The 72089-nt window shown below is 39.1% G+C and overlaps 3 protein-coding genes and 1 pseudogene across 5 annotated transcripts in view; 3 read left to right on the plus strand and 1 right to left on the minus strand.

Annotated features, from left to right (window-relative positions):
* Window positions 1-822: 822 nt before the first annotated feature.
* LOC126694162 (uncharacterized) lies at window positions 823-1299 on the minus strand. The gene has a single exon (XM_050390246.1). The coding sequence runs from the start codon at window positions 1297-1299 to the stop codon at window positions 823-825; it is 477 nt and encodes a 158-aa protein (XP_050246203.1).
* A 12521-nt stretch (window positions 1300-13820) lies between these two features.
* On the plus strand, window positions 13821-38187 carry LOC126712134 (cytochrome P450 CYP82D47-like; annotated as a pseudogene).
* On the plus strand, window positions 23081-24963 carry LOC126712135 (uncharacterized). Its single transcript, XM_050411347.1, has 2 exons — window positions 23081-23186; window positions 23772-24963. The coding sequence occupies exon 2, from the start codon at window positions 23772-23774 to the stop codon at window positions 24846-24848; it is 1077 nt and encodes a 358-aa protein (XP_050267304.1). The 5' UTR covers window positions 23081-23186; the 3' UTR covers window positions 24849-24963.
* An 18611-nt stretch (window positions 38188-56798) lies between the features above and the next one.
* Window positions 56799-72089, plus strand: part of LOC126712136 (uncharacterized) — a 17663-nt gene continuing 2372 nt past the window's right edge. Inside the window, exons 1-3 of one of the 3 annotated variants that reach the window (XR_007651049.1) lie at window positions 56799-56888; window positions 57370-59924; window positions 67384-67449. Coding sequence is in view for 1 of the 3 variants with exons in the window: in XM_050411348.1 (XP_050267305.1) it covers window positions 57377-58471 (1095 nt within the window). In the remaining 2 variants the exon portion in view is untranslated. Of the gene's footprint in view, window positions 56889-57369; window positions 59946-67383; window positions 67450-72089 lie in introns of those variants that run through there. The other 2 variants (XR_007651050.1, XM_050411348.1) reach the window with 2 other exon arrangements.

Consider the following 72089-nt stretch of genomic DNA (forward strand, 5'->3'; position numbering starts at 1 on the left):
TTCGTTAGAAAGACATCCATGTATAGGACTCCAGCAACCTTAGCCTAAAATGGATTTTCTTTCACCTTCCCTATATTCTGCCATAGCTGGACTTATTGCTATAATTCTTTTCTCCCACCATCTTCTAAAGAGGTCAAGAGTTGGCTTAGCCAAAACAGTACCTATTACACCTGGTGCATGACCTGTAATTGGTCACCTCCCTCTGTTAGGGGGAATCCAACCTCCTCACCTAACTTTGGGAGCCATGGCTGACAAGTACGGATCACATTTTACTATCAAGCTTGGATTGCACCCAGCTTGGTGGTGAGCAGTTAGGACATGGCCAAAGAGTTCTTCACCACCAACGACTTGGCCGTGTCATCGCAACCCAGTTTAGTAGCCGCAAAACACATGGGCTATAACTATGCCATGTTTAATTTTGCACCCCATGGTCCCTATTGGCATGAATTGCGTAAAATAATCACGTTAGAGCTACTATCAACTTGTCAGCTTGACCAGTAAATTTAGAGAGTTTTGGGTACAGAAACTCTAGATCTACAATAGGAGGCACAAGAAGCATTCTTCTCTCTCTCTCTAAAAAACCACCTTAAAACGTGTTTTAGGGTTTCCTTTAAATACTAGGAGAATTAGATTTGAAACCCTAATCACTTAATAGGCTGATGGGCTTTAATTAAATTCTACAGAAATGCATCTCGATTGGTCGAACCACAGTCTCAATTGGTCGAACATGACATGTTTCAAATTTCTTGAACCTACAACTTTCTTGTTTTTGTATTCTTTTTTTTTTTTTTTTTTTTTGAGAGTCAAAACTGTGTATTATTATTACATTACTAGAAAATCAGAAATAACAACATGACTAATGTCTGCTGGAACATGCTCCATCCAGACCAATAAAGGAAAAGAAACAATTGCTCTCTTGGCTAAAGCATGAGCTGCACAATTGCCCTGCCGCCTAGTATGAGATAAAGAAAAAGTTCGTAGCGAACCCACAATAGACATCGTGTCTTTGATAATCTCACCCATGGATGAATGAGCCCCATCTGTTGTCCTCAAAGCCCTCCAAACCACCTCAAAATCACCTTCAAATTCAGAAGCCGTGAATCCCACTTCCACTACAAATCTTGTTGCTCTTCTTGCAGCTAGTGCTTCCAGTACCTCCACAGAACCCGAGTAAGGAATTTTCTCAGCTAAAGCCGCAATAGCAAGCCCCTTAACGTCTCTAATTATGACCCCTATCCCTGCTTCCTCTGATTCGGCAAAGACCGCGCCATCATAATTTGTTTTATACGTTCCATCCATTGGGGGTCACCATTTTATACTTCCTTTTTGTTGCTGTACTTTTGTAATCTGGAGTTTTGATTGAAAGTCCGATAGGTATCCCTTAGCTGCTTCAAATAATTTTCAGTCGGCAAGCCTTTCTCATTCAATCTCAGCTTGTTTCTTTGGTTCCAAATGAACCAAGCCACCACCCCAAACAACTCTAAACTATTTGCCCTCTGTCTCACCATGTTAATTAGTTCTTGCATGTCCTGGAGGAATGGATACTCTGTTCGAACCCAGCTGAAACAGGGGGCCCAAATGTTGGTTAGTTTCTCGCAACTCCAAATGGCATGAAGTGTTGTTTCCTGGTCCAAGAGACAGGCACTACACTTTGCTTCTTCAAGAACTTTTCTTTTCTTCAGATTAACCTTTGTGGGTAGAGCATTGGAATAAACTTTCCAGAGAAAGAATTTGATTTTATTTGGAATGTGGAGCTTCCAAATACTCTTCCAGAAAGCCGACTGATGTGATGAGTCCGAACTTGATGCAGCACTAGAATTGGCTTCCTGACACAACATCTGGTACCCTGCCCTCACCGTATACTCCCCATTATGACTATCTGGCCAGATTAAGCGATCTCTCTGATCTGTCCAGCACAATGGTATCGCTTTGATTCGGCTTGCTTCAAAGCTCAAAAATGCTGGTGTAACATGTTAATGTTCCAAGTGCTCGTGTTTGGGTTTATGAGTGCAGCAACTTGAGCACCTTTTAATCCCGGAGCATGTGGAGAAACAACCTTGGCAAACCCCTTCCCTGGCAACCAATTATCTTTGTATATATCAATACTCTTCCCATCTCCTATTCTCCACCTCATGCCCATCGAAATCACCTTCCTCGCCTTAAGAATACTCTGCCAAGCATAAGACCCATTGGCTGCTGAAGCTTCAAAAATGGACCCCTTAGGAAAGTATTTCGCTTTGAAGACCCGATAAAACAGCGAGGATTGGTCCTTCAAAAGTCTCCACACTTGTTTTGCCAACATAGCATTGTTGAATTTTTCCAAGTCCTTAAATCCAAGCCCCCCATCTGATTTGGGCCGGCAAAGAACCTCCCACTTTTTCCAATGAATTTTTCACTGCTCACCTTTTTGCCCCCAAAAGAATTTGCGGATTAAAGCCTCAATTTCATGACAAAGACCCACTGGTAATTTGAAGCAACTCATTGCAAAAGCAGGAATCGCTTGCACCACGGCTTTGAGTAGGATCTCTTTACTCGCTTGGGACAATAGCTTTTCTTTCCACCTTTGAAGTTTGCTCCACACTCTCTCTTTAATGTAATTTAGACTTGCTTTCCTCTTCCTTCCCACCACTGCCGGCAAGCCAAGGTACTTTTCCTACTCTTTCACTTCTGGTAGTTGTAAAAAATCTGAGATTGAGGCTTTTGTGTCTTCACTCACTGCCTTACAAAAAAAGATGGTTATCTTCTCCTGATTTAGCTTTTGACCAGATGCTTGTTCATACAAAGACAGGATGTCTTGGATTGCTTGCAAATCTACCATAGATGCTCTACAAAATAAGAGGGTGTCATCTGCAAAAAATAAGTGTGAGATTTTTGGTCCCTTTTTGCATAATGAAAAATCCCGTATAGTGTCATTGGAGGTTGCTTGCTGCAACATCCTATTCAAACCTTCTGAACACAACAAAAAAAGGTATGGAGACAAAGGGTCCCCTTGTCCTAGGCCCCTAGATGGCCTAATATCTCCCTTAGGCTCTCCATTAACCAAAATCGAATAGGATACCGTGGTAATACACTCAAGAACAAGAGACACCCACCTATCACAAAATCCCAATTTCTCCATAATCTTCCCCAAAAAGTTCCACTCCACCCATTCATATGCTTTACTCATATCTAACTTCATAGCCATAAAACCCACCTTCTTGGATTTTTGATTTTTCATATGGTGTAAGGACTTGAAAGCAACCAAAATATTATCAGAGATTGCTTTACAAGACTGAAAGGCACTTTGAGATTCTGAAATAATACTTGGTAAAATATTCTTAAGTCTATTCGCTAAAACTTTAGAAATAAGCTTGTAAAGAATATTACAAAGTGCAATTGGGCAATATTCAGTAACTCTTACCGGGCTTTTAACCTTTGGGATGAGGGTAATAAAAGTATGATTTATTGAAGGTGGGATTGAACCTGTGTTGAGGCAAGTGAGAACAGCTTCAGCCACTTCATCTCTAATGACCGGCCAAAATTGTTGGAAAAACAGTGGAGGCATCCCATCAGGTCCTAGAGATTTCAGAGGGTCCATTTGTTTTAAGGCAATGTCAACTTCGGCTCTCTCAAAAGGAGCTACCAACACATGGTTCATCTCCTCTGTTACCACCCGTGGAGTAGCTTCAAGGGCTTCCTCAATCCGATTTGGACCAGATGAAGCAAATAAATTTTGGTAAAAATCCACCAAAATATTTGCTATACCATTCTCATCCACACACCTCTCACCCATATTATTTTCCAATTCTTCAATTCTGTTGCGGCGATACCTGTGAGTGGCTCTACTATGGAAATAATGGGTATTTCTGTCACCTTTATGCAGCCACAATGCTCTAGATCTATGTTTCCACATCTTTTCTTCTTTTGATAACAAATCATTGATTTCTCTTTTCAACCTTGTCACTTGGTTTATAGACCTCCCTCTTATCGCCTCATCTTCCGCCTTTCTTAACAAATCTTTTTTTTTCCTGCAATGATCTGATAATATTCCAATTACAATTCGACTCCACCATTTTTGTTGTTTTTGAAATGGCTTATCTTTCGTTCCACTCTTTTCATTGCTTGACCGGGTGCATTGAGAAGCCAAGCCGATTCTACTATATCCCTACATCCCTCTTCCTCCAACCACATATGCTCAAAACTCCACGGCTTTTGTCGATGTTTAGGAATACCATTGAGGTAGATAAGAATTGGTTTATGATCAGACGAACCACACTCCAAGTGAATTAGCTTGATTGCAGGAAATTTATCTAACCATTCCATTGTAGCAACCACCCTATCCAGCCTCTCCCAAATTGTAAACCCATCCGGATGGCCATTACAGCATGTAAATTTCCCCCCCATAAAGCCAAGGTCCCTGAATCCACATTCATCCAACACATCTCTAAAATCTTCCATCTGTCTAGCTAGTCTTTGCCTCCCTCCAAGCTTCTCATGACTCTGTGTAATCTCGTTAAAGTCACTTGCACAAAGCCATGGAATTGAATTTCTGCCCCTTAGTCTTCTTAGGGAAGCCCACGATAGGTGGTGATTATTGGTCTCCGATTCCCATAAAACCCTGTGAATCTCCACTCATCCTCTTTACCCTTGTTCAAAACCCCATCAATGTGGTTAGGGGAAAAGGTACCTAGAGAAAAATCCACTTCCTTTCTCCAAAAAATTACTATTCCCCCACCTCTCGTATCTCTACACACTTCAATCATACCACCAAAATTCAGTCTGACTCGAATATCTTCTAGCCTAGCCTTATCCAGCCATGTTTCGGCTAAGAACACAACTGAGGGATCTTGTGCCCGGATAATATCCCCAAGCTCTTTCTCTGTTGATTGGTTCCCAATCCCTCGACAGTTCCAATATAAGAGATTCATTGCTCTTGGCGGGGCTGGCAAGCAGCCTCCACCATTGAAAATTTTTTCTGACTATCATGAGCAACCAATCTCCTTTTGTTTGGTAAGTCACAATCATCAATCTCCATGAAAGAACATTTAGAAGCACCTGTTGCTTCTGTCTTAGCCCGATCATCACCTTTTTGAGCGAAACGAGCCACTCGTGTCCAAGTTCTTTATTTTACCAGCCCTTCCTTACCCTCACGGCTAGAAACCCCACCCTGCAAATCGGGTTCTCTTTCTCTATTGGGTTCAGCATACTTTGAAATTAAAGTCTCCACGTGACCAGCACCTGCCTCCAGACCCTTCTCCACATGACTAGCACTTGCTTCTAGACCCCTTTCCAAACTAACGGGTAGCTTCTTTGATGCATCACTGTTAGGATTTTCCACGTGGACTTCTTTATTTTTTGCCGCCTCTCCCCTTTCACTGTTTTCAGAGATATCAACACCATTTAATACGCTATCAATCTCTAGAATCTGATCCTCCAACGGAATACCATTATTTTCATAAAAGTCTCCATGATTTTCGCAATTATTCTCCCCATTATTCCCGCTATTACTCTCAGTTAACCCTTCTACCGTTTTAGACATTGAAAACTCAAGTGCATTAATTAGTTCCATGATTACCGCTTCAGAATTTATTGCTTCTTCCTCTGCCGTTGAGCTGGTCTGGTTGGTCTGATTCCTGCACCCTTTCCTCGCCGGTTTTTGTATCTCAATTGCCAGAATATTGGACTTTTGACCACACTTCTTCCTAGCCTCATAGAATCCAGGAACTACCACCACAGGTTTCCGCCTCACTTGTGTTGGTGCAGCTCGAATCCATGGTCCATACTCCCTCTCCCTACTATCCAATGTTCCATCACTTTCAATCCACTTCTCACAGTCCCTATCAGAGTGGTCCAGACATCCGCACTAGTAGCAAATATTAGGAAGTTGTTCATATTTGAATGACACCCAACATTCTTCGCCATCCTCCAACGCTAACACTCGACCCCGACATAGAGGCAACGAAATATCAATACGCACCAGAACTCTAAAGAAGCTGCCTCGATCTACCTCAGTATCTTTTGCACTTCTATCCACTACTCCGATTGCTTCGCACAAATCCTCAGCCACGCCCCTGTTCAGTAAGCACATTGGAATATGGTGCACCTGGACCCATATTGATACTGAATTAAGCTTTAACGCCTGCATCGAGGTGGAGCTCTCTAGCCGTTGGAGGATTACTAGATGCCTATCAAAACTCCAAGGTTCACTCACCAAAATTTTGTTCACTTCTTCTGCATTATCAAACACAAATAGCATGGCATGTTCGCCTGCGTCTCGAACTTTAAAACCATTTTTGGCTCGCCACAAAGGGCTGAAAGTTCGCACAATGGGCTCAGTGTTCAACACACGTTTTGTTAAAATTTTTGCCACGAGAGTAAACTCTTGAGTGGTTCGATCCTTCTTCACCGCCAGTTTTCCTCCTAACCTATCATTGAGGGACAAATTGCGCCAATGTTTCATCAAATTCTCCATTCTCTCTCAAGTGTTTCCCAGACCCCAAAAAAATGCAACCCACTAGCCCTACCGGTAAAACTAGTTACCTTAGGGAACCTCACAACCTTACAAGAAGGGACAGACACTTCTACTGCCTAAGAGACAAAGAGCCAAGGACCCCTCCCTTAGAGATCTATATCTAGACAAAATTGTGTTCACGGCTTGCCAATCATTCTAAACTTTTAGAATCTAACAAATTAGTCACACATAAACATGATAATGCCATGCTTATGTACATACTTATACTTATAAGACCACAAACCTTGTAACTCAATGGTATTGTTTGGTTCTTTACTTATGAACTTAGCTTGAATCTATTTGCTTTTTAGACCCCTTGTCACAATATCTTTAACCTCTTATTAAACTAAATTGATTAACAAGATTTTTATTCAAGATTAGGTTAAACACAAATAAACATAAAGCGGAAAATATAAAGAACACAAAGAACTGATAACCTAGGAAAACCAAATCGGTAAAAAACTTGGGGAGGATTTGACCTAACTATCTTCAAGGTAAAAACAGATCCACTATGAAAGAATTGAAGTTTTACAAAAGGATTTAGACCACTAACATCCTAATGTTACCTCGAGTAGAAAATTTACTACCACGATTGATGGGAAAGAAAGCTCAAAAAAGGAACGAAAAAAAATAAATAAATCAAGATGGAAAGAAGGTGTCGAGCAATGAACTAAGAAAACAAAATGGGGTTTGATTTATTGAAGAATCAAGATAGACAGAAAGTCAAAAAGTCTTTTATTTTTTTTAGACCTTTTGCTTTAGTGCAGTCATGGTTTCTATCCTAATAATGTTGGATTTTAGATAATAATTGTTGGTATTCAATAGTGAATTTTTCTAGAAAATTATCAATTTTAATTTTGAAAGAAAAATACTATTCACCTTCTGTGTGTTTGGAAAAATAGAAATTGTTACACTCTAACACTGCTACAAATATATATATTTTTTTTTACTAGGTTAGGGGATTCATTTGAACTCCTGGGCTAGATGTGGAACTGCCCATGCATAAGATAGAATTATATAAACTTGAGATTAATTTGTTTAAGTATGTAAATAAGTTTATGAGATATTAAATTATTCTTTTAATATTGATAATAAATATTTTCCATTTTCCAATAAAAAATGCCATTGAATTCTACTAAACAAATATAAGATTTGTGATATAATTTTTAGTCATAAATGATAATTATTATAATTTTTGTATCAATGACATACTAGGTTCCATTGAAAAATGTTTTTAACATATAAAACAATTAATTATTTTGACATCTTTTTATATTTTTTATAAAAGTGGTGTCAAAATTTTTTCTAAAATAGTTTATTAACAATTTCTCTAAGGGCACCTATTAACATGACCCATATGATAAGCCAAAAACGAATTGATCCCTTGTGATAAATTAACCAATTAATTTAGCCAAATGAATTAATTAAGTTAATTAACATGCAAACGCGTGGTAACACAAACAAATCACCAATAAACTAAGTATGCAGTGGAAAATAAATTTGACATGGTGATTTGTTTACAAATGAGGAAAACCAATACGGCAAAAACCCCACCGGGTGATTTTAAGGTCACCACTCCCGAAATTCCACTGTTATCACAACAAGCGATTACAAGTAAATGAATCCTAGTACTTTATTCCAACCTATAGTTGAACCTTTATTCCAACACCCAATTGGACTTGTTCTGTAGTGACAATTTCTCCTTTCGATCCACGGCTCCCAATACGTGACTAACCAGTTGTGCGGATCCCAGTACGTGACTTCAATCACCAACTAGAGAAGATTGTTGGGTGCAAAGTTCTTCTGTTCATCGCAACGATGAAGATCAAGAAGATGCTTGGTCACAAAATCCTATGGTGTACAAACACAGCAACTTCTTCACAAGAATGATGAACTAGGGCAAAACTGTGTCTCCAGTCACAAATTACTTGAACAAACTTTGCTCAACACTTGTGCAACTTGTGTCACCTTTGACGGCCCTTAAAATAATCCTTTCATATGTCTAGGGTTGTGAGAAAAGAGGGCCCAAACACATAATCACGGATTAGAGTCAAAACAGAACTTGTAAGGTTGAATTTATTCAACCATCTATTTGGCTTTATTCCGTGCCAAATTTGCTTGTAATTCAGCATTTAGTAACCCTGTATTTAGGTGGGATTGTTGTAAGGGTAGTGAGTGAGATAGAGTGAAGATTGCTCAAGAGTGTGCAAGAAAACAGAGTGTCGCGGCTGGGACTTGCGGGTGGACTCGCGGCTTCAACCCGCCAGAAGATGCACACGTGCCAAGCATGCTGGAAGATGAACAGTCATGCTAGCTGGAGCACTACAGGACAAAACAGGACAACTGGCCATACGGTTAACTCGCGACTGGATCTCGCGACTTGGTCAAGCCGCGAGGTCAAGCCGCGAGCCACCCTTGTTTTGGAAAAACCTGACGTTTCACATTCCTCTTCACTCCAGTATAAATACCCTTTTAACCCACGATTGAAAGAGAGCTTCCAGAGAGAATTTTGAGAGAGAAACCCTAAAGAAAAACCAGATTGTTTCACCCACAATCTCTACCTTAGAGTCTCATCAAATTCCCTCACTCTCTTCCTCTCCATTGTCAAATCCTTGAGAGGCATTATACCAAACCTGGTTCTCACCATTATCATCTCTGTGAGACAGACGTTTGAAGTTCTGGGAAGCAGTTAGGAAGGAGCCAATCTTCATTGGTTGATGCTACGGTGTAGTAGCGGAATCCGGAAAGCTAGAAAAGAAAAAGGTTCGGCGCAACCTCGTTGGAGCAAGAAGCTTGGAGGGCTTAGGTGCATTGGGTAGATTAGGCTTGGAGGGTCTATTGCTGTCCTTGTATCCCAACTGTATTTTCTAGTGGATTGATTACCGCTTGGAGGGCGGCGGAGAGGTTTTTCGCCGAGGTCTTCGGTTTCCTCTTCGATAACACATCTGGTGTTATCTCTGTGTTTGCATCTTCCTTCCTCTCTATCTCTGCCTTTACATTATCTGCTGTGGTTTATTTTGTTATGGCTTAGATAGTTGTTTAACCAATTCCATATTATAGCATATGTTAAGTTTCCGCACACTAGTTGTTTGACATATTGCTTGTGTTGGTTAAGTTGGTTTTTGGGGGTCTAAACGTTCAAAAGTGTTTTTGTACACGTTTTTGAACTTTCAATTGGTATCAGAGCGGGTACACTGCTGTTGGTTTTATTACCTCAGTGTGATCCTAGACCCCTGAGTTGTGGTTGTTGTTTTTGTTTATACCATGCTGAATTGTAGCTCAAGTGTTTGTGAAAATGTCTCTATGCATATGTCTGAAAGGTGTCTTACTGATGATCTTGTAGAGTTATTAATAACTAAGAAACATGCTAGAGTTTTTGTTCACATGCTGAAATATCTTGAGAATCAGAATCTTGCCTTACACAGTAGCATATCTGAATCAAAATCATTGATTAAGAAATATAAAAGAAAAAATAGAATGTTGTGTGAGATGATTGAGAATCTGAAAATGAAAAATCAATCTAAGAGTAGCATGAAACCTGATGATGAGTTTGTGTTTGAAGGTCAAGATTGTCTGTCACATGTGAACCTATTTGTGCATACCTCATTAAAGGTGTTTAATGCGTGTTTGTGGTATCTTGATAGTGGGTGTTCTCGCCATATGACAGGGGATAAGTCACTGTTTAAGTCACTCAAAGAAAAGGTGGGTGACTATGTGACCTTTGGGGATGGAAGCCATGCTCAAGTCCTAGGCAAAGGAACCATTGAGATACCCGGTTTGCCTCTGTTGAAAGATGTGCTGTTCATAAAAGGGCTGAAGGCGAATTTGCTGAGCATCACTCAAATTTGTGATGACGACTACCTGGTACAATTCTCTAAGAAAGGATGTTTGATCATCAATAAAGAGGGGATTCAGGTTTTGGTGTGTATATTATGAGGCATAATTCAAGAAACTTACATGATTGCAAGCTTATGATCTAGGAGATGTGAGAGTTATATGATGTAACTCTTTAGGTGATAGTCTCTTTTAAATTCTATGTGATGAATTTTGTAGATTTTGTGATTGATTGTTATTCACATATCACCTCACATGTATCTCAAACTTTTGCTAATTTCACACATTACACAAGTTACTCTTTGCTAAACATTATACATGTTATTGTGTGTGTTTATGGTCTGACCAACCAAGTTTTGCAAATACTTTGAATTTTGTGCAAAATTGATTTGATACTTGAAAATTTATGGAGAATGCAAGAAATTTTAATTTTGGGCTTAAATTCTTGTTTTTGAAAATCATATCATCACATACTCATGCATTTTGTTCCTCAATTTCAATGCTTTGAGTTGTTCCTAAATGTTTTTCCAAAAACTGTGTTTTTTCTCAAATTTAGTGAGCCTCTGCCAGTTTCGATTGATCCATTCTATTTTTCGATCAATCGAAATTTTTTTAAAAATGTTTTAACAAGCCTCTGTCTGTTTCGATTGATCGAAACTGTTTTTCGATCAATCGAAACTCGTGAATCAGGTTTTTTAAAAACTCATATTTGACTTGTTCAAATCACTTTTTAAAACTTTTTTCTCTCTCTCTCCGACTAGGCAAGGCTCCACTAAGATTTTTTTGTCGTTTTCCTCCATTTTTCTTGCAAGGATTCTCTCTCCCTAAGCCGGTATGTCCATTTTACCCTCTCTTTTTCATTTATTTTCTGTTTTACATGCATTTTTTCATGCATTGAAGGGTTATTTTCGGACTTAGCATATTTTGGGGTTTTTGATGATACAAACCGTATTTTGTGAAATTGATCATTGGGTTTTTGTTCTAGGATGTTATAATCATGATCCTTGTGGTTTAATTTGATCAATTTTGTGGTTTTTGAGGAATTGAAAATTCTAGGGCTTGTAATTAACCCGAATTGGGGATTTTGTTCAAATTTGGCTAAATTGATGAAATTGGCTTGTTGATTTGATGTAATTGGTCATTATTTTCTGAAATCTATCTTGTATGATGATCAATTAGTCAATATCTTTCAAATTGATCAAGTGGTTTTTCAAAAATTTTGGGGTTTTTGTGTTAGAAACTCTATGCTCAAGCCAATTTTGTGAATTTGAACTTAATTGCACTGCATTATGACATGCATCATGCCATTTAATTTGTTCATGCATCATATAGATTTTTGTTCTATATTTTTTTTTGTGCTAACTTGCAGTCTGCCCTTGGTGTTTTTTTTTTTTTTTTTTTTTTTTTCCTTTGCTTTGTATCTTGGTCCTTATCCTAGCACCATGCCTAGGAAAACTAGAGCCCAAAGGACCCCTTCCACTTCCTCTGAGTCTCCCTCTAGGAGTGAGGTGTTTAGGAATGATAAAAGCAGAGAGGCCTTTGAGACTTTGAACTGTAAGCATAAGATTTGGGCTGAGCATGCTGTGATTTTGGATGAGATTGATCCGGCCATTAGGGCTAACTTTGAGTCTAGAGGTTGGTTGTCTCTCTTAGAGATAGATCATCCACTCCCGACTGTCCTGATTAGAGAGTTCTTCTTGAATCTCTCTTGTCACGTCTATGATTCCAACACCCTTGTTAGGAGTTGGATACGAGGTGTTGAATTCACCATTACCCCTCGGGTAGTGGCTAAAGCTTTTGGGGTTCCGGTTGTTCGGGAGCTTGACTATCCCTATGATGAGTCTCCTCTCTTAGATGTTGTCATGTCATACATCATTGGGTCTTCTATCCAGTGGGGTTCTGATTCTCGGATCACGTCCGCTAAGTTTACAGAGACTGCCTATCTTTTCTTTAGGATAACGTGTCATTCGTTGTGGCCTATTTCTCATCTCCACACCATCCCTCTAGAGCGATGTGTGTTTTTGTATGCGTTTGTTTCTGGTGCGTCTATCAGTTTCCCACATCTGTTTCTTCGTTCTTTGAATGAGATTCATAGGAGTTCTGCCGTAGGACATGCACTTATTCATCTTATTTTCATTCATAGGATTCTGTTGTTTCTGGGTCTAGATGGTTTTCCTTCCGGTCAGCCTGTTCATGTTGTTGCTCCCATAGGTGCCACCTTTCTTAGGCAGAGGGCTACTCACTTAAGAGTTGCTCCTTTGAGCTTCTAGTTGTGTTTTGTCACGAATTGCCAAAGGGGGAGTTTGTTAGGTTCTAAAGACTTAGGTTTTTATGTATTTAGAACTGTAATGTGTATTGTTGGCAAACCATGATCAAAACAATGTGTTTAGTAGTGATTAGTCTTGCTCAAAGTTGTATCTTTTATGTAAAGTTGGAATCGAGCTAATGCAGAAGTTATTGTGCATTTCGGCCTGGCTCAATCGATCGAAGCTTAGGTTCGATCGATCGAATCTCGGGCAGAATGTGTTTTTCTGCAGATTTCCAACTCAGCCCTAGTTGTTTAAAACGTTTAGGGTTTTCTAATTTGTCCTAAGTATAAAAGGCAAACTCTAGCCACGTTTTAGTGTTGCTCATATTGCTGTTTGTGTAAATCTCTTGTGAGATCTAGAGGAGCTTTCCTTTACACAAACTTAGGGTTTTCAAGGAGGAGATTTTATCTACACCTTGATGATCAACTTGGTTGCTGTCATTGGAACTTAAAGAAACACAAGCGGGTGTGCTTGTATCTGGTGGTGAATCCAAGAAAGAAGGAGTCCGTGGATTCGGAGCTTGCACGTGGTCATGTCAGTAAGTTCTACTGGTGGGTCGCAATAAGAAGTCGAGCGTGGGGGCTTGTAAGTCTTATTGTATGAACTTCTATTCTTTCAAGATAGTGGATTCAAGTTTACCTTGAGGATAGCTAGGTCAAATCCTCCCCAGGTTTTTACTGGTTTGGTTTCCTAGGTGATCATATCATTGTGTTATTTATCTTTCCGCTGTTTTGCATGATATGATTGTTTTGATTGTGATAACCTAGTTTTGTTAAATTGGACTAAGTAACAACTTGGCTAATTACCTAGGTTAATCCAATTGTGTTTTAAGGGGTCTAAAAACTATCAATTTCACATTAGTATTATATTGGTGTGATGCACAATTTAATCAAGAATTTTATGGTAAAAAAAATAATTTTTTTTAAAAATTAAATAATAGAATGGATACAAACCTTGTTGGACCAAGTTTTTAACTAGTTCAATATACTTCAAATACATCACACGAAGTAAGGAGACTATGTCACATTACACTAAATTTCACTAAGGTTGGTGTGTGCCTAAACAAAATGTTAAAGAAATAAGAAATGTCATGTTATAAAAACCCCTTCGCTGCAGCCAAGGGACCATAAATAGCAAACATATGCTCTTCCTTCTCTTACAAAGTTCCTTCATAGCTTCTATCTTCTATGAGCTCTATGGCCAGCATCTTCGCCTTTTTCCTATTTCTCTTCTTTCTTTCATACTTAAGGATATCAAGAAGAGTTCAAAAATCCGATAGTAGAAGGAAAGTTCCACCAGAAGCTAGTAGTGCATGGCCTTTGATTGGCCACTTCCACCTACTAGGAGGGTCACAACCACCCCATATTACCTTGGGTAACATAGCTGACAAATATGGACCAATCTTCACTATCTGGTTAGGTGTGCATCGAACTCTAGTAGTAAGTAGTTAGGAGATAGTTAAAGAACTATTGGGCTACAACTACGCCATGTTTGGGTTTAGCCCTTACGGTCGCTATTGGCGCCAAGTGAGAAAGATGGTCGTGCTGGAAGTCCTCTCAAACCACCGCCTTGAGATGCTCAAATACATTAGAGAGGCTGAGGTAAATGATTCTATTAAAGAGATATTTGAGCTATTGGGCAAGAAAAACATGGTGTTTGTTGAAATGGAAAGATGGTTTGGGTACACAACACTAAATATGGTATCTAGGATTGTGAGGTTGAATTTAATCAACTATCTTATTGGCTTTATTCCGTGTCAAATTTTCTTGTATTTCATCAATTAGTAACCCTGTATTTAGGTGAGATTCTTGTAAGGGTAGTGAGTGAGATAATGTGAAGAAATGCTTAAGAGTGCGCAAGAAAAATAGAGACTTGCAACTGGATCTTGCGGGTGACTTGCGGCTGCAAGCCGCCAGAAGCTTCACACGTGCCAGGCATGCCAGAAGTTGAAGCGTCATGCTAGCTGGAGCACTACAGGACAAAATAGGACAACTGGCCGTTCAGTTATCTCACGGCTGGAACTCGCAACTCAGTCAAGCCGCGAGGCCAGGCTGCGAGCCAGCCCTGTTTTGAAAAACCTGATTTTTCACATTACATTCTCACCCTAGTATAAATACCTCTTATACCCATGAAAGAAAGAGAGCTTCCAGAGAGAATTTTGAGAGAGAAACCCTAAAGAAAAACAAGATTGATTCATCCACAATCTTCACTTAAGAGAGTCTTCAAATTCCTCTACTCTCTTCATCTCCATTGTTAAATCCTTGAGAGGCTTTTTACCAAAACCTTTTCTCACCATATCTATTACTGTGAGAGGTCTGTTTGGTGTTTTGGGAAGCAGTTAGGAAGGAACCAATTTCACATTGGTTAATGCTATGGTCAAGTAGCGGAATCCGGGAATCTAGAAAAGAAATAGGTTCGGCACAACCTCATTGGAGCAAGAAACTTGGAGGGTTTAGGTACACTGGGTAGATTAGGCTTGGAGGGTCTATTGTGTTGGGAAATTTAGACCCCGGTTGATAGAATTAACAAGTTTTAAATCCAAGTTATTAATTAGATTTATTATAAGTAAAACTTGTTAAAACAAATAAACATCAATATCATGTCAAAATCATGCAGCGGAAAAATAAATAAGACAAGATATGATAACCCAGGAAAACCAATGAAACAAACTAGTTTCACAGTAAAAAACCTGGGGGGAAACCTTCCCAAAAAGCAATCCACTATAGTAAAGAGAAGTTTCAGATCTAGTACAAAACCTTTATCCCTAGACTCTACAATCCCCGTAGATGAACTCACAGCAGAAACCTTCTACCATTTCAGAAGCTCTGAACCCTTTAATATATGAACGCTACCCTTTGATGCACGAATCCCAATACGTGACTAACCAATTGCGCGGATCCTAGTACATGACTTAATCACCAACTAGAAGAAGAATGTTGGCTGCAAAGTTCTTCACTTCATCAACAATGAAGATCTAGAAGCACTTGGTTACAAAACCCTAAGACGCAAATACACAGTAGCTTCTTTCAGAGAGAATAAGGCTTCGGTCACCTTTTGCATATGTTCTCCTTATTATTCTCTTATGTGACGGCCAATAAAATAAGCCTTATATAGGTTTAGGGTTGTGAGAAAAGAAACCCTATACAAATACAGAAGTCTGACCCAAAAATCAGATCTGAAAATTCTGATTTCCGTAACCTTGATAGATAGCAGGTGTCGAGCTTTAAACTTTAACAGATACAGCTATCGAGGAGGTGTCGAGCAGGCGTCGAGGGGACAGAAGCTTTCTCAATCGATCCACCAGCTATCGATAGGTGTCGAGTTATCTGTCCGCAGCTATCGAGAGGTGTCGAGCAGTTGCCGAGCTATCTATCAGCAGGTGTCAAGCTATCTGTCCAGCTTTAATGAACAACTTTTCTTCACTTGTTTCTTGGTCCAATCTTCATGGCTTTAATACTAAACTTGAACAACATGTTCCTTGAAGTATTAAACATATCCTAGATCTACCTAATTACAAGTAAAGTGCGTTTTGTCAAAGGATTAGCCAATTACACAAAATATGTCCTTAACATATTGTTGTTCATGTATCCCAACTACATTTTCTAGTAGATTACTTACCGCTTAGAGGGCGGTGGAGAGGTTTTACGTCGAGGGCTTCGGTTTCCTCTTCGATAACACATCGTTGTGTTGTCTTTGTGTTTGCATCTCTCTTCCCTTAATCTTTGCCTTTTATTTTTAGCTATGGATGTGATTTTAATTGGCTTAGATTGTTTACCAATTCTGCTTATAGCTTATGTTCATTTCCGCAAACTTATTGTTTGTCATAAAGCTTGAATTGGTATTTTTGTTATTGGGGGTCTAAACGTTCAAGGGTGTTTTATACACTATTTGAACTTTCAATTGGTATCAGAGCGGGTGCACTTGTTGTGGTTTGATTACCAAAGTGCGATCCTAGACCTCTTTGCTATGGATGCTGCTATGGAAAAGGCCATGTTGAATTGTGGTTTAAGTGTTTGTGATAATGACTCTATGAATATGTTTGAAGGGTGTCCTAACAATGAACTCTTAGAGTTATTAAAAACAAAGAAATATGCTAGGATATTTGTTCACATTCTGAAATATTTTGAAAATAAGAATCACATCTTACACAATAGCATATATGAATCTAAATCTTTGATTAAGAAGTACAAAAGAAAAAATAGAATATTGTGTGAGAAGGTTGATAATCTGAAAAAGAAATGTCAATCTAACAGAAGCATGGAAATTGAAGATAAAATTCTGTTTGAAGGTCAAGAATGTTTGTCTCATGCAAGCTTATTTGTGCATATCTCATTGAAGGTATTTAATTCATGCTTATGGTATCTTGATAACGGGTGTTCTCGTCATATGACAAGAGATAAATCACTGTTTAAGACACTCAAAGAGAAGGTTGGTGACTATGTGACTTTTGGTGATGGAAGTCATGCTCAAGTTCTCGGCAAAGGAACTATTGAGATACCTGGATTATCTCTATTGAAAGATGTCTTATACATCAAAGGGCTGAAGGCAAATCTTTTGAGCATTACTCAAATATGTGATGAGGATTTCCTTATCCAATTCTCAAAGAAGGGATGCATAATCATCAATGAAGAAGGGATTCAAGTCTTGGAGGGAAATAGGACTACAGATAATTGCTATGGAGTAGTTCCTACGACACTCATTTCGTGTAGAAGTTCTCGTGTTGACAAGTTAGAACTTTGGCATCACAGATTTGGGCATGCAAATTTCAAACAAGTAGCTAAAGTATCTAAACTTGAAGTAGTTGAGGGACTTCCAAAGTTTGGAAAGGTGAAGAAGACTATTTGTGGTGCATGCCAAATGGGAAAGCAAACAAAGGCAAGCCATCACAAGGTGAATGTAATTGCTACTTCACGATGTTTAGAGCTTCTTCATGTTGATCTAATGGGGCCTACAAGAACTGAAAGTCTAGGAGGAAAGAGGTACATCATGGTCATTGTTGATGATTTCTCAAGATACACTTGGGTTAAATTTCTTAGAGAAAAATCAGAAGCATGTGAAAAGTTGGAAATCCTTTGCAAGAAACTACAAAACAAGAAAGGGGTTCCTATTCTTAAGATAAGAAGTGATCATGGGAAGGAATTTGAGAATGCAAGATTTGAGTCATTTTGTGAAAAGAATGGAATCAAAAGGGAATTTTCAGCCCCCAAAACTCCTCAACAAAATGGAGTGGTAGAGAGAAAGAATCGGGTGATTCAAGAAATGGCAAGAGTTATGCTACTAAACAAGTAAATACCTCAAAAGTTTTAGGGAGAAGCCATGAACACCTCTTGTCACATTGGCAATAGAATATTCTTCTGAGTGGGAACAAAGAAGACCACCTATGAGATTTGGAATGGAAAGAAGCCCAGAGTAAAGTACTTCCGAGTGTTTGGAAGCAAGTGTTATATTCTAAATGATCGGAAGAACCTTGGGAAATTTGATGCAAAAAGTGATGAAGGTATTTTCCTTGGGTACTCTACTACTAGCCGGGTGTATAGGGTTTTCAACAAGAGAATTGAGACAGTAATAGAGTCCATTAATGTCAAAATTGATGATGCCTTAACAAAGGTAGAGATGATTGATGATGGAGAAGGGTTGAGCACTAAAGAACCCAATGTTGAGGTCGAAGCTCTTGATATAGAAGTTAAAGGATCTACACCGGAAGAAGAATCAACTCCTATAAACCCAAGAATGGAAACAAGATCAATGTCTAGAACATCAAGTCCTCTCACTCCTCCAGAAGTTCATCCTCCCATTTCACGGAATGATGAAGTCTCCACATCAAAGAAGCCATCATCAAGAGTTATTAAGAACCATCCGGATAGCAACATTATAGGGTCTTTAGATGAAGGTCTTCGCCTCAGAAAAGGAAACATCCTTTTGGCCAATCATGTAACATACTGTAAGGTTGAATTTATTCAACCATCTAATTGGCTTTATTCCGTGCCAAATTTGCTTGTAATTCAGCATTTAGTAACCCTGTATTTAGGTGGGATTGTTGTAAGGGTAGTGAGTGAGATAGTGTGAAGATTGCTCAAGAGTGTGCAAGAAAACAGAGTGTCGCGGCTGGGACTCGCGACTGGTCTCGCGGCTTCAACCCGCCAGAAGATGCACACGTGCCAAGCATGCTGGAAGATGAACAGTCATGCTAGCTGGAGCACTACAGGACAAAACAGGACAACTGGCCATACGGTTAACTCGCGACTGGAACTCGCGACTTAGTCAAGCCGCGAGGTCAAGCCGCGAGCCACCCCTGTTTTGGAAAAACCTGACGTTTCGCATTCCACTCCTCTCCAGTATAAATACCCTTTTAACCCACGTTTGAAAGAGAGCTTCCAGAGAGAATTTTGAGAGAGAAACCCTAAAGAAAAACCAGATTGTTTCACCCACAATCTCTACCTTAGAGTCTCATCAAAATCCCTCACTCTCTTCCTCTCCATTGTCAAATCCTTGAGAGGCCATTATACCAAACCTGGTTCTCACCATTATCATCTCTGTGAGACAGACGTTTGGAGTTCTGGGAAGCAGTTAGGAAGGAGCCAATATTCATTGGTTGATGCTACGGAGTAGTAGCGGAATCCGGAAAGCTAGAAAAGAAAAAGGTTCGGCGCAACCTCGTTGGAGCAAGAAGCTTGGAGGGCTTAGGTGCATTGGGTAGATTAGGCTTGGAGGGTCTATTGCTGTCCTTGTATCCCAACTGTATTTTCTAGTGGATTGATTACCGCTTGGAGGGCGGCGGAGAGGTTTTTCGCCGAGGTCTTCGGTTTCCTCTTCGATAACATATCTGGTGTTATCGCTGTGTTTGCATCTTCCTTCCTCTCTATCTCTGCCTTTACATTATCTGCTGTGGTTTATTTTGTTGTGGCTTAGATAGTTGTTTAATCAATACCATGTTATAACATATGTTAAGTTTCCGCACACTATTGTTTAACATATTGCGTGTGTTGATTAAATTGGTTTTTGGGGGTCTAAACGTTCAAAAGTGTTTTTGTACACGTTTTTGAACTTTCAATTGGTATCAGAGCGGGTACACATCTGTTTGGTTTTATTACCATTGTGTGATCCTTGACTCCCTTTCTTTTTGAGATGGATAGGTCTCAATCCCTTAATGCACCTCCATATTTTGATGGAAGTAACTATGCATTTTGGAAGGTTCGTATGAGAGCTTTTTTATGCTCTATTGATGAATCCGTGTGGGATGCTGTTGAGATAGGTTGGACCAAACCTGAGGCAGCCAAATCCACATGGGATAAGGCAGCTCTTGCTGCATCTAATGCTAACAGTAAAGCACTAAATGCTATCTTCTGTGGTGTGTCTCCAGATGAATTTCACAGGATTTCTCACATTACCATTGCCAAAGTTGCATGGGAGATTCTGGAAACAACTTATGAAGGCACGAAGAAGGTGAAAGATACCAAGTTACAAATGCTGACCACTCGGTTTGAGGAACTCAAGATGAGTGAGGATGAGTCTTTCGACTCGTTCTATGGGAAGTTAAATGAAGTGGTTGTCAGTAAGTTTAACTTGGGGGAGAAGATGGAGGACTCTAAGATTGTAAGGAAGATCCTTCGATCATTGCCGGAAAGCTTCCGTGCCAAAGTAACAGCCATTGAAGAGAGCAAGGATCTTGACGACATCAAGGTGCAGGAGCTGGTTGGTTCTCTACAGACCTATGAAATGTCGCTGCCAAATCAACGGAAGGGTAAATCCATTGCTCTAAAGACCGTTAATGAGAAGGTGGAAGATCAAGGCTCGTCAGGAGAAGATATGGTTGACAAGGATGTAGCCTATCTTGTTAAAAATTTCAAGAAGTTTTTGAAATTCAAAAACAATGGAAAATTTGATGATAAGAGAAATTTCCAAAATTCTGGAAGGGAGAAGAGGGATTTCAAGAGGAAAGATGGAAAAGAATCCCAATCCACACAAGGTGTTACTTGTTTTGAATGCAACGGGCATGGACACTTCAAGAGGGAATGCCCTAATTATTTGAAATCAAAAGGCAAGGTGTATGCCACGACCTTGAGTGATTCAGACTCATCCGACTCAGAATCTGAAGAGAGCTGTGATGGAGAAGGGAACTATTCAGCCTTCATGACTATTGCTCATGTTGAGTCTTCGGATGAATTGAATTTGCTTGTTCAAGACCTTGGAGAACATAGTGAGGATGACTCACTAGGAATTGTTGAAGAATCGGAAGTTGAAGAAGAAGAAAGCACAGCTACCCTTCAAGAAAATTACAACTCACTTTTGGAGAAATCTGGTGAATACACAAGGGTGGCCAAGGCTGCTGTGAGAAAGATGAAGAAGGCTGAGGAGGACTACAAAAGTCTCCTAATCCGGTATAGGGAGGCCAAATGCGAGATTGAAACTCTTAATGGTGAGCTGTCCGAAGCCTACACTAAAGTGAGATTTCTTGAAAGTGAGGTTGTTCAAGCAAATGCAAAAATAGAGAGGGTCACCACCAAGAAGCTTGACGATGTTATATCTTCTCAAAAGAGCTTCTCAGACAAATCCGGACTGGGATATAGCGGAGGAAGTAGTTCAACTGGAAATGTCACCAAAGAAGTGAAGTTTGTCAAAGCCAAAGATCCAGTTGCAGCTGATCCTATTGGTGTGAAGCTTGAGGTGGAGGAGAAGAAGAATGTGGTGGACCAACGGATGCTGAATCATCGTAATCAGTATGTGGGCAGGTCTGAGTCTCGTGCCAAGTCACGTCCTCGACCACAAAGAGGTCCTAGAGGAATGTATGTGTGCCATTATTGCGGACTTCAAGGGCACACTCGACCGAATTGCCAAAAGCTGAGAGCAAAGAACAGTGCTACTCCTCAAAGGTCAGGAGGACCAAGAATTGATAGGAGAACTTGGGCAGGGGATCAACCTAGAGAGCAAAATGGAGATCCCGGAATGATGGACGTGATGAAGATGATTGGTGCTTTCACCAACTGCTTGGAAAGCTTCTCACGAAGGTTTGAAAGCCCTAACTCCCGTACCCAATCCTTTAAGGAAATCACCCCAAACGCAAGTGACGTGTGGGTAAAAAGGGGTACTCATGCATAAGCATTACAACATGTCCATGCATTAATACTTCCTATGCTTTGTGACTATGTTTGTCTGGTATGCTTGCTGTTTTTGTTTGATTTTGGTTGTTTGTTTGTGAATATTTCTTAATTGTGTTTTATCAATCTTTTTGTTTCTTGAGTCAAAAATCCAAAAATCACATAAAGAATTTGAAAATCAAAACTCTTGATTGACTTTGTTGAGTTTTTGTCTTAAAACTCGTTTTGCCTTGTACCTTTGTGCTAATGGCTTTGTGCATTGTCGAGCATTGCTTGTTTTTCATGCACTCATATCACTTTGGGAAAAATCTTGAAATCTATGTGATTGTTGTAAATAGATCTTCAAACTTGTCATGAATGATTAGTGAATGGTTATGTTGATCTTGAAACTTGCATAGACTTGTGTCTATATCTCTTCCCACTTCTTATATTTTTTTTGCTACAAAGAGCTCACTAAATGTAAATCTCCAAATGAAAAGAGATATTGAGCTGCAAAAGCCTGTCGCACATTCTAGTATTTGACTAGGAAAAAGGGTAAGCGACTTTATATTAAAAGTGAAATTTCTTTCAAAAAAGGCCAAAGGCCTATTCTTCAAAGAAAAATGTTGTCTATCCCTCTCACAATGAGAGATGATTGCCTCAAAAGATCAAATGTTATGGCTGTTAGTGGAGTCAAATGAAAGGCTCCAAGTTATGTTATCAAGTTGTGTGGGAAGTCATATATTCATATTTCTATAATTGAGATTGGTCACATGATCTAGTGCTAATTGTGTATGCCTTGGTTGAATTGATCATTGAAGCTTCTCATTAGACAAAGGACTATTTCATTGTTGATATCCACACACAACACACAAGTTTATGTTTGATAAATGCCATATTCATTTGTGTGATTGTACTTGATAAAATGTGTTTTCACATACTCAATCTTTGTTAATTCAAGCACAAAAAGATTTTTGAGTGTTTTAGGTGTTTTTGGAAAGTGTTTTGCTGAAAAAAATCTGAAAAATTTCAAAAATACAGTTTTGCCCTGTTTTGGCGGCTCAGTCGCGGGTGTGTCAAGTCGCGAGCCTCAGTCGCATCTTCGCTGGTCAATTTTGGCGACTTGTTCGCGAGTGGAAGGTCCAGTCGCGAGATTCACTCAGAGATTTTCGCGGCTCAGCTCGCGACTCACTCGCGGGTAGACCTTCCAGTCGCGAAAAACACTTAGACAAATTTTTCAAAATTTTCCTCTTGAGTGCTTTGGCGGCTTGATCTGGCGACTGTGTGGCGACTTGAACCAGTCGCGAAAATCGCGTGTTTTGCAGAAACAGGAGCAGTTTTTTAAACTTTTTCAGTTTTTCCCTCGAATTTTTGTAACTGTTCATCTTCTCTCTAAACACTCTCCCTCCCAAACACTCCGTGCTCCCTTTTCCAATCTCTTGTGTTGCATCCTTACAGCCCAAAATCGTCGAGTTCCAGGTATGGGTTTTCTGATTTTCACTCTTTTCTACTTGATTTTGTGCTTTTACCCTTGATTTTTCGCATTTGATTGTGTTTTTGACATGGGTTTGTGGTTCGGTCTCTGCTCTTTGTTCTTGCTTAGCTTGTGGATTCTGTTGTTATAGGTTGTGTTTATGATAGTCATTGTCCTATTGCTCTTGTGCTTAGCTAAGTTTTCCTTTCATATTCAATCTGAACTTTGAGCTGTTGAGATGTTACTATTGGTTCTGTTGAGGTTGTGAGTTTTTCCTTTGCAAGATGTGCATGTCTTTGTTTGATAATCTGTGGGAAGACCATGTTAGGTTCTATATATTATTTGTTTGTCATATCTTTTTTTTTTGCCTCAATGTCCTTCATCTGCCTTCAGGATGGCTTCACCATGTTGTTCATGTGTTTCCTATCCTAGGATTAGTTTATCTATATGGTTGAACTAAATTGCTTGCTGGTTAAATGTTTGAAGTTCACATTGTTTGATTGATATCTTTCTCTGTTAAATACATGGTACTAACTGGTTGTGCACATATATTGTTATATGTTGTTGTGGCCTTTTCTGATTGTTCACAGATGGCCCCTTCACCCCAGAAGAAGAAATCTACTGCGAAGAAAGCTGACAAAAGACTTAAGATGGATCCTAGATTGTTTAGGTCAGTTCATCATTTTGAGAGATACAAGGATAACTTCTTGAATGCAGGAATCATTCAAGAGAGATTTGTGGATTTGGATGATTTAAGGCAAACTTTTATTCCCAGTTGTTTTGAAGGAAGAGGATGGGACAAACTTTTAAGTGATTTTCCTTTGGTGTGTGAACCTCTGATTAGAGAATTTTATTCAAATGCTGTGATAAAGGAGAATGAGTTAAATTGCTGGGTTCGAGGGAAAGAATTCATCTTGGATGCACATGTCATAGATGATGTACTAGGGCTTGAGGGTTTGGATGATGAGGAGTTTGTCAATTTCAAGGATAGGAGTGTCTCTATTGAAACAGTTCAACAGAGAATAGGTGGGCAGAGAGAAGGGAAGTGTTTGAATACCACTGCCTTTCCAGTGGACATGAGGGTTCTAACCATAATCATGATGTTTAACCTTTATCCTATTAGGAAGTTGACCACAATCAATTGTGCTAGAGCAATTTTTCTGATGGATCTCAAAGAGAAGAACTTCATAGATATAAGTTCCCACATCTTTGACATCATTGTGGATGAGACAAGAACAACATCTAGACCAAAACTGATCTTTCCTAGTCTCCTAATGAGAATTTTTCGAAGGAAGGGTGTTCAAATTCCTCAAGACATCAGTCACATGTCTACACCCTCTGCAATCAACAAACTTACCTGCAAAAGGATCAGTGTTAGGCTTCCAGGAGAAGAAGATGAAGGTGATGAAGGAGAGGAAGTCCCAATGGAGACTGATGCAGAGACAGCAGGGCATGCATCCACCTCAACACCAAGGAGGAGTGGCAAGAGGTCCAGAGCTTCAACTTCTGCAGATGCACCTCCAGATGCTTTCCAGATCATTCTGGAAAGGCTTGATGGGATCAGGGCAGTCCAGACTGAGCATTCTGACAGAATGAGAGCCATGCAAGACCAGATTGATGTCTTGGCTGCTACACTTGACAGCTTCACAACTCAGCATGACCAGTGACCCTTTGGCCATTCCATGTCAAAAAGGGGGAGAGAGTTCATTGATAATTGAAGCAGAAAAGCAGCTCTTGAGGGGGAGTAATTTGTTGAGGGGGAGTAATTAGTGTTTTTATATTTTTTTGTTTGTTTGTTTTTAATACACTGGGATTTGGTGTATAAACTGTTTCTAACTCTTTTCATATATTCTTGGATAAAACTTTTATATATGTTTGATGATGTTATTCAGGTTCTTGTTGTATTTGTACCCATATGCTTTTGTAAGCTTTGAGGGTTTATGTTTTATGCATAGCTTTGTAGGCCTTGTGGTATGTACCATGCTTAAGTGCAGCCTTTATGCTATGTGAAATCAGTATTTTAAATCCAAATGTTCTGCATTGTGGTTTATGTACTGTCACTCTTGTGCCCTTGTAGGATTGTTCCTAGATGCATATGCCCTGTGTGCTATGCATTGGTTGAGTGTTGTACATACAAGTGTCTTGCCTTGTGCTTGTTAACTTGTATGTCCTTGTGTTCATTCCAAGTGTGAATGAACACTGTGATCACTACCTTGTGGTGTTCACCTGGTTGATCAAGCCATGGTTTGTTTATTAACTTCATCTTATGCTTGATCTCATATTGCCTGTTTCATATGCATTTATAATTTTCTGCTTACAATGATCATGGTGTATTGTTGTGTTTCAGGAGTTTTTGTTCATATGATTCAAGTGCTTCACAGCTTCTAGAATTAGGTGTGAGTGAGTTTTGATCAACTGTTCCCAACTCACATGTTAAGTCTAGAGTCTGTTTTAGGGTTTTGTCACGGAATAGCCAAAGGGGGAGATTGTAAGGTTGAATTTATTCAACCATCTAATTGGCTTTATTCCGTGCCAAATTTGCTTGTAATTCAGCATTTAGTAACCCTGTATTTAGGTGGGATTGTTGTAAGGGTAGTGAGTGAGATAGTGTGAAGATTGCTCAAGAGTGTGCAAGAAAACAGAGTGTCGCGGCTGGGACTCGCGACTGGTCTCGCGGCTTCAACCCGCCAGAAGATGCACACGTGCCAAGCATGCTGGAAGATGAACAGTCATGCTAGCTGGAGCACTACAGGACAAAACAGGACAACTGGCCATACGGTTAACTCGCGACTGGAACTCGCGACTTAGTCAAGCCGCGAGGTCAAGCCGCGAGCCACCCCTGTTTTGGAAAAACCTGACGTTTCGCATTCCACTCCTCTCCAGTATAAATACCCTTTTAACCCACGTTTGAAAGAGAGCTTCCAGAGAGAATTTTGAGAGAGAAACCCTAAAGAAAAACCAGATTGTTTCACCCACAATCTCTACCTTAGAGTCTCATCAAAATCCCTCACTCTCTTCCTCTCCATTGTCAAATCCTTGAGAGGCCATTATACCAAACCTGGTTCTCACCATTATCATCTCTGTGAGACAGACGTTTGGAGTTCTGGGAAGCAGTTAGGAAGGAGCCAATATTCATTGGTTGATGCTACGGAGTAGTAGCGGAATCCGGAAAGCTAGAAAAGAAAAAGGTTCGGCGCAACCTCGTTGGAGCAAGAAGCTTGGAGGGCTTAGGTGCATTGGGTAGATTAGGCTTGGAGGGTCTATTGCTGTCCTTGTATCCCAACTGTATTTTCTAGTGGATTGATTACCGCTTGGAGGGCGGCGGAGAGGTTTTTCGCCGAGGTCTTCGGTTTCCTCTTCGATAACATATCTGGTGTTATCGCTGTGTTTGCATCTTCCTTCCTCTCTATCTCTGCCTTTACATTATCTGCTGTGGTTTATTTTGTTGTGGCTTAGATAGTTGTTTAATCAATACCATGTTATAACATATGTTAAGTTTCCGCACACTATTGTTTAACATATTGCGTGTGTTGATTAAATTGGTTTTTGGGGGTCTAAACGTTCAAAAGTGTTTTTGTACACGTTTTTGAACTTTCACATACCATTGCTATCTTGCTCAATTGGAGCCAAAAAGGGTAGAAGAAGCTCTCCAAGATGAGAATTAGGTTGAGTCAATGCATGAAGAGCTGAATCAATTTGTGAGAAATGATGTGTGGGAACTTGCTCCAAGGCCTGAAAATGTTCATGTCATTGGCACTAAATGGATATTCGAAAACAAGACTGATGAAGATGGAGAGATAATACAGAATAAATCTCGGTTAGTAGCTCAAGGATATACTCAAGTAGAAGGAGTAAACTTTGATGAATCCTTCGCTCCTGTGGCAAGACTTGAGTCTATTCGAATTCTTATGTCCATTGCATGCACTATGAACTTCAAACTCTATCAAATGGATGTAAAATATGCATTTCTAAATGGATACCTGAATGAAGAAGTGTTTGTTGAACAATCCAAAGGTTTTGAGGATCCTCACTTTCCTGATCATGTGTTGAGATTGAAGAAAGCCCTTTATGGCTTAAAACAAGCTCCTAGAGCTTGGTATGTGAAAGTTCAAAAACGTGTACCAATACACTTTTGAACGTTTAGACCCCCAAAAATTAACTTAACCAACACAAGCAATATGTTAAACAACAAGTGTGCGGAAACTTAACATATGCTATAATGTGAAATAGGATAAAAACTATCTAAGCCATAACATAATAAAATCACAGCAGATAATATAAAGGCAGAGATAGAGAGGAAGGAAGATGCAAACACAAAGATAACACCCGATGTGTTATCGAAGAGGAAACCGAAGACCTCGGCGAAAAACCTCTCCGCCGCCCTCCAAGCGGTAATCAATCCACTAGAAAATACAGTTGGGATACAAGGACAGCAATAGACCCTCCAAGCCTAATCTACCCAGTGCACCTAAGCCCTCCAAGCTTCTTGCTCCAACGAGGTTGCGCCGAACCTTTTTCTTTTCTAGCTTTCCGGATTCCGCTACTACACCGTAGCATCAACCAATGAAGATTGGCTCCTTCCTAACTGCTTCCCAGAACTCCAAACGATTGTCTCACAGAGATGATAATGGTGAGAACCAGGTTTGGTATAATGCCTCTCAAGGTTTTGACAATGGAGAGGAAGAGAGTGAGGGATTTTGATGAGACTCTAAGGTAGGGATTGTGTGTGAAACAATCTTGTTTTTCTTTAGGGTTTCTTTCTCAAAATTCTCTCTGGAAGCTCTCTTTCAATCGTGGGTTAAAGGGGTATTTATACTAGAGTGGAGAGGAATGTGAAACGTCAGGTTTTTCCAAAACAGGGGTGGCTCGCGGCTTGACCTCGCGGCTTGACCAAGTCGCGAGATCCAGTCGCGAGTTAACCGTATGGCCAGTTGTCCTGTTTTTTCCTGTAGTGCTCCAGCTAGCATGACTGTTCATCTTCCAGCATGCTTGGCACGTGTGCAGCTTCTGGCGGCTTGCAGCCGCGAGTCCACCCGCGAGTCCCAGCCGCGACACTCTGTTTTCTTGCACACTCTTGAGCAAACTTCACTCTATCTCACTCACTACCCTTACAACAAACCCACCTAAATACAGGGTTACTAAATGCTGAATTACAAGCAAATTTGGCACGGAATAAAGCCAATTAGATGGTTGAATAAATTCAACCTTACAGTATGATCGGCTTACACATTACCTCCTGAATAGAGGATTCAAAAGGGGATATGGCGATCAGACTTTGTTTGTCAAGAATGATAAAGATTACCTCCTTGTGGCTCAAGTATATGTTGATGACATAGTGTTTGGGGCTGCCATTGATGATCGGGCTATAGAATTCTCTGAGGAGATGAAGAAAGAATTTGAGATGAGTATGGTGGGGGAGCTCATATTTTTCTTGGGCCTTCAAGCTAAACAAAAGAAGGAAAGCATATTCGTTTCACAAGAAAAGTATGCTAGAAACATTGTCAAGAAGTTTGGACTAGACTCCAAAAAACATGCCTCCACTCCCATGAGCTCGTCTACTGAACTGAATGTTGATTCTTCCAGGGTGGAAGTGAGTCCCACCTTGTATAGGAGTATCATTGAGAGTCTACTCTATCTTACAGCTAGTAGACTGGATATTGCGTTCAGCGTTGGTGTTTGTGCTAGATATCAAGCTGCTCCAAAGGAATCACACTTGATTGCGGTAAAGCGAATTATACAATATATCAATGGAACTCCAGATTATGGTTTGTGGTATTCAAAAGACTCAAATGCTTGCCTTGCCGGGTATTCAGTTGCAGACTAGGCTGGTAGTGTGGACGATCGGAAGAGTACTTTAGGAGGCTACTTCTACCTTGGTAACAATCTTGTCTCGTGGATGAGCAAGAAACAAAATTCTGTGTCTCTCTCTACATGTGTGTCTTCTGTGATAATACCAGTGCCATCAATCTTTCTAAGAACCCGGTCCAGCATTCAAAATCTAAACACATAGAGATACGTTACCATTTCATTCGAGATTTGGTGGAAGAAAGAGTTGTGTGTCTTGAATTCAAACACACAGACAATCAAAAGGCGGACATCTTCACCAAGCCTCTCGATGGTCCACGGTTTGAATCCCTCCGTAAGACCATTGGTGTTGGTACAATTCCTTGAATCTCTTGTGTGATGTGTGCTTCACCTATTTATATTGTGTTATTTTGTTTGTTGGGGCACGCACTACTTTGTTGGCTATCTGTATAGCATGATTTTGTTGATTGTTAATTGCTTTGTCTACTTTTGTTGTTTTTACATTGTTGCTTTTGATCAATCTTTTTCTTCTTTTGTGTCAAAAATCCAAAAACCACATAAAAAGTAGAAAATCAAAAAGTTTGATTGACATTGTTGAGTTTTGTCTCAAAACTTGTTTTGCCTTGTACCTTTGTGCTAATGGCTTTGTGCATTTATGAGCGTAGCTTGTTCCTTTGCACTCTTATCACTGTGGAAGAAATCTTGAAATCTATGTGACTGTTGTAAATAGATCTTCAAACTTGTCATGAATGATTAGTGAATGGTTATGTTGATCTTGAGACATGCATAGACTTGTGCCTATATATCTTCCCACTCTTTATTTTTTTTTTGCTAAAAAGAGCTCACCAAATATAAATCTCCAAATGTAAAGAGATATTGAGCTGCAAAAGCCTGTCGCACATACTAGTATTCGACTAGGAAAAAGGGAAAGCGACCAAAAATAAAGTGTATGATTTTTCAAAAAGCCAAAGGCTATCTCATCAAGGTGAAATATCAAATATCATTCTCACAATAAGAGGTGATTGTTTGAAAATGATCAAAAAGATCAAATGTTATGATTGAAAGTGGAGCCAAATATAAAGCTCCAAGTTATGTAATCAAGTCTTGTGGGAGGTCATATATGTATACTTCTATAATTGAGATGGGTCACATGATCTAGTGCTAATTGTGTATGCCTTGGTTGAATTGATCATTGAAGCTTCACATTAGACGAAGGACTATCTCATTGTTCATATCCATACACAACACACAAGTTTATGTTCAATGAATGTCATATTCATTTGTGTGATTGTACTTGATAAAATGTGTTTTCACATGCTCAATCTTTGTTGATTCAAACACAAAAAGATTTTTGAGTATTTTAGTTGTTTTTGGAAAGTATTTTGTTCTTACAAAAACTGAAAAATTTCAAAAAACAGTGTTGCCTTGTTTTGGTGACTTAGTCACGGGTCAGACAAGTCGCATGCCACAATCGTGAGCTTGCGGGTCGGTTTTGGCGACTTGTTCATGAGTGGAAGGTCCAGTCGCGAGGGGTACACAGAGATTTTCGCGGCTCAGCTCGCGACTCCCTCACAAGTGAGACTTCTAGTCGCGAAAAACACTTAGCAAATTTTTCAAAACTTTTGCCTTGAAGTGTTTTGGTGGGTGAAATTGGCGACTGTCTGGTGACTTACCTCAGTCGCAAAAATTGCATCGTTTGTAAAAAAAAACTCTTTTTCAACACAGTTCACAAAAAGGGTCTTAATTTTTTTTCTTGCATCCTGTGGCTGTTCATTTTCTGGTCTCACTTTCAATATTTCAACACCACCGTGGTCAACTCCAAAATCTTCCACTATTTTGTCACCATTTTCTCAATTTTCAGGGAAAGGTATGGGTTTTGTCCTCTACTCATTATTTTTCACAGTTATTGCCCTTTCCTCATAGATTTTGTGCTCTCTATGATATTTGTATATCTCTTGACTGTATTTGGGTATCTGATTGTCTGGTGTCTTCATTGTGTGTTTTTCGGTGGTTATATACTGATCTACTTTATATTGTGACAACATTGGGTCATTAATGTCGCACGAACACTCATTGTCATTTTTCTGGACATTCCCATCTAGTTTTTAGGGTTTTCCTCATTATCCATATTTTGAAACTAACCCGTTGCTAATAATGTCTTTTGGATTGTGTTTTTTTTTTTCCTCTATTACATGATGCAAACTGGAAATGTCTCCATTCAAGAAAGCAGCTGTGAAAGGAGGTAGTCCCAAAGGAAAGGAGCCTATCATTGATGTTGATGACTACTCACCTAAAACAAAAAGGACTCGTTCCCCATCAGGAGTGTTCGATCCCAACAAGTTTAGATCCTATGCTGCCTTTTAGACTCATGAGAATTATTTCCAAAATGCTACACCATTACTGGAAAGACCTGTTGATCAATCGTCACTTCATGACACTGACATTCCAAAATGGTTTGCCCACAAGGATTGGAATTACCTTCTCTCCAATCTAGATGAAGCTTATAAGAATTTGGTAAAAGAATTTTATGCCAATACAATTGTGGAAGGCAAAGAACTTAAGTGTTGGGTTAGGAGAAAAAGTTTTTCAGTCTCTCCTATATATTTGGCAGAGATCCTTCACATCAACCGGCCAATGCTTAAAAACTCATCGGTTTATGATGATCTATGTCCAGATGAGGAACTACTTAGGGATGATCTTGGACAAGACTTGGAATTCTCATCCAATGGAAACTTAGTCAGCGTTTCCTCTCTTCCTCCGAAACTGAGAGTGCTTACAATAGTGATGTTTCACAACTTGTACCCCTTATCCAGCACTGGGTATATGAACCTCGGACGTGCCTTGTTTCTTCATGACCTAATCTCTGATGTGGAGATTGACATCTGTGCTCATATCTTTCATGTTCTCCGCAAAACGGTTCTATGAACTGAGTCACGAATATGTGTTTCTTTTTGCTGTCTCATTTCTAGGATTTTGAAGCTTAAAGGAATTCACCTAACAGCAGATGAATCTCCCTGCACAAAACCGAGTCCAATCAACATGCGTACATTCAACGCAAGCATTGGTCATAGTCAGAAGAGGCTCAAACCGGAAACTTCCACATCTCACAGTGGTTTTAGCACATTCTCCCTTAACGAAAAACTCAACAACATTGTGACATCTGTCCACGAGTTGAGTACCAAGATGTTTGGACTCACATCTATTTTACACCATCACAACACTTGGTGGGCTATGAAGTTTACCTCCCTACAAATTCAATTGGATCAGATTCAGAGGAAGCTAGAAGAGGATATGTAGTTATTCCATGACAAAAATGGGGAGATGATGTCATAAGGGGAATACAATGAAAGGGGGAGTGATAGCTTGATCAAAAGGGGAGAAAACCATCTAAGGGGGAGTTTTCAACAAGCAGTTTAAATATTTTACTTTAAGTTGTTATTTAGCTTTTTATGTTTGTACCCATATTGCTTTTGTAAGCTTTTAGGGTTTGTTTTCATATTTATAGGCTTTATGGTTTGTACCATGCTTTATACAGCCTTTATGCTTTGTTAAATCAATACTTCTAACTAAATGTCATGCATTTTCCTCTTAAGTACTGTCACTCTAGTGCTCTTGTAGGATTGTTCCTAAATGCATTTACTTAGTGTATTATGCATTGGTTGAGTGTTGGGCATGCAAGTAATTTGCATTGATCTTATTAGCTTGTATGTCCAAGTGTTCATTCCAAGTGTGAATAAGTATTGTGGTTACTACCTTGTAGTGATTGCTTGTTTGATCAAGCCATGATTTGTTTTTTAACTCCATCTTTGCTTGATCACATCATACCTGCTTCATATGCATTTGATGTTTTTTTGCATACAATGATCATGGTGTATTGTTGTGTTTCAGGAGATTCATGTTCATATGATTCAAGAGCTTCACAGTTTCTAGAGTTAGGTGTGAGTGAGTTATGTTCAACTGTTCCCAACTCACATGTTAAGTCTAGAGTCTATTTTAGGGTTTTGTCATGGAATAGCCAAAGGGGGAGATTGTAAGGTTGAATTTAATCAACCATCTTGTTGGCTTTATTCCATGCCAAATTTGCTTGTATTTCAGCAATTAGTAACCCAGTATTTAGGTGGGATTCTTGTAAGGTTAGTGAGTGAGATAGTGTGAAGAAATGATTAAGAGTGCGCAAGAAAAATAGAGACTCGCGACTGGATCTCGCGAGTGACTCGCGGCTGCAAGCCGCCAGAAGCTACACACGTGCTAGGCATGCCAAAAGTTGAAGCGTCATGCTAGCTGGAGTACTACAGGACAAAATAGGACAACTGGCCGTTTAGTTATCTTGCGGCTGGAACTCGCGACTCAGTCAAGCAGCGAGGCCAAGCCGCGAGCCAGCCTTGTTTTGAAAAACCTAACTCTTCACATTCTATTCTCACCCCAGTAAAAACCCCTTATACCCATGAAAGAAAGAGAACTTTGAGAAAATTTTTTTTGAGAGAAACCTTAAAGAAAAACAAGATTGATTCATCTACAATCTTCACTTAAGAGACTCTTCAAATTCCTCTACTCTCTTCCTCTCCATTGTTAAATCCTTGAGAGGCTTTTTACCAAAACCTTTTCTCACCATATCCATTACTATGAGAGGGGTGTTTGGTGTTTTGGGAAGCAGTAGAAAGGAACCAATTTCACATTGGTTGATGCTATGGTCAAGTAGCGGAATCCGGGAAGCTAGAAAAGAAATAGGTTCGGCGCAACCTCGTTGGAGCAAGAAGCTTGGAGGGCTTAGGTACACTGGGTAGATTAGGCTTGGAGGGTCTGTTGCTGTTCATGTATCCCAACTACATTTTCTAGTAGATTACTTACCGCTTGGAGGGCGGCGGTGAGGTTTTACGCCGAGGGCTTCGGTTTCCTCTTCGATAACACATTGTTGTGTTGTCCTTGTGTTTGCATCTCTCTTCCCTTAATCTTTACCTTTTATTTTCTACTATGGATGTGATTTTAATTGGCTTAGATTGTTTACCAATTCTGCTTATAGCTTATGTTCATTTTCCGCACACTTATTGTTTGTTATAAAGCTTGAATTGGTATTTTTGTTATTGGGGGTCTAAACGTTCAAGGGTGTTTTATACACTATTTGAACTTTCAAGGATGGTTGTAGGGAAGCGATTTGGTAAGGCTAAAACCAAGTATGAGAATGAAGGAAATGATCAATGTCGAAAGGGGTTGAGGGAGTTTTTTGATTTGACTGGGACATTTGCGGTGTCAGATGCACTACCTTATCTAAGGTGGTTGGACATGGGAGGGCATGAGAAAGCTATGAAGAAGACAGCCAAAGAATTGGATCAAATGGTTGGAGAATGGCTAGAAGAACATAAGCAGAGAAAATTGTTTGGTGGGATGAAGGAACACCATGATTTCATGGATGTTTTGTTGTCCACTGTTACTGACGAGGATGAAATTTCCAGTTATGGTGCGGATACAATCATCAAAGCTACATGCCTGGTAAGGGTTTCTTTTCTCTCATTTTTTTTTGCCCCCCTTTTTTTTTATCATAACCATATTAATTCCGTATAAATTATACACCACTAGAAACCTTGATAAATATTGGATAAGTTACTGTTCATGACACACTCATTAATTAGTGTATATCGTTAAAACAGATATTACGTATTCATATGTTACGTGTCGGTGTATATAAAAAATTGTGGACAATGGGTATATATATATATATTAATGATTGTGTGAACAATCTCTAACATCAGATATGCACTGACAATCTCAAAAAAGAAAAAAGAAAAAAAAGGATATGCACTGACAAATGTAGTTTTTTATTTTTTTAATTTTATTTTTAATTTTTTATTTGGTAAAGTATTAACTACTTTGAATCAAAGGAGTTGATACTATACCGTATCGACCAGTATGGACAGTATTTTCTGTTCCTCCAACTTTAGTGGTACGAAAACACTTTTGTTTCGTTCTAGTTTAAATACTAGACCATATTGAGTCATTTCCTTTATTCCGGAGAAAATATCGGATTCCGGCCGATAAATATGTACCGAACCCAAAAAAAACAAAAGTTACAAAATCTGATTTAAATCTAAAAACTAAAAAGTACTCTCTCTCCTCCCACAGTAACTTATTGTTGCTCACGTTGACGTTGCTACCATCATTTCGCCTTCATGTTCCCAATTATATTTCCTCTTTGTTTTGTGTGTCTTCTGCCTAACCCACGTGAAAGTCAGTTTCAAACTTTCATTTTCAAATTTTAACTATTTAGTACCATATGTAAGAGCATCTCCAGCAGATTCTCCAAATTTTTGTACTGTTTTGGAGAATGAACAGTGATTTTTATCTTTTAGTTACCCACTTTTTCAAATACATTTTCCAAAAGAGATTCTCTATCTCTTTTAAATATTATTTCTTCATTCATTCTTTATTCTTTTTTTTGTCATCATTTATTCTTTCTATATTCATTCCCAACAATTATATTTTTCAATGAAAAGTGTCATATTCACAACATTTTTCGCAATACTTTCACAAGAATCATATCAAAATCTTATGTGAAAAGTTGTTACGAGTTCTAATTTGAACCTATCGCTGAACTTATTTTTTTACTCACCAATATTAGCTAATTACTTAAAATTTATTGTGAAAATATTGTGGTAGTATTTCTAAATGGTCATTTCTTATTCTTTTCATTTCTTTCATCCATACGTTTCCATTTTTTTTTTTTTTTGGTCTCTTGTTTTTTCTCCACCACACACGTATACCCATATATCTCCTTCCTCTCCTTTTTTTATCTCTACTTTCCACTTGATTCTAGAACCTCCCTCTCTCTTTCTCCTCTTCTTTTGTGCTTACCTTTTTCTTTTTATTTTCTTTCCTCTTTGGCTCACTTCACACACGCAGCCGACCATGATCTTTTGACTTCTCCTCGATGTTTCCATTTTTGTTTTTTATTTTCTTTCTTCTTCATCTCACTTCACTCACACACACAACCGACAGAGAGATTGGCCTTCGTCTATCTTTCTTTTCTTTTCTTTTTTTCTTTTTCTTTTTTTTTTCTTCCTTCTCTTCTTGTTTTGATTCACTTTGTTGTTACAATGGAGCTTAGATAGGCTTTCATGTTCTTGATCTATTGTTTTTATTTTGATTTTAGATTTCTTGTTCTAATTAAATTTGTCTTTTTCCCTATTCTTGAACTATTATTGTGTTTGTGTTTTGATTGTGTTATCGTTTGAGAGAGAGATAGATGAACAAAGAAGAGAGGAGGAAAGAGAAATAATTTTTTTTTTTTTATTTAGACGGGTATTTTTTTTAAGATAAAATAATGGTTTGGAGTTGCTACAGTGTTCTCTAGATTAAGAGAACTACTGTAGCAACTTCAAAAAAATTTGGAAAAGTTTTGTGTTTAGACCGGCTATTGAAGTGTGAACAGTAAGCTTTTTTGGAGAAAAAAATAGAGATAGAGCATCTATTGGAGATGCTCTAAGTGCCATGATGTCATTGATATGCCATTGGTCCAAAAGAAAATAATCTATGCTATTATTTTGACTATTATTTTTAGTACTAGTATTAGGGTTTGTTTGAATACCACTTATTTTACTGAAACTGAAAATTTGTCACTGAAAGTATTGTAGATAAAGATAAAAGTTAGTTGAAATAGTACAGTGAGACTCATAAATAGTACCAAAAAGTGCAATGAGACCCATGAATAGTAACAAAAATAAGCTGAATAGTAAAATAATTTATAATTTTCATCCAAATCCAAACGCACACTTAATGAACGTTTGGATACAGCTGAAATGATTTTTCAACTGCATCCAACGTCTGTCAGTTGGTCCTGTGCACTGTTTACAAGACCCACAAACCTCTTTTTTCAACAAAACTTTCGTTAAAAATAGGTCTCACGGCACTATTCATACATTTAATAATTATTTTGCTATAGTGTTTTCAGTTTTCAACAATAAGTGGTATTCAAACAGATCCTTAGTATTCAGATTCTTTAAAAAAAGTATATTAATTAGCGATAATTCCTAAATGGTGAGCAAGTATTAATTGTTACTGAAATATTTCATTTTTTTTAGCAAACTGAAATGGCTTCCAGTACAGTATTAACTCCCTTACTTTGAATACTTATCCAAAATATCCTATGAGATGGCCAAGAGGTCACACATATGTAACGTCCAGAGATTTGAAAGAAACAATCAAATTTTGGATTTGTCTTTCTTTTTCTTTAGCTATTTGATAAATGATCGATGAGTCCATTCAAAATCTTTGGTCCAAGATCAACATTTCAAATAAATCATTCACCAAAGCGCTCAAGAAGACAAAATTGTCGAAGGTTAGGACGACATTTTGGATCCTTAAAAAATAAAATTGAACAATTGATTCCCTCTTGTCGTTGTGGATGTGGAGTTAGGATCACGTTTTGAAACTTTTGAATTATTATTTTTAGTAATTGTTATTACTGCGTAATTCGGTTGAGTTATATTTTAACTTTAGGGCATCAACGTAGAAAAATTTGGGTTCCCTTTACTTCTGTAGGCTATTTATTAATTCCCTACAATCCAATTATATTACTTCTGCAGGGCCTTATCTTAGCGGCCACAGACACCACAACAATATCATTGATCTGGGCTCTCTCTTTACTTCTTAATAACCGTGAAACTCTAAAAAAAGCTCAACAAGAATTAGATATCCAAGTTGGTAGAGAAAGGCAAGTGAAGGAATCAGATGTGAAAATTTTGGAGTATCTCCAAGCCATCCTCAATGAAACAATGCGTTTATACCCTGCTGCACCACTCTTAGTGCCACATGAGTCTTTGGAAGACTGTACCTTTGGCTGGCTATAACATCCCATCAGGTACACGACTCCTTGTTAATGTTCCAAAACTCCATCATGACCCAAGTGTGTGGGTGGATTTGACTGAATTTCGACCTGAAAGATTCCTTACAACTCACAAGGATGTTGACGTTAAGGGCCAACATTTTGAGTTGATACCGTTTGGCAGCGGTAGAAGAATGTGCCCTGGGATTTCATTTGCTCTGCAAGTTACACAACTCATATTAGCTACCTTGTTGCATGCTTTCGAAATTGGGACTCCATCTGATGAACCTGTGGACATGACTGAGAAAGTTGGACTTACCAACCTAAAAGCCACCCCATTGGAAGTCAACCTTACTCCTCGTCTTGCGGCTCAAGCATATGCATAATTTGAATGATATAGTATGACAAATAGTATCAATTCATATGTAATATGAAAATAATAAACAAAAAACTTTGATCTTATGAGTTGTACTACAAAGTTGTGTGTTTTCTCCGTAGAGATCACTATAAATATATTTGTTTTCTTTAGCTAAAACTATTATGTCAAAGTTTTAAATATTATTCTCAAGTTAAAATAGATTAGTCTAAATTTTAGTTAATGATTAAATTTAGTATTCGTAACAATTTAAATTTTTGGGATAATCAATAATTTATTGTGATATTAGAGTAGGTGATCTGGAGTTAGAATCTTATCTCATTTTGGGGAGCATTTGTTTGCTAGCTACAACCTGTTACAGGTTTAAATCTTATCATATGTATAAAAATAATAAAAAATTTTGTCATGTCAAAATTCATTCTCTCTAGACAATGAAGTTGCGAGATGCTATATCAACCTAGAATTGATTTATTTTCATGGGTTGACACCATTCATCCAAGTCTGTAGGTACAGGTTTGAATTTTTTTCTTATTTATTAGCAAGTTGGAAATTTATTTGAACACACTTAGAAACTCACTTATAGAAGCTTGAACATTTGTCTATAAACAAACTCATTTATTGTTGATAGAAAGAAAACTCAACTACAACTACAATTCAATCGGTTTTAATGTACAAACGAACATTACAATCTATATAATATCTAAAAGTTAAAGCATGTCATTTGTTACTGTTACACTTTTATTTTTTGAGTTAAATCAATGTAGTACTTCGGTCAAGTTTAATTAGTTTGTGGATTCTAGTTAGTTCAATTAGTAAAGTCTTTGATGGTTGTATAAGAGATTTGGAGTTCAATCCCTGCCTACACAAAAAATTGATTTGTGTCTTGGTTTGATGATAAAAAGAGTTATCATCAGAAACGGACACCATAAGTTGAAACTCTCTCTAAAAAAAAAATTTCAATCAATTTGGTTCAGTTTAGTACAATTCGGTCAACTTGGTCTACATGTGTCCAATTGGTCCACTTTAGTTTATTTGGTCCATTTTGGATTAATTGTGACTTATATTGATTCTTTTGTAGGTCACTTTTTCAAAGGCTCAAATTTTTATTTTTATTTTCTTAATTTTTAGGTTAAAAAAGTATGAAATTTTATTCTATTTGGGCTAAAATCTTTAGTTTTGGGCTGAAAACTATAAACAAAACAGGCGTTAGAAATAAGAGTTATAAGCCCCCCTTTTTTTTTTATAAGAAGAGTTATAAGCCCTAAAAAAATAATAAAAGTGATAAAATTCAAAAGATTACTTTAAAACTCAAGTTTCAATAATATAGATATTATACTTATATTTGGAAAAAAAAAATGCTACAATTCTAAACTAATATAATAATTTAAACTTAATGTAACATGCGCATTAACATAGTACAATTTTTATTTATAGGCTAATAATTGAACATTAATTAAAATTAGAAAAATTAGTGGATGTTGATATGCGTGAGTACATTATATGAAAATATTCAGTAAAATGTATGAAGATGCTTGTTTAAATTTATCTACTTAACAAATAAAAAAATAAGCTTCCCAAATTTAGGCTAAATTATTAAATTATATTTGTTTGTTTAGACCCCTGTATATTCAGATTGTTTAACCTAATTAATTAACCAAGTTGTTACTTAGGTTTATTATGCAGATCTAGGTTAAACATAAATGATCATATAACTAAGTACGGAAAAGTAAATAAAATAAGCAATATGATGACCTAGGAAAACCAATTAAACCATCTAGTTTCAAGGTAAAATACCTGGGGAGGATTTAATCTAAAGAATCCTTAAGGCACAAATTGACTATATAGAATGAAAGTTTTACAATAGATTTTTCCCTAAATCTAATAATACTTCTTGTAGTGCTTACTCACGTGATCACACACAGCTCCGAATTCACGGACTCTTCTATTTGAATTTGTTGTGCACAACCACGCCCGTTTGTGACTCTGAGAGCTCCACTTAAAGATTTATATCATCAACAGAAACTCTCCAGTTTGTGACTCCAAGACCACCATTGAAGGTTTAAATCTCTAGCACCTTTGATGACTAATGATGGCAGCAACTTCTATAACACTAGATCTTGAGTTTCTTCAAGGAATATTATCGGTAGAATATTTTAGAGAGTTTTGGGTACAAAAACTCTAGATCTACAATAAAAGGCACAAGAAGCACTCTTCTCTCTCTCTCTCTAAAAAACCACCTTAAAACGTACCTTAGGATTTCCTTTAAATACTAGGAGAATTAGATTTGAAACCCTAATAACTTAATGGGTTGATGAGCTTTAATTAAATTCTACAGAAATGCATCTCAATTGGTCGAACCACAGTCTCAATCGGTCGAACATGACATATTTTGAATTTCTTGAACCTACAACTTTCTTGTTCTTGTATTCTAACTTGTAGTACCTTGAGCATTGTCTAATCATACCTATAGACTTAGGAATCTATATCTAGACAAGTTTGTGTACACGGTTTGCCAATCATTCTAAACTTTTAGAATCTAACAAATTAGTCACACTTAAACATGATAATGCCATGCTTATGAACATACTTATACTTATAGCACCACAAACCTTGTAACTCAATGGTATTGTTTGGTTCTTTACTTATGAACTTAGCTTGAATCTCCAAGAAACTTATGAATTCAACTCTGCAACATACTGTAACTATCTCAAAAAAGACAAAACAATCAACTTGAATCCCTTACCCCTCCCCAAATTGTTGAAAAGGCTTGTGAGTATGAAGCTCTATTTAAATTGTAAACCCCTCCCCCCCCCCCCCCCCCCCCTCTAACCCTATTTGACTAAAAAAAAAAACCTAAACTTATAATCTAGCTTTGTGATGGAACTAAGTTTGGCTCATGTTTGAATTAAATTCAATGAACCAATCTGTTCATCGTGGTGGATAAAGCATCCTGCATGCCCTAAGACATGATACTAAGATGCCTTTTGTTAATTTGGCCCCCTAATTAAGGCTTCTCAATTATTAATTTGTCAATACAAGTAGAAAACTTTTGATGGCGATTAATACTAGGTAAAATGCTTTATCTATGTTTAATTGAATATTTTGTGCTGCATTCATATAATAAGAAGGTAGGTTTCTGTTAGTTCAATTAATAAAGTCTCTTGAGGAGCGGATGACATAGATTGAAATTCTCTTTAAAAAAAAAAGAAAAAAGAAAGAAAAAGGAAGTGCTGCGCTTACCAACTAATTAATATATATATTGGATCAAGATCCCCTAGAGTTTCTAAAGTACTGTGCTGCATTCATATAATAAGAAGGTGGGTTCCAGTTAGCTCAACTAGTAAAATTTCTTGAGGAATGGATGCTATAGGTTAAAACTCTCTTTAAAAAAAGTTTCTAAAGTATTCTATCACATGTGAAAGTTCAAAAACATGTACAAAACACCTTTGAACGTTTAGACCCCCAAAATACAACTTAACCAAATCAAGCAATATGTCAAACAACAAGTGTGCGGAAACTTAACACATGCTATAATATGAAATTGGTTAAACAACTATCTAAGCCATAACAAAATAAAACCACAGCAGATAAAATAAAGGTAAAGATAGAGAGGAAGGAAGATGCAAACACAAAGATAACACCCGATGTGTTATCGAAGAGGAAACCGAAGACCTCGGCGAAAAACCTCTCCGCCGCCCTCCAAGCGGTAATCAATCCACTAGAAAATACAGTTGGGATACAAGGACAGCAATAGACCCTCCAAGCCTAATCTACCCAATGCACCTAAGCCCTCCAAGCTTCTTGCTCCAACGAGGTTGCGCGGAACCTTTTTCTTTTCTAGCTTTCCGGATTCTGCTACTACACCGTAGCATCAACCAATGAATATTGGCTCCTTCCTAACTGCTTCCCAGAACTCCAAACGACTGTCTCACAGAGATGATAATGGTGAGAACCAGGTTTGGTATAATGCCTCTCAAGGTTTTGACAATGGAGAGGAAGAGAGTGAGGGATTTTGATGAGACTCTAAGGTAGGGATTGTGTGTGAAACAATCTTGTTTTTCTTTAGGGTTTCTCTCTCAAAATTCTCTCTGGAAGCTCTCTTTCAATCGTGGGTTAAAAGGGTATTTATACTGGAGTGAAGAGGAATGCGAAACGTCAGGTTTTTCCAAAACAGGGGTGGCTCGCGGCTTGACCTCGCGGCTTGACTAAGTCGCGAGATCCAGTCGTGAGTTAACCGTATGACCAGTTGTCCTGTTTTGTCCTGTAGTGCTCCAGCTAGCATGACTGTTCATCTTCCAGCATGCTTGGCACGTGTGCATCTTCTGGCGGGTTGAAGCCGCGAGTCCACCCGCGAGTCCCAGCCGCGACACTCTGTTTTCTTGCACACTCTTGAGCAATCTTCACACTATCTCACTCGCTACCCTTACAACAATCCCACCTAAATACAGGGTTACTAAATGCTGAATTACAAGCAAATTTGGTACGGAATAAAGCCAATTAGACGGTTGAATAAATTCAACCTTACAACATGGAGTTGTTTTAATCTTTTTCCTTTTATTTGATAATTGTCAGGGACATATTTTGTGTAATTGACTAATCCTTTGATAAAATGCACTTTACTTGTAATTTGGTAGATCTAGGATGGGTTTAAGACTTCAAGAAATATGTTATTTAAGTCAAGTGTTAAAGCCATGAAGATCTGACCAAGAAACAAGTGAAGAAAAACTGTTCATTAAAGCTCGACAGCAATCTCGACAGAAAGACTTTTATCGAGATTTAAAGTCGAAGCTCGACACAACCTGTTTCTATTGAGACTTATGAAATCAGAATTTCCAGATCTCATTTTCAGCCCATGTTTTCATATTTGTATAGGGTTTCTTTTCTCACAACCCTAAACATATATAAAGCTTATTTTGAAAGTTCAATAACGTGTACAAAAACACTTTTGAACGTTTAGACCCCCAAAAACCAATTTAATCAACACATGCAATATGTTAAACAACTAGTGTGCGGAAACTTAACATATGCTATAACATGGAATTGATTAAACAACTATCTAAGCCACATCAAAATAAACCACAGCAGATTAATGTAAAAGCAGAGATAGAGAGGAAGGAAGATGCAAACACAGCGATAACACCAGATATGTTATCGAAGAGGAAACCGAAGACCTCGGCGAAAAACCTCTCCGCCGCCCTCCAAGCGGTAATCAATCCACTAGAAAATACAGTTGGGATACAAGGACAGCAATAGACCCTCCAAGCCTAATCTACCCAATGCACCTAAGCCCTCCAAGCTTCTTGCTCCAACGAGGTTGCGCGGAACCTTTTTCTTTTCTAGCTTTCCGGATTCCGCTACTACACCGTAGCATCAACCAATGAATATTGGCTCCTTCCTAACTGCTTCCCAGAACTCCAAACGTCTGTCTCACAGAGATGATAATGGTGAGAACCAGGTTTGGTATAATGGCCTCTCAAGGATTTGACAATGGAGAGGAAGAGAGTGAGGGATTTTGATGAGACTCTAAGGTAGAGATTGTGGGTGAAACAATCTGGTTTTTCTTTAGGGTTTCTCTCTCAAAATTCTCTCTGGAAGCTCTCTTTCAATCGTGGGTTAAAAGGGTATTTATACTGAAGAGGAGTGGAATGCGAAACGTCAGGTTTTTCCAAAACAGGGGTGGCTCACGGCTTGACCTCGCGGCTTGACTAAGTCGCGAGTTCCAGTCGCGAGTTAACCGTATGGCCAGTTGTCCTGTTTTGTCCTTTAGTGCTCCAGCTAGCATGACTGTTCATCTTCCAGCATGCTTGGCACGTGTGCATCTTCTGGCGGGTTGAAGCCGCGAGTCCAGTCGCGAGTCCCAGCCACGACACTCTGTTTTCTTGCACACTCTTGAGCAATCTTCACACTATCTCACTCACTACCCTTACAACAATCCCACCTAAATACAGGGTTACTAAATGCTGAATTACAAGCAAATTTGGCACGGAATAAAGCCAATTAGATGGTTGAATAAATTCAACCTTACAATCTCCCCCTTTGGCTATTCCGTGACAAAACCCTAAAACAGACTCTAGACTTAACATGTGAGTTGGGAATAGTTGATCAAAACTCACTCACACCTAATTCTAGAAGCTGTGAAGCACTTGAATCATATGAACATAAACTCCTGAAACGCAACAATACACCATGATCATTGTAAGCAGAAAATTATAAATGCATATGAAACAGGCAATATGAGATCAAGCAAAGATGGAGTTAATAAACAAACCATGGCTTGATCAACCAAGTGAACACCACAAGGTAGTGATCACAGTGTTCATTCACACTTGGAATGAACACAAGGACATACAAGTTAACAAGCACAAAGCAAGACACTTGCATGTTCAACACTCAACCAATGCATAGCTCACATGGCATATGCATCTAGGAACAATCCTACAAGGGCACAAGAGTGACAGTACAACAATCACAATGCAGAACATTTAGATTAAAGTACTGATTTCAACATAGCATAAAGGCTGCACTTAAGCATGGTACATACCACAAGGCCTACAAACTATGCATAAAACATAAACCCTGAAAGCTTACAGAAGCATATGGGTACAAACCAACAAATACCTGAATAACATCATCAAACATATATTAAAGATTAAACCAAAAGTATATGAAATGAGTTAGGAACAGATATACACCAAAACCCAGTGTATTAAAACCATAAAAAAATAAAAACACTAATTACTCCCCCTCAACAAATTACTCCCCCTCAAGAGCTGCTTTTCTGCTTCAATTATCAATGAGCTTTCTCCCCCTTTTTGACATGGAATGGCCAAAGGGTCACTTGTCATGCTAAGTTGTGAAGCTGTCAAGTGTAGCAGCCAAGACATCAATCTGGTCTTGCATGGCTCTCATCCTGTCAGAATGCTCAGTCTGGACTGCCCTGATCCCATCAAGCCTTTCTAGAATGATCTGGAAAGCATCTGGAGGTATGTCTGCAGAGGTTGAAGCTCTGTGTCTTTTGCCACTTCTCCTAGGTGTTGAAGTTGATGCAAGTCCAGTTGCTTCTGCTTCAGTCTCCATTGGAGCAGCCTCTCCTTCATCACCTTCATCTTCTTCTCCTGGAAGCCTAACACTTATCCTTTTGCAGGTAAGCTTGTTGATTGCAGAGGGTGTAGACATGGGACTGATGTCTTGAGGGATTGGAACTCCTTTACTCCTAAAAATCCTCATAAGCAAACTTGGAAAGATCAATTTAGGCCTAGAGGTTGTTCTGGTCTCATCCACAATGGTGTCATAAATGTGGGAACTTATGTCTATGAAGTTCTTTTCCTTGAGATCCATCAGAAAGACTGCTCTAGCACAGTTGATTGTAGTCAATTTCCTAATGGGATAGAGATTAAACATCATGATTATGGTAAGGCACCTCATGTCCACTGGAAAAGCAGTGGTATTCAAACATTTTCCTTCTCTCTGCCCACCTATCCTTTGTTGAATTGTTTCAATAGACACACTCCTATCCTTGTAATTGATGAATTCTTCATCATCTAATCCTTCAAGTCCTAAAGCATCATCTATGACATGAGCATCTAAGACAAACTCTTTACCCCTCACCCAGCAACTCAATTCATTGTCCTTTATCACAGCATTTGAGTAGAATTCCCTAATTAAGGGTTCACACACAACAGGGAAACCACCCAAAAGCTTTTCCCATCCTCTTCCTTCAAAACAACTGGGAATAAAAGTTTGCCTTAAATCTTCCAAATCCACAAATCTCTCTTGAATGATTCCTGCATTCAAGAAGTTATCCTTGTATCTCTCAAAATGATGAACTGACCTAAACAATCTAGGATCCATCTTAAGTCTTTTGTCAGCCTTTTTCGCAGTAGATTTCTTCTTCTGGGGTGAAGGAGCCATCTGTGAACAATCAGAAAAGGCCACAACAACATATAGCAATATATGTGCAGAACCAGTCAGAACCATGTAGTAAACAGAGAGAGATATCAACCAAACAAGTGAACTTCAAATACTTAAACAGCAAGCAATTTAGTTCAAACATATGGATAAACCAAGCCTAGGATAGGAAACACATGAACAACATGGTGAAGCTATCCTGAAGGCAAATAAATGACATTGAGGCAGATTATGGAGAAATGATATGACATACACACAATATATTGAGCCTAACAGAATCTTCCCACAGATTAACAATCTAAGACATGCAAATTTAGCAAAGGAAAACTCACAACCTCAAAACAAAACCAATAGTAACATCTCAACAGCTCAAAGTTCAGATTGAAATGAAAGGAATACTTAGCTAAGCACAAGAGCAATAGGAATATGACTATCATTAACACATCCTATATCAACAACATCCACAAGCTAAGCAAGAACAAAGAGCAGAGACCGAACCACAAACCCATTTCAAAAACACAATCAAATGTGAAAAATTAAGGGTAAAAGCACAAAATCAAGTAGAAAAGAGTGAAAATCAGAAAACCCATACCTGGAACTCGATGATTTTGGGCTGTAAGAATGCAACACAAGAGATTGGAAAAGGGAGCACGGAGTGTTTGGGAGGGAGAGTGTTTAGAGAGAAGATGAACAGTCACAAAAATTCGAGGGAAAAACTGAAAAAGTTTAAAAACTGCTCCTGTTTCTGCAAAACACGCGATTTTCGCGACTGGTTCAAGTCGCCACACAGTCGCCAGCTCAAGCCGCCAAAGCACACAAGAGGAAAATTTTGAAAAATTTTTCTAAGTGTTTTTCGCGACTGGAAGGTCTACCCGCGAGTGAGTCGCGAGCTGAGCCGCGAAAATCTCTGAGTGAATCTCGCGACTGGACCTTCCACTCGCGAACAAATCGCCAAAACTGACCAGCGAAGATGCGACTGAAGCTCGCGACTTGACATACCCGCGACTGAGCCGCCAAAACAGGGCAAAACTGTATTTTTGAAATTTTCAGATTTTTCCAGCAAAATACTTTCCAAAAACACCTAAAACACTCAAAAATCTTTTTGTGCTTGAATTAACAAAGATTGAGCATGTGAAAACACATTTTATCAAGTACAATCACACAAATGAATATGGCATTTATCAAACATAAACTTGTGTGTTGTGTGTGGATATCAACAATGAAATAGTCCTTTGTCTAATGTGAAGCTTCAATGATCAATTCAACCAAGGCATACACAATTAGCACTAGATCATGTGACCAATCTCAATTATAGAAATATGAATATATGACTTCCCACACAACTTGATAACATAACTTGGAGCCTTTCATTTGACTCCACTTTCAGCCATAACATTTGATCTTTTGAGGCAATCATCTCTCATTGTGAGAGGTATAGACAACATTTTTCTTTGAAGAACAGGCCTTTGGCTTTTTTGAAAGAAATTTCACTTTTGATATAAGGTCGCTTACCCTTTTTCCTAGTCAAATACTAGAATGTGCGACAGGCTTTTGCAGCTCAATATCTCTTTTCATTTGGAGATTTACATTTAGTGAGCTCTTTTTAGCAAAAAAATAAAAAATGGGAAGAGATATAGACACAAGTCTATGCATGTTTCAAGATCAACATAACCATTCACTAATCATTCATGACAAGTTTGAAGATCTATTTACAACAATCACATAGATTTCAAGATTTTTCCCATAGTGATATGAGTGCATGAAAACAAGCAATGCTCGAAAATGCACAAAGCCATTAGCACAAAGGTACAAGGCAAAACGAGTTTTAAGACAAAACTCAACAAAGTCAATCAAGCCTTTTTGATTTTCAAATTTTTATGTAATTTTTGGATTTTTGACTCAAGAAACAAAAAGATTGATAAAACACAATTAAGAAATATTCACAAACAAACAAACAAAATCAAAAACAACAAGCATACCGAACAAACATAGTCACAAAGCATAGGAAGTATTAATGCATGGACATGTTGTAATGCTTATGCATGAGTACCCCTTTTCACCCACATGGCACTTGCGTTTGGGGTGATTTCCTTAAAGGATTGGGTACGGGAGTTAGGGCTTTCAAACCTTCGTGAGAAGCTTTCCAAGCAGTTGGTGAATGCACCAATCATCTTCATCACGTCCATCATTCCGGGATCTCCATTTTGCTCTCTAGGTTGATCCCCTGCCCAAGTTCTCCTATCAGTTCTTGGTCCTCCTGACCTTTGAGGAGTAGCACTGTTCTTTGCTCTCAGCTTTTGGCAATTCAGTCGAGTGTGCCCTTCAAGTCCGCAATAATGGCACACATACATTCCTCTAGGACCTCTTTGTGGTCGAGGACGTGACTTGGCACGAGACTCAGACCTGCCCACATACTGAGTACGATGATTCAGCATCCGTTGGTCCACCACATTCTTCTTCTCCTCCACCTCGAGCTTCACATCAATAGGGTCAGCTGCAACTGGATCATTGGCTTTGACAAACTTCACTTCTTTGGTGACATTTCCAGTTGAACTACTTCCTCCGCCATATCCCAGTCCGGATTTGTCTGAGAAGCTCTTTTGAGAAGATATAACATCGTCAAGCTTCTTGGTGGTGACCCTCTCTATTTTTGCATTTGCTTGAACAACCTCACTTTCAAGAAATCTAACTTTAGTGTAAGCTTCGGAGAGCTCACCATTCAAAGTTTCAATCTCGCATTTGGCCTCCCTATACCGGATTAGGAGACTTTTGTAGTCCTCCTCAGCCTTCTTCATCTTTCTCACAGCAGCCTTGGCCACCCTTGTGTATTCACCAGATTTCTCCAAAAGTGAGTTGTAATTTTCTTGAAGAGTAGCTGTGCTTTCTTCTTCTTCAGCTTCCGATTCTTCAACAATTCCTAGTGAGTCATCCTCACTATGTTCTCCAAGGTCTTGAATAAGCAAATTCAATTCATCCGAAGACTCAACATGAGCAATAGTCATGAAAGCTGAATAGTTCCCTTCTCCATCACAGCTCTCTTCAGATTCTGAGTCGGATGAGTCTGAATCACTCAAGGTCGTGGCATACACCTTGCCTTTTGATTTCAAATAATTAGGGCATTCCCTCTTGAAGTGTCCATGCCCGTTGCATTCAAAACAAGTAACACCTTGTGTGGATTGGGATTCTTTTCCATCTTTCCTCTTGAAATCCCTCTTCTCCCTTCCAGAATTTTGGAAATTTCTCTTATCATCAAATTTTCCATTGTTTTTGAATTTCAAAAAGTTAACAAGATAGGCTACATCCTTGTCAACCATATCTTCTCCTGACGAGCCTTGATCTTCCACCTTCTCATTAACGGTCTTTAGAGCAATGGATTTACCCTTCCGTTGATTTGGCAGCGACATTTCATAGGTCTGTAGAGAACCAACCAGCTCCTGCACCTTGATGTCGTCAAGATCCTTGCTCTCTTCAATAGCAGTCACTTTGGCACGGAAGTTTTCCGGCAATGATCGAAGGATCTTCCTTACAATCTTAGAGTCCTCCATCTTCTCCCCCAAGTTAAACTTACTGACAACCACTTCATTCAACTTCCCATAGAAAGAGTCGAAAGACTCATCCTCACTCATCTTGAGCTCCTCAAACCGAGTGGTCAGCATTTGTAACTTGGTATCTTTCACCTTCTTCGTGCCTTCATAAGTTGTTTCCAGAATCTCCCATGCATCTTTGGCAATAGTAATGTGAGAAATCCTGTGAAATTCATCTGGAGACACACCACAGAAAATAGCATTTAGTGCTTTACTGTTAGCATTAGATGCAGTAAGTGCTGCCTTATCCCATGTGGATTTGGCTGCTTCAGGTTTGGTCCAACCCATCTCAACAGCATCCCACACGGATTCATCAATAGAGCATAAAAAGGCTCTCATACGAACCTTCCAAAATGCATAATTACTTCCATCAAAATATGGAGGTGCATTAAGGGATTGAGACCTATCCATCTCAAAAAGAAAGGGAGTCAAGGATCACACAATGGTAATGAAACCAAACAGATGTGTACCCGCTCTGATACCAATTGAAAGTTCAATAACGTGTACAAAAACACTTTTGAACGTTTAGACCCCCAAAAACCAATTTAATCAACACATGCAATATGTTAAACAACTAGTGTGCGGAAACTTAACATATGCTATAACATGGAATTGATTAAACAACTATCTAAGCCACATCAAAATAAACCACAGCAGATTAATGTAAAGGCAGAGATAGAGAGGAAGGAAGATGCAAACACAGCGATAACACCAGATATGTTATCGAAGAGGAAACCGAAGACCTCGGCGAAAAACCTCTCCGCCGCCCTCCAAGCGGTAATCAATCCACTAGAAAATACAGTTGGGATACAAGGACAGCAATAGACCCTCCAAGCCTAATCTACCCAATGCACCTAAGCCCTCCAAGCTTCTTGCTCCAACGAGGTTGCGCCGAACCTTTTTCTTTTCTAGCTTTCCGGATTCCGCTACTACACCGTAGCATCAACCAATGAATATTGGCTCCTTCCTAACTGCTTCCCAGAACTCCAAACGTCTGTCTCACAGAGATGATAATGGTGAGAACCAGGTTTGGTATAATGGCCTCTCAAGGATTTTGTAAGGTTGAATTTATTCAACCATCTAATTGGCTTTATTCCGTGCCAAATTTGCTTGTAATTCAGCATTTAGTAACCCTGTATTTAGGTGGGATTGTTGTAAGGGTAGTGAGTGAGATAGTGTGAAGATTGCTCAAGAGTGTGCAAGAAAACAGAGTGTCGCGGCTGGGACTCGCGACTGGTCTCGCGGCTTCAACCCGCCAGAAGATGCACACGTGCCAAGCATGCTGGAAGATGAACAGTCATGCTAGCTGGAGCACTACAGGACAAAACAGGACAACTGGCCATACGGTTAACTCGCGACTGGAACTCGCGACTTAGTCAAGCCGCGAGGTCAAGCCGCGAGCCACCCCTGTTTTGGAAAAACCTGACGTTTCGCATTCCACTCCTCTCCAGTATAAATACCCTTTTAACCCACGTTTGAAAGAGAGCTTCCAGAGAGAATTTTGAGAGAGAAACCCTAAAGAAAAACCAGATTGTTTCACCCACAATCTCTACCTTAGAGTCTCATCAAAATCCCTCACTCTCTTCCTCTCCATTGTCAAATCCTTGAGAGGCCATTATACCAAACCTGGTTCTCACCATTATCATCTCTGTGAGACAGACGTTTGGAGTTCTGGGAAGCAGTTAGGAAGGAGCCAATATTCATTGGTTGATGCTACGGTGTAGTAGCGGAATCCGGAAAGCTAGAAAAGAAAAAGGTTCGGCGCAACCTCGTTGGAGCAAGAGGCTTGGAGGGCTTAGGTGCATTGGGTAGATTAGGCTTGGAGGGTCTATTGCTGTCCTTGTATCCCAACTATATTTTCTAGTGGATTGATTACCGCTTGGAGGGCGGCGGAGAGGTTTTTCGCCGAGGTCTTCGGTTTCCTCTTCGATAACATATCTGGTGTTATCGCTGTGTTTGCATCTTCCTTCCTCTCTATCTCTGCCTTTACATTATCTGCTGTGGTTTATTTTGTTGTGGCTTAGATAGTTGTTTAATCAATACCATGTTATAGCATATGTTAAGTTTCCGCACACTATTGTTTAACATATTGCGTGTGTTGATTAAATTGGTTTTTGGGGGTCTAAACGTTCAAAAGTGTTTTTGTACACGTTTTTGAACTTTCAATTGGTATCAGAGCGGGTACACAGTTGTTTGGTGTCATTACCATTTGTGTGATCCTAGACCCCTGTGTTGTGGTTGCTGTTCTTGTTTATACCATGTTGAATTGTAGCTCAAGTGTTTGTGAAAATGTCTCTATGCACATGACTGAAAGGTGTCTTACTGATGACCTTGTAGAGTTATTAAAAACTAAGAAACATGCTAGAGCTTTTGTTCACATGCTGAAATTTCTTGAAAATCAGAATCTTGTCTTACACAGTAGCATATCTGAATCAAAATCATTGATTAAGAAATATAAAAGAAAGAATAGAATGTTGTGTGAAATGATTGAGAATCTGAAAATGAAAAATCAATCTAAAAGGAGCATGAAACCTGATGATGAGTTTGTGTTTGAAGGTCAAGAGTGTCTGTCACATGTGAACCTTTTTGTGCATACCTCTTTAAAGGTGTTTAATGCTTGTCTGTGGTATCTTGATAGTGGGTGTTCTCGCCATATGACAGGGGATAAGTCACTGTTTAAGTCACTCAAAGAAAAGGTGGGTGACTATGTGACCTTTGGGGATGGAAGCCATGCTCAAGTCCTAGGCAAAGGAACCATTGAGATACCCGGTTTGCCTCTGTTGAAAGATGTGTTGTTCATAAAAGGGCTGAAGGCAAATTTGCTGAGCATCACTCAAATTTGTGATGACAACTTTCTGGTACAATTCTCCAAGAAAGGATGTTTGATCATCAATAAAGAGGGGATTCAGGTTTTGGAAGGAAATCGGACTACGGATAATTGTTATGGAATAGTTCCCACGGCACCAATATCATGTAGAAGTGCTCGGGTAGATATGTTGGAGCTGTGGCATCACAGATTTGGGCATGCCAACTTCAAACAAGTCGCCAAAGTCTCCAAACTTGAAGCAGTCGAGGGACTTCCTAAGTTTGGAAAAGTAGAGAAGACCATTTGTGGTGCTTGTCAAATGGGGAAGCAAACTAAGGCAAGCCATCACAAGGTAAATGTGATAGCCACCTCTCGTTGCTTGGAGCTACTTCATGTTGATCTGATGGGGCCCACCAGAACTGAAAGCCTAGGGGGAAAAAGATATATCATGGTCATTGTGGACGACTACTCAAGATACACTTGGGTTGAATTCCTTAGAGAAAAATCAGAAGCTTGTGAGAGGCTAGAGATTCTGTGCAAGAAACTACAAAATGAAAAGGGGATTCCAATAGCCAAGATTAGAAGTGATCATGGGAGAGAATTTGAGAATGCAAGATTCGAGTCCTTCTGTGAGAAGAGTGGTATTAAAAGAGAGTTTTCAGCTCCCAAAACTCCACAACAAAATGGAGTGGTAGAGAGAAAAAATCGTGTGATTCAGGAGATGGCAAGAGTCATGTTGCTTAATAAGCAAATACCTCAAAATTTTTGGGGAGAAGCTGTCAACACCTCGTGTCACATTGGCAATAGGATTTTTTTTCGAGCTGGTACAAAGAAGACAGCATATGAGATATGGAATGAGAAGAAGCCTAAAGTGAAGTATTTCCGGGTATTTGGAAGTAAATGTTATATCTTAAATGATCGAGAGAATCTTGGGAAGTTTGATGCAAGAAGTGATGAGGGTATTTTTCTTGGCTACTCTACTACAAGTCGAGCATATAGAGTGTTCAACAAGAGAACAAAGACTGTGATGGAATCCATAAATGTCAAGATTGATGATGCCTTACCTAAGGTGGAAATGATTAATGATGTAGAAGGGCCGAGCACCGAAGAGCCTGATGTTGAGGTAGAAGCTCTAGATATAGAAGGTGAAGAACCTATACCAGAAGTAGAATCGACTCCCATCAACCCAAGAAGGGAAACGAGATCGATGTCTAGAACTTCAAGTCCTCTTACTCCACCAGAAGTTCATCCTCCTATCTCTCGTAGTGATGAAGTTTCCACTTCAAAAAGGCCTTCCTCAAGAATTCTCAAGAATCATCCGGAAAGTAATATCATAGGATCACTTGATGACGGTCTTCGCCTCAGGAAAGGAAATATTCTGCTAGCCAATCATGTAACGTATCACTGTTATCTTGCACAGTTTGAACCAAAGAGGGTTGAAGAGGCTCTTCTAGATGAGAATTGGGTTGAATCAATGCATGACGAGCTGAATCAGTTTGTGAGAAACGACGTGTGGGAACTTGCTCCACGGCCTGAGAACGTTCATGTTATAGGCACAAAGTGGATTTTTAAAAACAAAACTGATGAAGATGGGGAGATAATTCGAAACAAGTCTCGACTGGTGGCTCAAGGCTACACACAAGTAGAAGGGGTGGATTTTGATGAATCATTTGCTCCGGTGGCAAGACTCGAATCCATTCGAATCCTCATGTCCATTGCGTGCACCTTGAAGTTCAAACTTTATCAAATGGATGTTAAGTGTGCGTTTCTGAATGGATATCTAAATGAAGAGGTTTTTGTTGAGCAACCAAAAGGATTTGAGGATCCTCATTTTCCAGATCATGTATTAAGATTAAAGAAAGCACTGTATGGTTTAAAACAAGCGCCTAGAGCCTGGTACGACCGTCTTACACATTATCTTCTAGATAGAGGTTTCAAGAGAGGGTATGCTGATCGAACTCTATTTGTCAAAAATGATGAAGATTATCTCCTTGTGGCACAAGTCTATGTTGATGACATAGTGTTTGGAGCAACTATCGAAGATCGTGCTACTGAATTTTCTGAGGAGATGAAGAAGGAGTTTGAGATGAGCATGGTGGGGGAGCTCACATTCTTTTTGGGTCTTCAAGTCAAACAACAGAAGGAGGGTATATTTGTATCTCAAGAGAAGTATGCCAGAAATATTGTCAAGAAGTTTGGCCTAGACTCCAAAAAACATGCCTCCACTCCCATGAGCTCTGCCACCAAACTGAATGTGGATTCATCAGGAGTTGAAGTAAGTCCCACGTTGTATAGGAGCATCATTGGAAGTTTGCTCTATCTTACAGCAAGTAGACCGGACATTGCTTTCAGTGTGGGCGTTTGTGCCAGGTATCAAGCTAATCCAAAGGAATCTCATCTGACTGCTGCTAAGCGAATCATTCGATATGTGAGTGGTACTGCAAACTATGGTCTGTGGTATTCAAAAGACTCAAATGCGTGTCTTGCTGGGTATTCAGATGCTGACTGGGCTGGAAGTGTAGACGATCGGAAAAGCACTTCAGGTGGCTGTTTTTATCTTGGTAACAATCTTGTTTCGTGGATGAGCAAGAAGCAGAATTCAGTATCTCTATCTACTGCAGAAGCAGAGTACATTGCTGCTGGAAGTTGCTGCACTCAGCTTCTTTGGATGAAGAAATTACTTCATGACTATGGAATTCCTCAAGAAACAATGTGTGTCTTCTGTGACAACACCAGTGCCATCAATCTTTCCAAAAATCCTGTTCAGCATTCAAAATCCAAACACATAGAGATACGTTACCATTTCATTCGGGATTTGGTAGAGGAAAGAGTTGTGTGTCTTGAGTTCATACACACTGACAATCAAAAGGCGGATATCTTCACCAAGCCTCTCGATGGTCCACGGTTTGAATCCCTCCGTAAGACCATTGGTGTCGGTACAATTCCTTGACTCTCTTGTGTGTTGTGTGCTTCACTGTTTATATATCTGTCTGTGTTGGGGCACACATTTTTTTTTTGCAACTTGTTTCTTGCTTGCTTGTTCTTTTGTGTTTGCTGCTGGTTTGTTTGTGTTTGATTCATTCTTTTTGTTTCTTGAGTCAAAAATCCAAAAATCACATAAAGAATTTGAAAATCAAAACTCTTGATTGACTTTGTTGAGTTTTTGTCTTAAAACTCGTTTTGCCTTGTACCTTTGTGCTAATGGCTTTGTGCATTGTCGAGCATTGCTTGTTTTTCATGCACTCATATCACTTTGGAAAAAATCTTGAAATCTATGTGATTGTTGTAAATAGATCTTCAAACTTGTCATGAATGATTAGTGAATGGTTATGTTGATCTTGAAACTTGCATAGACTTGTGTCTATATCTCTTCCCACTTTTTATATTTTTTTTGCTACAAAGAGCTCACTAAATGTAAATCTCCAAATGAAAAGAGATATTGAGCTGCAAAAGCCTGTCGCACATTCTAGTATTTGACTAGGAAAAAGGGTAAGCGACTTTATATTAAAAGTGAAATTTCTTTCAAAAAAGGCCAAAGGCCTATTCTTCAAAGAAAAATGTTGTCTATCCCTCTCACAATGAGAGATGATTGCCTCAAAAGATCAAATGTTATGGCTGATAGTGGAGTCAAATGAAAGGCTCCAAGTTATGTTATCAAGTTGTGTGGGAAGTCATATATTCATATTTCTATAATTGAGATTGGTCACATGATCTAGTGCTAATTGTGTATGCCTTGGTTGAATTGATCATTGAAGCTTCACATTAGACAAAGGACTATTTCATTGTTGATATCCACACACAACACACAAGTTTATGTTTGATAAATGCCATATTCATTTGTGTGATTGTACTTGATAAAATGTGTTTTCACATACTCAATCTTTGTTAATTCAAGCACAAAAAGATTTTTGAGTGTTTTAGGTGTTTTTGGAAAGTGTTTTGCTGAAAAAAATCTGAAAAAATTTCAAAAATACAGTTTTGCCCTGTTTTGGCGGCTCAGTCGCGGGTGTGTCAAGTCGCGTGCCTCAGTCGCATCTTCGCTGGTCAATTTTGGCGACTTGTTCGCGAGTGGAAGGTCCAGTCGCGAGATTCACTCAGAGATTTTCGCGGCTCAGCTCGCGACTCACTCGCGGGTAGACCTTCCAGTCGCGAAAAACACTTAGACAAATTTTTCAAATTTTTCCTCTTGAGTGTTTTGGCGGCTTGATCTGGCGACTGTGTGGCGACTTAAACCAGTCGCGAAAATCGCGTGTTTTGCAGAAACAGGAGCAGTTTTTAAACCTCTTTCAGTTTTCCCTCGAACTTTTGTGACTGTTCATTGTCTTTTTCTTCTGCACTTTCCCTTTCTCACCGTGCCTTCATTGTCGATCTCCATTGTTTGCTTCTTCTCCGCTAAAAATCGTCGACTCACAGGTATGGTTCCTTGTCTTGCACTCTAATTGTCCTGTTGTTATGGTTTTCCCTCTGGATTATTCACTTCTGAATATGGGTTTTGTGTTGGGCTTTGTTGTCATCGTTGTCCTTTCTTAGCTTATGATAACCTGTGCTTCTGGTTTTGAGCTCATTTATTTTGTTGGCTGTGTTCTTCATCATATGCTTAGCTAGGGTTAGCTAATTTTTGTCTGATCTGTTGTTGCTATCATATCTCACTTTGATCTTGTGTGGTTTCTTGTTAATGTGGTGTTGTTTTTGGTCCCTTTACAGATTTTTTTGTAGGCATATTTGATCTCTCTACTGTGTAGTTCTAAGTTGGGCCTTTGGTGTCCCTCATTTTTTTTCTGACCATACTCATCCAGCTGTTAGGGTTTCTTCATTGTTCCTACATTTTCACTAACCCTCTGCTGATATAGTCTGTTGGATTGTGTTTTTGTCATTTCCCTTGTTTATAATACAGACTGGTCATGTCTCCATTCAAAAAGGCTGCTGTGAAAGGAGGTTCTTCCAAAGGGAAGGAACCCGTAATTGATGTTGATGACGACACACCTCTCCCGAAAGTGCCTCGCTCTTCATCACAGCGATTCGATCCCAATAAGTTCAGATCCTATTCCGCATATCAGTCATATGAGAACTTCTTTCTTCATGCCACACCACTACTAGAGAGAGCAGTGGATTTGCCTTCACTTCATAACACTGACATCCCGATATGTTTTGCTCACAAGGATTGGAATTACCTTCTCTCGGATCCGGATATCGTGTATGACGAGTTGGTTAAAGAATTTTATGCTAATGCAATTGTGGAGGGAGATGAACTTAAGTGCTGGGTTCGGCAAAAGAGCTTTTCTGTCTCTCCTACATACCTGGCAGACATTCTTCACATTAATAGACCAATTTTTCGTCATTCACCGGTCTATGACGATCTATGTCCTGATGAGGAGCTTCTAAGACAAAGTCTTGGTCAAGACTTGGAATTCTCGCCAAATGGAAAATCCATCAGTGTCTCCTCCCTTTCTCCGAAACTGCGAGTGCTTACAATTGTGATGTTTCACAATCTGTACCCTTTGTCCAGTACTGGGTATATGAATCTCGGACGAGCTTTGTTTCTTCATGATCTGGTTTCTGATGAAGAAATTGACATTTGTGCTCACATCTTTCATGTTCTGCGCAAAACCGTACTTCGCAGTGAGTCTCGGATCTGCATTCCTTTCTGCAGTCTCATTTCACGGATCTTGAAGCTCAAGGGGATCTATCCATCGACTGATGAGTCTCCTATCCCCAAACCGAGTCCGATCAACATGCGTACATACAATGCAAGTGTTGGACATAGTCGGAAGAGAGCCAAACCAGAAACTTCTGCATCTCACAGTGACTCTCAGTTCAGCAATCTCTCCCTCGATGAGAAACTTGATCGCATTGTTTCCTCTGTCCACGAGGTGAATACAAAGATGTCTGGACTCACTGCTTCTCTACACCATCAAAGCAACCGATGGGACATGAAGTTTACTTCTCTTCAGACTCAGTTGGATCAGATTCAGAGGAAACTAGAAGAGGATGACTAGCCTATTCCATGACAAAAAGGGGGAGTGATAGGCATAATCAGAGGGGGAGGATATTACCCTAAGGGGGAGTGTCACTATCTAAGGGGGAGTGTCTTTATTTTTTGTTTCCTTCTTCTCTTTAAGTTGATACACTATGTTGTGTAAAACTGTTATTCAGGTTCTTGTTGTATTTGTACCCATATGCTTTTGTAAGCTTTGAGGGTTTATGTTTTATGCATAGCTTTGTAGGCCTTGTGGTATGTACCATGCTTAAGTGCAGCCTTTATGCTATGTGAAATCAGTATTTTAAATCCAAATGTTCTGCATTGTGGTTTATGTACTGTCACTCTTGTGCCCTTGTAGGATTGTTCCTAGATGCATATGCCCTGTGTGCTATGCATTGGTTGAGTGTTGTACATACAAGTGTCTTGCCTTGTGCTTGTTAACTTGTATGTCCTTGTGTTCATTCCAAGTGTGAATGAACACTGTGATCACTACCTTGTGGTGTTCACCTGGTTGATCAAGCCATGGTTTGTTTATTAACTTCATCTTATGCTTGATCTCATATTGCCTGTTTCATATGCATTTATAATTTTCTGCTTACAATGATCATGGTGTATTGTTGTGTTTCAGGAGTTTTTGTTCATATGATTCAAGTGCTTCACAGCTTCTAGAATTAGGTGTGAGTGAGTTTTGATCAACTGTTCCCAACTCACATGTTAAGTCTAGAGTCTGTTTTAGGGTTTTGTCACGGAATAGCCAAAGGGGGAGATTGTAAGGTTGAATTTATTCAACCATCTAATTGGCTTTATTCCGTGCCAAATTTGCTTGTAATTCAGCATTTAGTAACCCTGTATTTAGGTGGGATTGTTGTAAGGGTAGTGAGTGAGATAGTGTGAAGATTGCTCAAGAGTGTGCAAGAAAACAGAGTGTCGCGGCTGGGACTCGCGACTGGTCTCGCGGCTTCAACCCGCCAGAAGATGCACACGTGCCAAGCATGCTGGAAGATGAACAGTCATGCTAGCTGGAGCACTACAGGACAAAACAGGACAACTGGCCATACGGTTAACTCGCGACTGGAACTCGCGACTTAGTCAAGCCGCGAGGTCAAGCCGCGAGCCACCCCTGTTTTGGAAAAACCTGACGTTTCGCATTCCACTCCTCTCCAGTATAAATACCCTTTTAACCCACGTTTGAAAGAGAGCTTCCAGAGAGAATTTTGAGAGAGAAACCCTAAAGAAAAACCAGATTGTTTCACCCACAATCTCTACCTTAGAGTCTCATCAAAATCCCTCACTCTCTTCCTCTCCATTGTCAAATCCTTGAGAGGCCATTATACCAAACCTGGTTCTCACCATTATCATCTCTGTGAGACAGACGTTTGGAGTTCTGGGAAGCAGTTAGGAAGGAGCCAATATTCATTGGTTGATGCTACGGTGTAGTAGCGGAATCCGGAAAGCTAGAAAAGAAAAAGGTTCGGCGCAACCTCGTTGGAGCAAGAGGCTTGGAGGGCTTAGGTGCATTGGGTAGATTAGGCTTGGAGGGTCTATTGCTGTCCTTGTATCCCAACTATATTTTCTAGTGGATTGATTACCGCTTGGAGGGCGGCGGAGAGGTTTTTCGCCGAGGTCTTCGGTTTCCTCTTCGATAACATATCTGGTGTTATCGCTGTGTTTGCATCTTCCTTCCTCTCTATCTCTGCCTTTACATTATCTGCTGTGGTTTATTTTGTTGTGGCTTAGATAGTTGTTTAATCAATACCATGTTATAGCATATGTTAAGTTTCCGCACACTATTGTTTAACATATTGCGTGTGTTGATTAAATTGGTTTTTGGGGGTCTAAACGTTCAAAAGTGTTTTTGTACACGTTTTTGAACTTTCAGATTTGACAATGGAGAGGAAGAGAGTGAGGGATTTTGATGAGACTCTAAGGTAGAGATTGTGGGTGAAACAATCTGGTTTTTCTTTAGGGTTTCTCTCTCAAAATTCTCTCTGGAAGCTCTCTTTCAATCGTGGGTTAAAAGGGTATTTATACTGAAGAGGAGTGGAATGCGAAACGTCAGGTTTTTCCAAAACAGGGGTGGCTCGCGGCTTGACCTCGCGGCTTGACTAAGTCGCGAGTTCCAGTCGCGAGTTAACCGTATGGCCAGTTGTCCTGTTTTGTCCTTTAGTGCTCCAGCTAGCATGACTGTTCATCTTCCAGCATGCTTGGCACGTGTGCATCTTCTGGCGGGTTGAAGCTGCGAGTCCAGTCGCGAGTCCCAGCCGCGACACTCTGTTTTCTTGCACACTCTTGAGCAATCTTCACACTATCTCACTCACTACCCTTACAACAATCCCACCTAAATACAGGGTTACTAAATGCTGAATTACAAGCAAATTTGGCACGGAATAAAGCCAATTAGATGGTTGAATAAATTCAACCTTACATATTTTAAAGGCCGTTATACTAGGAGAAGACATGCAGAAATTGACCAAGTTCATAATCTCTCTGAAGAAGTTAATGCGTCTTTACGCCAAGGTTTTGTGACCAAGGAGCTTCCTAATCTTCATTTTTGATGAATTGAAAAACTTTGCAACCAATATATTCTTCAAGTTGCTGGTGTTAATCACGTACTTGGATCCGTGCATTATTGATTAGTCACGTACTGGGATTCGTGCATTGAACTAGAAGATTGCGACTACAATACAAGTCCAATTGGGTATTAGGGTAAGAGTTCAACTGTAGGTTGGTATTTCGGAATAGGCCAAAGGATTTGGTAAAATTCCTTATACTTGTAACCGCTTGTGATTGATAATAATAGATTCTTGGGAGTGGTGACCTGAAAATCACCTAGTGGGGTTTTTGCCTTGGAGGTTTTTCCCATTCGTAAACAAATCACCATGTCAATTTACTTTTTTACTACATTTAGATAATTTGGTAATTTATTTGTGCTGCCACGCTATTGCATGTAATTGAACTTAATTAATTAACTTGGGTTATTAATTCATTAATAAGGGATCGATTCATTTTAACCCAATAATAATGAATCGTTCAGATCAAAACATGACATCAATCCACTTTAAAAACCTTAAAATAATTATTCCAACTCAACTTTTTAAATTGACACGTAAGATTTTTTATTTTTAATTTAGTTTAGTTTGGAAAAATAAAAATAGAAAACTTATACATGAAATTCAGATAGCGGCGTTGGCACAATGGATGCCGGAGAACACAAACTCCTTTTGGGAATATTGGGAAGGTGTCAAAAAACTAACCAAAATTCAAAATGAGATTTTTTTTTTTTTTTATTTTCCTTCGTTCCCAAGTATTAACGAATAGGGAATCGGTTTGAACCTACGCATATTGAGTTGTGGAAGAAACACATGTATAGTCCGATTGAAAACAAAGAGACAAACTAATTAAAGAAATGAATGATTTTTGGTGGACAAAGGAAAACTTATCACATGGTTTATTTTAAGGTTTTTTATGCGGATTAATGACATGGTTTAATATGAACCATTCATTATAAAATAAAAGGAGAAGATTAAAAGAACGGTAAATTAGCCTAGAAACTCTAGAAAATCTTAATTCACTTTTTTGGGGGTTAAGAGTCTTGTGTAATTTAATAGCTTTGGGTTATATAAGGATGAATGCTTGAAAATGTGTGAAAACACAAGAGCTATTTAGACCCCCAAATTAAAGTTATGGCTCGATTGATTTTACTCTAACTTAATACTAAGTACGAAATAGAGTAAATGTGAGTGGATAAACAAACAAGCTTCTCAAACCCATAATCATTATAACACAGCAGTAAAATGAAATGTAAAAGAGTAGGGAAGAAGAATGCAAACACAAGATAACACGCTGATGTGTTATCGAAGAGGAAACCTAAGAACTCGGCAAAAAACCTCTCCGCCACCCTCCAAGCGGTAATCGATCCACTAGACAATTAGTTGGGATACATGGGTTAGTAAGAGACCCTCCAATCCTAATCTACCCGATGTAAAGCCCTCTAAGCTCCTACTCCAACAAGGCTTCTCGGAACTGTGTCTTGTCTACCTCTCCGGATCCCGCAATACGCCCAATTGCATCCGCCAAAGCCTGGCTTCTTCTAATGCTTCCTAGTAGTACCAAAACCTCACTTGACACTCTGAAAGGGTGTGGTAAGTGTTTGGGCTATCAACCTCTCAATGGTATGGAAATGGAGAGATAGAAGTTGAGGAAAATCCACAAGCAATTGTGTAAAGAAATGTGGGTATAACAATCTCTAACTCTCAAGGTTTGTGGCTAGGGTTTTCTCTCTGAAGCACTCCTCAACATCTGTGGGTAATGTGGGTATATATAGTGTGGGTACAGAAAGTGTGTATCAGATAGGACAATCTGGCAAAATAAAATGTTTCGCGAGTGTCTTGCAAGAAGGCCTTACCCGCAAGCTACTCACGAAACACAACTGTTTCCATCTTGTCCTGACTCTTTAAATTCCAGTCATGTGTAGGGCACATGCATCATTTCGTGGGATGCTTAGTCGCGAGCTACCTGCGAAAACTCTTCAGTCTTCAATTTGCTTGAGTCTTCACATTCTCTCTCTCTCACACACAACCCTTACAATTAAATCCCATATTAAATACAGGGTACAAAAGATTGAACATAATTACAATCAAATTTGGCACGGAATTAAAGCCAACAAAACATATAGTTGTAAATTACAACTTTACAAAGGAAAATCAAGATTCAAATCACCTCCACTTACCAACTAATTAATATATATATTTGCTTAAGAGTCTTGTAATTTAATAGTATTGTGTGCTCTCATTTTTTATTTAAGGAAAATCAAGATTCAAATCACCCTTCCACCAGTATTATTTGACAAATAAGGCATCCAGGCCTTTTTGAGTACACTTGGAAAATGAAAGCTCAAATTAGTGTGAAAACACTCAAGCTTGTTCAGACCCTAAATTAAAAAATTATGGCTAGATTGCTTTTACTCTAACTTATCAAAGTGTGGAATAAGAGAAAATAAGCATAATAAACCGATAACACTACTCTAAGCCATATTCAACCACAATGAACAATAAATGAAAAGTTTAAAGAGTAGGGAAGAGAGATGCAAATACAAGATAACACCAAGATGTGTTATCAAAGAGGAAACTGAAGAACTCGGTGAAAAACCTCTCCACAACCCTCCAAGTTGAAATCAATCCACTAGTGAATAAAGTTGGAGTACACAAATAACAAAAGATCCTCCAAGCCTAGTCTACCCCATGTACTTGAGCTCTTTAAGCTCCTACTACCAGTGGACTTCTCTAAGTCTTGTCTTCACTAGTTTTTTGGATCTTGCAATTCAGCCCGATTGCATCCACCACTAAATGGCTCCTTCCAATGCTTCCCAAAGGCACCAAAACTTGACTCAATACTCAGATTAGGTGTGGTAAGTGTTTGGGCAAAAAACCTCTCAAGGATGTAGTGATGGAGAGGTAGGGGTAGAGGTAGAGGAAAACTAAGTGAAAATGTGTAGATGATTGTGGGTATAATAATCTCTAACTCTAAAGTGTTTTTGCTAGGGTTTTCTCTTTGAAAAGCACCTTTTACATTTCATAAGTAATGAGGGTATTTATAGTGTTGGTAAAGAATTTGGTAAAACACTTTTTCTTTTTGCCAAACAGAGAGTTTCGCGGGTACCTCGCGAGATGGCCTTTCTCACGAAGTACTTATGAATTTGACAGCCAGGCATGATTCTTCAGCTTCTAGTCATGTGGCCTTTCACGGGTTACTTTCTTGCGAGCTTTTCATAAGCTAGTCGCGAACTGCACTGATTCTTCTTTGAAGCTTAATTCTTCACCAATCTCTCACACTCATCCCTTACAATTAAACCCACATAAATATAGGGAAATGATTGCAAAAATTACAATCAAATTTGACATGGAATTAAAGCTGATAGTTTTTAGACCCCTTAAAACACAATTGGATTAACCTAGTTAATTAGCCAAGTGATTACTTAGTCCAAATTTCAAATCTAAGTTAACACACAATCATATAATCATATCAATGTAAAGTGCGAAAAATAAAGAACACAAAGATATGATGACCCAGGAAAACCAAACCGGTAAAAAACTTGGGGAGGATTTAACCTAGCTGTCCTCAAGGTAAAAAGCAAATCTACTAGAAAGAATCGAAGTTTTACAATAGCGACTTAGACCACTAACATCCTATTGCTACCCACCAGTAGAAAACTTAATGACACGACCATGTGCAAGCTTCGAGACCACAGACTCCTTCTTTCTTTGGCCTTTGCAAAACACAAACACCCACGTTTGTGACTTTGAGATCCCACTCAAAAGTTTAGTAACACAAACTCTCCTATTTGTGACTCTAAGACCACCTTTGAAGGTTTAGATCATCAGCACTTTTGATGACTAGAGAAGGCAACAACTTCTACAACACCGGATCTTGAGATTTTTCAAGGAATAACACCGGTAAAAGATATGAGAGAGCTTTTTAGGAACAAAACCCTAAAAACAAAAGAGGCACACTCTTCTCTCTCTAAAAATCCTCATAAAAACGTGCTTAGGGTTTCCTCTATATACTGGGAGAAGTAGATTAGAAACCCTAATCCTTAATGGACTTGAACTACTGTTTGGGTTTAGTTAAAATTCTGCAGATACGACTTTCGATCGATCGAGCTTGTCTTTCGATTGATCGAGCCTGTCTTTCGATCGATCGAACCAGACAGATTATGAAATCTTCTTCCTACAGCTTGTATGTTCTTGAATCTTGACTTGAATCATCTTGAGCATTGTCTAATAATACCTATAGACTCTAAGATCTATATCTAGACAAGTTTGTGTTCATGATTTGCCAATTGTTCTAAACTTTTAGAACCTAACAAAAGCCAATAAAGGCTAGTTGGAAATCACAACTTTATAGAAACTTTTCTATAAATAACAACCACGTTGTGGTTTCAATACATTTACACACTTGAGTAGACGCACGCAAAACATGTGACAAGTTTTTCCCAAAAGAAAATCGTACATTTGGACTTCGTAGCTTTAGCGTCTTAATGCAGGCCCCCATTGCTGTCATCATCTATTTCTTAAACTGGTTGTGTGGGATGTGGACAAGTAGGAATGGCAATGGGTTGGGTTCGGGCTGGGTTTCTTTATAACTAAACCCACCCCATAGGCCTGAACCTGTTACTAGAACTCGCCCCGTTTAATAAACTGGTTTTTTTTCCAACCCCGAACCTGCCCTGTCAGCCCTATCATGTTCGGCCCCAAATTACAACACAAACACAAACACAGATATCAAAAACACAAGTTTCAGATTTATGAATTTCCCTTTTAAAATCACAAACACAAACACAAACACAAAATTTTCAACTTTTCCCTTTCAAAATCACAATCACAAACACAAATCCTAACACAAACTGAAAGTTCGGATTTGTGCTAAAACATAAGAGCTTGTTCAAACCCCCAATTAAAAATTACGGCTAGATTGCTTTTACTCTAACTTAGACTAAGGCAAAACAAGAGTAAATAAGCGCAATGAACTGATAACACTACCCTAAGCCATATTCATCCATTATCAACAATAAAATGAAAGCTTAAAGAGTAGGAAACAGAGATGCTAACACAAGATAATACCGAGACGTGTTATTGAAGATGAAACCGAAGAACTCAATGAAAAAACTCTTCGTGACCCTCCAAGTCGAAATTGATCCATTAGAGAATAAAGTTGGAGTACACAAAAGACCCTCCAAGCCTAGTCTATCCCATGTACTTGAGCCCTCCAAGCTCCTGCTACCAACTGACTTCTTAGAGCTTTGTTTTCTCTAGCTTTCTAAATCCCGCAATTCAGCTCGATTTCATCCGCCAATAAATGCCTCCTTCCAATGTTTCCCAGTAGCACCAAAATCTCACTTTACACTCAGAATGGGTGTGGTAAGTGTTTGGGCTAGCAACCTTTCAAAGATATTGAGATGGAGAGGTAGGAGTTGAGGAAAACCACAAGGAAATGTGTAGATGATTATGGGTATAACAATCTCTAACACTCAAGTGTATTTTCTAGGATTTTCTCTCTGAAAAGTACTCCTTACAATTTGTGGGTAATGATGGTATATATAGTGTAGGTAAATACTTGGAAAAGAAAAGCACAACTTTTTGTAAAACAGAAAGTTTCATGGGTCATTCGCGGGTTGGCCTTACTCGCGAGATAGTCGTGAAAAATCCAGCCTGGCACGACTCTTCATCTTTGTAAGGTTGAACTTATTCAACCATCTAATTGGCTTTATTCCGTGCCAAATTTGCTTGTAATTCAGCATTTAGTAACCCTGTATTTAGGTGGGATTGTTGTAAGGGTAGTGAGTGAGATAGTGTGAAGATTGCTCAAGAGTGTGCAAGAAAACAGAGTGTCGCGGCTGGGACTCGCGGCTGGACTCGCGGCTTCAACCCGCCAGAAGATGCACATGTGCCAAGCATGCTGGAAGATGAACAGTCATGCTAGCTGGAGCACTACAGGACAAAACAGGACAACTGGCCATACGGTTAACTCGCGACTGGAACTCGCGACTTAGTCAAGCCGCGAGGTCAAGCCGCGAGCCACCCCTGTTTTGGAAAAACCTGACGTTTCGCATTCCACTCCTCTTCAGTATAAATACCCTTTTAACCCACGATTGAAAGAGAGCTTCCAGAGAGAATTTTGAGAGAGAAACCCTAAAGAAAAACCAGATTGTTTCACCCACAATCTCTACCTTAGAGTCTCATCAAATTCCCTCACTCTCTTCCTCTCCATTGTCAAATCCTTGAGAGGCCTTTATACCAAACCTGGTTCTCACCATTATCATCTCTGTGAGACAGACGTTTGGAGTTCTGGGAAGCAGTTAGGAAGGAGCCAATATTCATTGGTTGATGCTGCGGTGAAGTAGCGGAATCCGGGAAGCTAGAAAAGAAAAAGGTTCGGCGCAACCTCGTTGGAGCAAGAAGCTTGGAGGGCTTAGGTGCACTGGGTAGATTAGGCTTGGAGGGTCTATTGCTGTCCTTGTATCCCAACTGTATTTTCTAGTGGATTGATTACCGCTTGGAGGGCGGCGGAGAGGTTTTTCGTCAAGGTCTTCGGTTTCCTCTTCGATAACATATCTGGTGTTATCGCTGTGTTTGCATCTTCCTTCCTCTCTATCTCTGCCTTTACATTATCTGCTGTGGTTTATTTTGTTGTGGCTTAGATAGTTGTTTAATCAATTCCATGTTATAGCATATGTTAAGTTTCCGCACACTAGTTGTTTAACATATTGCTGTGTTGATTAAATTGGTTTTTGGGGGTCTAAACGTTCAAAAGTGTTTTTGTACACGTTTTTGATGGAAGTAATTATGCATTTTGGAAGGTTCGTATGAGAGCCTTTTTATGCTCTATTGATGAATCCGTGTGGGATGCTGTTGAGATGGGTTGGACCAAACCTGAAGCAGCCAAATCCACATGGGATAAGGCAGCACTTACTGCATCTAATGCTAACAGTAAAGCACTAAATGCTATTTTCTGTGGTGTGTCTCCAGATGAATTTCACAGGATTTCTCACATTATTATTGCCAAAGATGCATGGGAGATTCTGGAAAGAACTTATGAAGGCACGAAGAAGGTAAAAGATACCAAGTTACAAATGCTGACCACTCGGTTTGAGGAGCTCAAAATGAGTGAGGATGAGTCTTTCGACTCGTTCTATGGGAAGTTAAATGAAGTGGTTGTCAGCAAGTTTAACTTGGGGGAGAAGATGGAGGACTCCAAGATTGTAAGGAAGATCCTTCGATCATTGCCGGAAAGCTTCCGTGCTAAAGTGACAGCCATTGAAGAGAGCAAGGATCTTGACGACATCAAGGTGCAGGAGCTGGTTGGTTCTCTACAGACCTATGAAATGTCGCTGCCAAATCAACGGAAGGGTAAATCCATTGCTCTAAAGACCGTTAATGAGAAGGTGGAAGATCAAGGCTCTTCGGGAGAAGATATGGTGGACAAGGATGTAGCCTATCTTGTTAAAAATTTCAAGAAGTTTTTGAAATTCAAAAACAATGGAAAATTTGATGATAAGAGAAAATTCCAAAATTCTGGAAGGGAGAAGAGGGATTTCCAAAGGAAAGATGGAAAAGAATCCCAATCCACACAAGGTGTTACTTGTTTTGAATGCAACGGGCATGGACACTTCAAGAGGGAATGTCCTAACTATTTGAAATCAAAAGGCAAGGTGTATGCCACGACCTTGAGTGATTCAGACTCGTCCGACTCAGAATCTGAAGAGAGCTGTGATGGAGAAGGGAACTACTCAGCTTTCATGACTATTGCTCATGTTGAGTCTTCGGGTGAATTGAATTTGCTTGTTCAAGACCTTGGAGAACATAGTGAGGATGACTCACTAGGAATTGCTGAAGAATCTGAAGCTGAAGAAGAAGAAAGCACAGCAACTCTTCAAGAAAATTACAACTCACTTTTGGAGAAATCAGGTGAATACACAAGGGTAGCCAAGGCTGCTGTGAGAAAGATGAAGAAGGCTGAGGAGGACTACAAAAGTCTCCTAATCCGGTATAGGGAGGCCAAATGCGAGATTGAAACTCTTAATGGTGAGCTGTCCGAAGCCTACACTAAAGTGAGATTCCTTGAGAATGAGGTTGTTCAAGCAAATGCAAAAATAGAGAGGGTCACCACCAAGAAGCTTGATGATGTTATATCATCTCAAAAGAGCTTCTCAGACAAATCCGGACTGGGATATACCGGAGGAAGTAGCTCAACTGGAAATGTCACCAAAGAAGTGAAGTTTGTGAAGTCCAAAGATCCAGTTGTAGCTGACTCTACGAGTGTGAACCTCGAGGTGGAGAAAAAGAAGAATGTGGTGGACCAACGGATGCTGAATCATCGAAATCAGTCTATGAGCAGGTCCGAGTCTCGTGCCAAGTCACGTCCACGACCACAAAGAGGTCCTAGAGGAATGTATGTGTGCCATTATTGCGGACTTCAAGGGCACACTCGACCAAATTGCCAAAAGCTGAGGGCAATGAACAGTGCTACTCCTCAAAGGTCAGGAGGACCAAGAGTTGATAGGAGAACTTGGGCAGGTGATCAACCTAGAGAGCAACATGGAGATCCCGGAATGATGGACGTGATGAAGATGATTGGTGCATTCACCAACTGCTTGGAAAGCTTCTCACGAAGGTTTGAAAGCCCCAACTCCCGTACCCAATCCTTTAAGGAAATCACCCCAAACGCAAGTGCCGTGTGGGTGAAAAGGGGTACTCATGCATAAGCATTACAACATGTCCATGCATTAATACTTCCTATGCTTTGTGACTATGTTTGTTCGGTATGTTTGTTGCTTTTGATTTTGTTTGTTTGTTTGTGAATTTTTCTTAATTGTGTTTTATCAATCTTTTTGTTTCTTGAGTCAAAAATCCAAAAATTACATAAAAAATTTGAAAATCAAAAAGGCTTGATTGACTTTGTTGAGTTTTGTCTTAAAACTCGTTTTGCCTTGTACCTTTGTGCTAATGGCTTTGTGCATTTTCGAGCATTGCTTGTTTTCATGCACTCATATCACTATGGGAAAAATCTTGAAATCTATGTGATGGTTGTAAATAGATCTTCAAACTTGTCATGAATGATTAGTGAATGGTTATGTTGATCTTGAAACATGCATAGACTTGTGTCTATATCTCTTCCCATTTTTTATTTTTTTTGCTAAAAAGAGCTCACTAAATGTAAATCTCCAAATGAAAAGAGATATTGAGCTGCAAAAGCCTGTCGCACATTCTAGTATTTGACTAGGAAAAAGGGTAAGCGACCTTATATCAAAAGTGAAATTTCTTTCAAAAAGGCCAAAGGCCTGTTCTTCAAAGAAAAATGTTGTCTATACCTCTCACAATGAGAGATGATTGCCTCAAAAGATCATATGTTATGGCTGAAAGTGGAGTCAAATGAAAAGCTCCAAGTTATGTTATCAAGTTGTGTGGGAAGTCATATATTCATATTTCTATAATTGAGATTGGTCACATGATCTAGTACTAATTGTGTATGCCTTGGTTGAATTGATCATTGAAGCTTCACATTAGACAAAGGACTATTTCATTGTTGATATCCACACACAACACACAAGTTTATGTTTGATAAATGCCATATTCATTTGTGTGATTGTACTTGATAAAATGTGTTTTCACATGCTCAATCTTTGTTAATTCAAGCACAAAAAGATTTTTGAGTGTTTTAGGTGTTTTTGGAAAGTATTTTGCTGAAAAATCTGGAATTTCAAAAATACAGTTTTGCCCTGTTTTGGCGGCTCAGTCGCGGGTATGTCAAGTCGCGAGCCTCAGCCGCATCTTCGCTGGTCAGTTTTGGCGACTTGTTCGCGAGTGGAAGGTCCAGTCGCGAGATTCACTCAGAGATTTTCGCGGCTCAGCTCGCGACTCACTCGCGGGTAGACCTTCCAGTCGCGAAAAACACTTAGAAAAATTTTTCAAAATTTTCCTCTTGTGTGCTTTGGCGGCTTGAGCTGGCGACTGTGTGGCGACTTGAACCAGTCGCGAAAATCGTGTGTTTTGCAAAAACAGGAGCAGTTTTTAAACTTTTTCAGTTTTTCCCTCGAATTTTTGTGACTGTTCATCTTCTCTCTAAACACTCTCCCTCCCAAACACTCCGTGCTCCCTTTTCCAATCTCTTGTGTTGCATTCTTACAGCCCAAAATCGTCGAGTTCCAGGTATGGGTTTTCTGATTTTCACTCTTTTCTACTTGATATTGTGCTTTTACCCTTGATTTTTCGCATTTGATTGTGTGTTTGAAATGGGTTTGAGTTTCGGTCTCTGCTTCTTGTTCTTGCTTTGCGTGTGGATGTTGTTGATATAGGTTGTGTTAATGATAGTCTTATTCCTATTGCTCTTGTGCTTAGCTAAGTATTCCTTTCATTTCAATCTGAACTTTGAGCTGTTGATGTTACTCTTGGTTCTGTTTGAGGTTGTGAGTTTTCCTTTGCTAGATTTGCATGTCTTAGATTGTTAATCTGTGGGAAGATTCTGTTAGGCTCAATATATTGTGTGTATGTCATATCTTTTTCCATAATCTGCCTCAATGTCATTTATTTGCCTTCAGGATTGCTTCACCATGTTGTTCATGTGTTTCCTATCCTAGGCTTGGTTTATCCATATGTTTGAACTAAATTGCTTGCTGTTTAAGTGTTTGAAGTTCACTTGTTTGATTGATATCTCTCTCTGTTAACTACATGGTACTGACTGGTTATGTACATATATTGTTATATGTTGTTGTGGCCTTTTCTGATTGTTCACAGATGGCTCCTTCACCCCAGAAGAAGAAATCTACTGCTAAAAGGGCTGACAAAAGACTTAAGATGGATCCTAGATTGTTTAGGTCAGTTCACCATTTTGAGAGATACAAGGATAACTTCTTGAATGCAGGAATCATTCAAGAGAGATTTGTGGATTTGGAAGATTTAAGGCAAACTTTTATTCCCAGTTGTTTTGAAGGAAGAGGATGGGACAAACTTTTGAGTGATTTCCCTTTGGTGTGTGAACCCCTGATTAGAGAATTTTATTCAAATGCTGTGATAAAGGAGAATGAGTTAAATTGCTGGGTTAGAGGGAAAGAATTCATTTTGGATGCACATGTCATAGAT

This window comes from Quercus robur, chromosome 2 (assembly GCF_932294415.1).
Source record: "Quercus robur chromosome 2, dhQueRobu3.1, whole genome shotgun sequence".
NCBI classification, from domain to species: Eukaryota; Viridiplantae; Streptophyta; class Magnoliopsida; order Fagales; family Fagaceae; genus Quercus; species Quercus robur.

Excerpts from the sequence above, each read along its gene's own strand:
- LOC126694162 (XM_050390246.1), bottom strand. The coding sequence starts at position 1,299 with ATGGATGGAACGTATAAAACAAATTATGATGGCGCGGTCTTTGCCGAA.
- LOC126712135 (XM_050411347.1), top strand. The coding sequence starts at position 23,772 with ATGGCCCCTTCACCCCAGAAGAAGAAATCTACTGCGAAGAAAGCTGAC.